Here is a 53474-nt window from a genome sequence, read left to right as displayed (position 1 = left end):
TGAGCTCCGCAATCAAACAATTGGACGAGGAAGATGGACAAGATCCTGAAAAAATGACATTACATTGACTAGAAACATAGAAAAAACCAGCATTATAACCTTAAGAATTGGAGCCAGGAGAAGTGGCTAAGAAGAGAAATAGGCCATCAGCAGCCGAGAAATTACTCAACAACAACCCCTGACCAGAAAATTTAATATGAGAATGAAAATAGTTTTTAGCAAAACAAAGAGCATAGTGAGTAGTTCTCCCAGCATTAGAACGGTTATTCCGAAATATCAGATGACAACGAGCTTTCCAAATATGCCAAGCAACAGCAGCAATCACAGATTTAACATAACCATTACACCCAGACTGTGTAAGCCAAAACCCATCAGAGAAACCACCAACAAAATTAATACAATGACCAATAAGCATCTCAATATGAACCCAAACACTTTGAGCAAAAGAGCAATTAAGGAAAAGATGGTCAATACTTTCCAGATGAATCCCACAGAGAGGACAGGGAGATCTAGGGCCAAGATTAATAGAGTATAAAAATTCAAAAGTCGACAGACGACCTTTAAATAACAGGCAGAGGAAATGTTTGACTCTAGGGGCCGTCCGAATGGACCAAAGCTTCTTCCACCCAATCCAAGGATCAGTAACAAATAGGTTCTTATTTAAACTATGATACACATTAGAAGCAGTATTAAGCTTTGGGGCCACCGGATACCACACCCAAAGATTAGAAGAAGACAAATTGATAGAACCAAGGTTATCCATAATATCATGGGTATTATCACCAAAAAGAGTTCTTAATTTACAAAAGTCCCAGGAGGAACCACGATGAAATCGAGACGAGGTTAAGATCATTCAAGTTAAGGTTGCAATTGAAAAACCCGGTTTGAAAGCTAGCGGAACATCCCAACACCAAGGATAAAAAAGAACAGAGATACAACTTGGGTTAACATTTTTGATCCAGCAATGAGGTTTAAGGACTTTTGGCGGAGTTACAAAGACCACGAAGAAAGCCGAGCAATTAGATGGAATACAATCAGTCGAAATTGATTTTACCATATTTGAGATATAAGAGATCAACCCAAAAAGCCTCGCCATGATTAAGATACCTAAAAATATGTTTAGCCACAAGAGAATGTCTAACGATAGAAAGATTGCGAATCGACAGACCCCCCTCAGATTTAAAATCAGTAATAGTATTCCAACCCACAGCGTGGATGCCCTTTCCATCACCACCCGAATGCCAGAAGAAAGTCCTAGCCAATTTAGAAATCTCGGAAAAGAACAGTTTTCGGGGAATAGGATAAACAGATAAATAAAAACAAGGCATAGACAGAAGGGAGGAATTGATCATGATTAATTTAGCAGCTTTAGAGAGTTTAAATTGACACCAACATAAAGACATTAATCTTGGTGATAATTTTACCATAGGATCCTTTTGGGTGAGCTACAGCTCTCCAAACTTAGATGGTTTTGGGGTCCTCATTCAGTAGTCTGTTGAAATATTTGACTCGAAAGAAACAATTACATTTTCAAAAACATAACCTTATTTTTTTTTCTTGCGATTATTTGCAAGATTAATCACACGCTAACTGCATGGATTAATGCAGCTCTAGTGGCTAAAAATGCAAAGCTGGAAGAAGTCCTCTAAATCAGTAGTTCAATTGTAAATAATAGAGCAGGGGAGAGTGCAATTTAAACTTATATATATATATATATATATATAAATTAAGTGGGAATTTTTTTAACTTTGGGGAGGCTTATATATATATATATATGAGGATCGATCCTCTATGCACGTTCACAAATTTTTAATCTGTGAACGTTGCTTTGGACCGTTGGATTTTGATCCAACGGTCAAACACTATTCAACGAACAGTGTTACTGTGCTTAAGAACAGTAGCACAGTAAAAAGTGGGATGCACAGTAAAAACAAAATTAAAACTAATGAACTCATTAATCTAGGATTAACTCTCACTGTAGCTACAGGTTAGCATTACTGTAGCTCTCTGTGGACGTCTATGCACGTCCACAGAGAACCTTTTCTCTCTATATATATATATACATATATTAAGTAAAAAAAAAATTCAACTTTTAGGCCCCCTCAAAAGTCAACTACGGTTCGCCCTTACTCCTAATGATTAGACGAAATCCAGCTTTATTGGCACCAATTATTCTGAGCCCCCTCCACTAGCATTGATCTGGCTATTGGCACGCCTTGATTTGCTTGCTAGCAGCCGCTAGCTTCTTGATGTTCTCATTCAAGTTTTTTTGTCCTGTGTCCTTTCCATTTCTGGTGGATGCATGTTTTGTTCTTTGTGTTTGTTCCTAGTGTTTTAGTTCGCTTTTTGTTAATATCTTTGAGTATGGTATTTCTTTTATTTTTGTTTCTCCTTGTATTGGTTATCACATACCTGTTCTTCTCCTTTTTAAAAAAAGAGTAGTGCTATTCATCCCGAAATAGTGTCCGAGCGCAACTCGGGGCTCTAGGGGTTACATATAAACCCACCTCCGGGGTTGCATTCGGGACACTATTTTGGGAAATTATTTCGGGATGAATAGCATTGGGCTTAAAAAAATTAACATAAAATCCTAATCACCATCAATCCAAAAACCAAGTATCATCATTTTATAAATCCAAAAAAATTTTATCGCTACCATCACCATCCAAAACGTTATATCATAAAACAATATAGTAAACCGCATACAAGTAATAACTTTTAAAGGAAGAAGTATGGCCGGTACAAACCAACACAAAAACTAATAAATTTGTAGTTCATTCACTTTTTTTTTTTTTTGATAAAGTGGATAAACCACAAATTCATTAAACTAAAAAAGAGTACAAATGAACATAGAAAACATAAAAAGAGAGTATAAGACATAGAACATTGAAGAAGTACAAATAAAATGTCCACTGGGAGTGGGAACTACAAAGGTACAATGAGAGGGGGTGCCACCAGGGGTAGTAAGTGTCTCCTCCTACGACAAGATAAATTAAATGCAGGATACATGCTAGCCAATGGACGACTGGGGTCAACATCAGGGTTACGGGTGGAAGTCCCTGGAAACTAACTGCTCCTCTTTACTGCTACAAATGAGTTTTCCAATTTATATTTTTGACTTTAGGAGCTGCATACACCCAGAAGAGGAACAAGTGACTAATTGTCAGAATCAAAACATCAAATGTTTTAGAATTAAAAATGCAGTCATTTCTTTCAAGCCAAATTTGCTAAATAATTGCTTTTGCTAACAACGAATAAGGCAACCTATTAGCATGTCTAAGCCCTTTGAGCCAACCATCCCAAAGGTTAGCCATGGAATACGGCATCCTGTTGATTCCTAGAACCCTAGCGAAATGGTTCCAAATATTAGTTTCACCAGCGCAATGAATAAAAAGATGATCTATAGTTTCAATTACACTATGACATAAGATACAAGTAGCTATTGGAAGTTTGTTGCACCCCCTAGCAACTAGGTTATTTAGGGTGAGAACTTTGTCATCCCAAACTAACCAGTTGAGAACACTAATTTTCATGGGACAAAGATTCTTTAGAATGGTTGGCGTGATTTTATACCGCCATCTCCCATCTATTAGGAACCTGTAGAAGGACTGTACAGACAAGTTTCCATTAGGTGTCAATATCTAGCTACGACGTTCTTCCTTGTCCTTTGGGGTTGTTTGGACTTTTTCCAAAATATCATTTAGTAGGGGTCCGACTCTAGGTTGGTTGATATGAAGAGGACCAACAAGTCTCTAATTGTTTCCATAGGGGATTCAACTATTGAGAACTCTAGTGACCAGGTACATTGGAGCAAATTTCTGAATACTAGGTTCCAAGTAGGAGTGTTGCTGAAGTAGTTCAGTTGCAGCACCTTAGATCTACACCATGTTGGATCACTCAAGATATTCCATGACTATTTCCTGAGGAGAGCATTATTAAACTCCTTGAGATTAATGATTCCCCAATCTCCCTGCTCACTTGGTTGACATGGGGATTTCCAATTAACTAACCAACACTTAGGCTTATCTATGTCAGGGCCACACCAGAGGAAGTCTGTTTGAATGCATTCGATCGATTTGATGACCAATTTAGGTAATTTGAAGATGGACATCCAATAGGTTGGGAGAATAGACAAAACTGAATTAATTAGGGTAAGTTGACAACCAGTGGATAGGAAGCTTGATTTCCGGGTTGAGAGTCGTAATCTAATTTTAATAATGAGCTTCTCCTAGTCTTGTATGCTAGGTCCCCTCCATACAATTGGAACACCCAGACAAGTGAATGGAAGGAGGCTAGAAGAATAGTACAATGTTCTAGGCTCACCCTTTCCTAGAAAGAAACTAAACTTTGTCAAGTAAAAGCATGCCTTATTGAAGTTGATTTTTAAACTTGAAATACCTTCAAACCGATATAAGATTAACTTGATGATCCTAAGGTCCTCTCTTTCTCCTACTGTCAAAATAAGGAGATCATTTGCATATTGCAAATAACAAAATCTCCCATGACTTCCTAGGACATCCCATAGAGCGCTTAGGAGAATAGGCATGTGTAAACATTGTGCTGAGGACATCAATCGCTAGGACAAACAACAGTGGCCAAAGAGGGTTGCCTTGTCCGAGACCCTCACCGATTAAAACATAAGCACTTGGCATCCCATTAACTAGGATTGTGGCTTTTTGAAGTACCTAGCAAGCTTTTTAATCCAACGCTTCCATTGTGTATAAAAACCTTTAGCAATTAGTAGGTCCATAAGCAAATCCCAGTCCACCATGTCAAAAGTTTTGATGAAATCCACTTTGACTATAGTACCCACAATGCCCCGCTTGTGGAGATTGAAAATTAATTCATGTGTAGCAACCACATTGTCTACAATATACCGTTCCTTAATGAAAGCTGATTGGGATTTGTCTACCAATTGGTCAATTACCTTTGCTAACTGGGTCGCTAGAATTGTAGAGATTATTTTGAGAAACGAGCTTATTAAGCTTATCAGTCTAAAATCACTAACAAAAGCTGAAGCCACGAGCATTCCTTCAAGGGAGCGGCATGTTGCACCCTTCTTCCTTGCTGATCACAAAGGTTAAGGTAGGTATCCCGTATCCTTACTCCAACGTGAGGAGGATTTTTTCTTTCTGCTACTCTGCTGACATGTGAGGTCATTTGTGATGGAGAACTATGGGAACTGCCACCATGAATAAAACTAGGTGCTTCCTCTACAATCTCCTCATCTAACTCTTCAAACTTTGACAAAGAGTGATTTGGATTGATTGAGTTCCCTACCGACATTGCCTTTATGTGGATTGGATCCACCCTCCATCGAAAGCCGAGCAAGAGGCTCCTCTTCGTCGAATGTCCCTACGCCCAATCCTCCTCCACCTCTTTAGGAAAGATGATGCTCGGTTCAAGGAGAAGAAGTCTATCATATAAGTATCTATTTTTGGAACCAAAGCCCACACCCCTAAAAGGAAATGCCACGTAAATCCCGGCTAAAAACAGGATCCCCTAGGGTGGTTTGAGGCATCTCCGAAAAAGCCCTGGGTCTTGGACGCGAGGCTTTTCTCGAGTAAAATTGGGCCCATGGCATCTTGTGTTGGTAAGGCCAATGGCTCTAAAATTGAATGGCCTGGCTCATGGGAATGGCCCGGCGCATCAATGGTTAGATTGGACTCATCAAACCACTCATGTGGAATGTGTTCAACCATCTTGCGCTGGTGGGAATGAACATGAGCTTGGGTCCACTTCAATTCATCCACCTTGATCATAAAAAAAATAAAAAAATCTTCACAGAATATTTCATCATAAAAATATTTAAAAACATATATATATCATAGCCTATATGAGTGATAGGCATCATCAGTAGAACCTATAAAAAAAGAGATGGTTGTAGCAAGTACTTTTGTGCACCTAGTTTTTTGAATGAAGGCTTAGCGACAAGGCTTTAGCGAATGCTTTTTAAAAAATTAAACTACTTAAATAAATAAATTTGATAATTTATTTTAAATTTTATTAATATTAATAAACACCGTCACTGATTTAAAAGGAGTTTATAATTTAAATATATTTAATTTTAATTAGAGTTCTCAATAACAAGTTTTGAGATTCCTTGTATTAGAGGTTATTATTCTTTCCTTTTGGCTCTAACACTCCTACCAAAAACCAAAATTATTCCTTAAAATAGGTTTATTTTATAAACATAACACAAACTATTATATATTAACATTAGAGATTAAACAATTATTTTTTCATGAAAAATATTAAAAAATAACAAATAAATTATATAAACCCTACCATCATCAAAACTTGTATATATAATATAAATAAAATGAACACCATCTCCACAATCTATAGTTGATACTTCACTCTTCTCTTTTGTCAGAGGTGGAGAGGTTAGAACTTAAAACAATGTAGCTTGAGATGCTCAATTATGCTTGTGCAAATAAATTTTACTAATAAAAATACAAGTGTTCAAACCAAAATTCAACCAATGCCATTATCTGCAATTCTCTCATTCTAATTTTTCGATTACTGTCACCTCCACAATCAGTTCATGCTCTTTGGAGATTTTGAAGGCTCAAAGTCTCTTCTCATGTGAAAGATACGGTGGACCTCATTATTCGTGCTTTAATGTGGAACATTTGACTAGAAAGAAATGCACGCATTTTTAGGGATACATACTTTGCATGTAGCTCTGTTTTATGCAAATGTATACATATGTTTTTACTTTGGTTGAATACAGTGCCAGACAAAAAGAAGCCAAGATTGGAGGATTCAGCTGTATCTGCTAAACGTAGTCTGGACTTCCTGAATGACCAGCCAGGATCCGATGAAGAAGACAAAGATGAATAGTCAGTGTTTGTTTCAACTTTAACCTTTGGGTGGGTTAGGGGACTTGCTATTTTGTTTTGACCCTATTTTCTTGTACTTTATTTTTGCTCCACTTCTAATGGATGTTGTTTGGACTTTTTTTCAGTCAATACATGGTTTTATCTACTAATTCAACCAATGTAATAAATATGTTGAGACAATTTAATTTAACTGGATCAATCCATTAAATAAATTTATTAAATTATAAATATTTTTAATTTATTAAAATAATTATCACCGTTCAGTGATTGGATACCATCAATAGAAGTTAATATAATAATGCACAAAGAGCTTGTTTACATCATTCATTTATCTTCTGCATTATTTCAGACATACCTTCAAAATATATGTTAGCCAATTGAGCCAAGACCTTCTTTATGAATAGTTTATTTTAAAAAAACACTCCATGATGGGAATGTCATAGTATATCTAGAATTAAAAATTAGGATCAATGGACACTATACAGAGAGAAGGGACATCATACATCATTCATTTCAGAATAATAGCAAGATAATATTGGTTTCATAGCATCCAAAGGCTATAAACATGTTCTAATGTTTAAAATAATTAGTGAGATCCTTCACTCAAGGCAATTATATATATGTGCCTAAGCTCAATTAGGTACCCTACGTAACTAGCAAAATAAATTATCACAATTCAGATGAGAGGCATTCCATAAAGGAAACTTCCCAAATTCCTTCAACGATGTGAAATCTTAAGCCATAGATAGATTGTCCATATATATATATATATATATATATATATATATATCTATATATTGGAATATCATGACAGCATGAACCACTGTAAGACATCCCCATCTTGGCTATTTGATCTCTTCCATAAGTTCTTTCAAGCCACCATTCAAATGGGAGAGTTCAAGTCTGGCTTTGTTTCTTTCTTAGTTCTACTCTTCTTTCTGTCTTTTTAACTCAGTTCTCTTGGTTCTATGGCCAGCTATTGCCTATAGTTAGTGACTATGGAGAAAAACACTAGCCAAATCCAAAACCTACATTGTTCATGTTCTTAAGCCAGAGAGGTCAAATTTCTTGGGCGCTGAGGATTTAGAGAAATTGGCACAAGTCCTTTTTGCCCAACACTACTCTAGACACAGGCGAGCCGCGGATGCTTTACTCATACAAAGAAGCAATTAGCGGGTTTGCAGCAAGATTAACACCCGAAGAAGTGAGAGGCATGGAGAAGATGAATGGATTTCTGCGTGCCAATCCAAGCAAGCGGCTTCAACTCCAAACAACATATACACATAACTTACTAAACTTGAGCACTTTATTTGGAGCTTGGTCCACAAGCAACTCATTTTTCGGTGAAGGGATCATCATCGGAGTGTTGGATACAGGTATTCACTTCCCTCATCCGTCCTTTGCAGATACAGGAATGCCACCACGGCCAAGAGGATGGAACGCAAGTTGTTACCTACCAAGACGGTCTTGCAATGGCAAAGTCATTGGGGCACAATCTTTCAAACAAGGTAATACAACCATTCCGCCGACTGACATAGACCAGGGTCACGGTACACATGTCGCTGGCATTGCAGCAGGCAACTTCGTGGATAATGCAGAAGTCCTCGGCCAAGCTCCTGGAAGGGCTGCAGGGATGGCGCCAAAAGCATTTATATCAGTGTACAAGGTGTGTTGGAAAGATATAGGATGTGAATCAAGTGGTATCCTGGCAGGCATAGACAAAGCAATTCAAGATGGGGTGCATATCCTCCAAATGTCATTTGGGGCACGACCTCCTTACTTGCCCAACTCCTTTGACGATGATGAAGTTGCTGTTGCCACGTACTCAGCAATGCAGAAGGGGATCTTCCCATGCACAGCTGCTGGTAACAATGGCCCCTGACTTGGAGACATTGAGTCATGCAGCTCCGTGGGATATGGTTGTTGGTGCGACCACGACAGATAGAAGAATAAGAGCAACTGTGACGCTCGGAAATGGGAAGCAATTCCATGGAGAAAGCGCTTATCAACCCAAAACAGTTACAAACAAGTTTCTTCCCTTGTTTTTTTCCAGGTAGCAACGGACGTTCAGACCAACTGTCTTGCAAGAATAATTCATTAAATGGCTTCAATGTTAGAAATAAGATTGTGATGTGCTATGTTGGAGATATAGAGAATACTGAAAAAAAGGTGATTTCGTCAGGAATGCTGGAGGTGCAGGCATGATCCTCATGAACTTTGATGTCTTGGGGTTCACAACATCTTCAGAACCTCACCCTCTTCCAGTATCCCATGTGAGTGATAAGGACGCCATTCAAAATTAGAGATTATTTTGCTACAAACTCTACACCAACAGCAAAAAAATCACCTTCGGTGGCACTATATTCGGTGTTCGCCCAGCTCCGGCATTAGCCTATTTCTCATCGAGAGGCCCGGCCAGGTATAATGGAAACATTGTGAAGCCAGATGTCACTGCACCAGGAGTGAATATTTTAGCTGCATGGCCAGTAGAAGTTGGGCCCTTCCCATCCGGCCTAAAAAGAAAGACATTCAACTTCTTGAGTGGCACATCCATGGCAACACCTCATGTTTCCGGAATTGTGGCTCTTATCATGAGCAAGTTAAAAAACGACAACAAACGTCAATGGTCAACATCAGAGATCCAATCAGCACTCATCACCACAGCCAACACATTCGACTTAGATGGAAGACCAATCTTTGATGAAGCAACTTTGAACAACAGTGCCAACATTCTCCAAAGGGGAGCAGGGCAAGTCAATGTCACGAATGCCATGGATCCAGGTCTTCTCTATAACATCGAAACGGATGATTATGTCGCCTATCTTTGTGGAATCTTTTTTAATAGCAGCCAGACAGTGCAAATCTTCACCAAAAACAATACCCAGTGTACTAGATCCATCTCTGGTGACCAACTTAATTATGCTTCAATAGGTGTACAGATGAGATCAAGATTAGCGAGAACCACTATTAGCCGAACAGTGACTAATGTGGGTGATGCTAGGGAAATCTACAATGCTAAGATCATAGAACCACCATTTGTGAAAATCTACCTTTCTCAATACAGACTTAGCTTCACCCGACTAGAACAGCAAATTACATATAGTATCACATTCACCATGAATGGCACTCATCCAGGCTCTGGAGTCATTGGACAAGGAGAGTTGTCATGGGTGTCCAGCAAGCACACTGTCACAAGTCCCATCTACATTGCATTCTAAAACCAATAAATGAAGTAATCACACCATGTAATAAGCTTGCATGAGCTAGTTGTACGTGTTGCCTTGCTAAAATTTCCAAGTGAAAATAATGTCTTCATAATAATGGAATATGAGACACTAATATGTACTTTGCATTTAGTTCAAACTACTATTGGTCCTATTGATGGACTGATGTTATTGAAATGGAGAAAAAATAGGACAATACATGCATACACACTAGTATTATTTTCAGGATTTCATCCATTGCTAAGGACCAACATAACTAAACTCGGGGAAATCAATATCAATTATCTAAACCAATAATAACATCAAACCAACCTCTGCTCAAGTCCACACAATTGTTAAACCTAAGTTTAGCCCCTACATGACTTCAATGACTAAAACCTTAGACAGTTATACTATAATCAACAAACAAGAAGTGATTTTTGTAAAAAGCTGTAACCCCATCTTGTGATGGATAACATGTCTTGCTAGTTAGGCAAATAATGACGAAACCATCTTCCCAAATGCCATGATCAAGAAGCACCAACATCTAACCTCATTTCATCATTTGCATCCATTGATTAATAATTATATACCTTGAGATATATTTATTCTTCTTTATCATTGGAGAGAAAAGCAGGTTTTGAGAGGTGAGCAATGAAATAGTCTACTTCCATCTTGGATTACAAGTTCTCAAATTTCTCTCAGACTAACAAAATGGGTTTCATTCAATTCATTTTTCTTAGCAACTGATCTTTCTTCATTGCAGAGAAATCTCAGAAGTCACAATTAATGCATGAAGTATTATTCTGAACATCCAGATAAGCTCTCAATGCATCAAATTTGTCTCAAACAAACAAAATGCATTTCTTTCAATTCATTTTTCAGCAACTCATGTTCTTTAATTGCAGAGAAATTTCATATCTAGTGCATGAAGTATTATTCTAGCCATCCAGATGAACTCTCAATGCATTATGATTATTACTACTTCAGCTTAACTTCTCAATTGAACAGCAATCGAAAACCTTCAAATGCTAATTGACACAATGATTAATACCACTTCAACAAGAAGCTCAATCTCCCTCGCAATCCTAATTTTGCAGCAAGATAGGAACAAGATTAAATGAAATTCATGATAAACAAACAAACAAACAAACTCGAGAAATTACGAGGAAAAGAAAGACCAAAGATTAAATCATAAAATTCTGATTTGATTGTCACCTGAAATCCATAAACTATCCAAGTGAAGGGATGGAGGAGAGTGGCGACAGCGCCGCCTTTGTCAACTGAAATCCGCTAGAGAATGGAGTGGAAAAGCATCATGTATGGATCATCCCGGTCATTGTAGGAGGAGAAGAGAGGGACAAAGGCGGGGGCTGGTCTGAGAATGAGCTCATTTCGAATTATTGTTTTTAATTCCCATTATTTTTTCCCTATAAATAAATAAATATATAAACAAAAAAAAATATTAGAATGTGAACATTATTATAAAAAAAATAATAACAAATATGGTTAATTTAATTTTTTTTTTCTTTTTTAAAAAGAATGTAAACATTGTTGTGTTTTTCACATAGATATAATTGTAGTCTTGTAAAACTAATGCATTTTTATGAATAAACAAATATATATTATCATCATCAATACTAAAATATACTAAAATATACTAAAATATAAGATGTATAAAGCATATCTACTAAAATCCGCTGATATTTTAATGTGAAAATGATTAAAATAGAGAGCCTCATGCTAAAATGATTTTTTTCCTTTCTCGTATCTTTGCCTAGCAAGAGCTTTAAACTGCCATGTCATCACCTTAAGAAAAAAAAAAAAAAGGAAAAAACATCAATCCTCGCATCAATAACCACATCACTTATACATTAATTGCCACAAATGTAAAAAAATATCTCAATTTCACTATAAAAAAACAGGTATCAAATTAAATATTATAAAAATACAAGAATAAAAATGAACATTAGATAGAAAATTATAGTGAAAGAAATGATAGCCCCATTGTAAAAGTGGTTAGTTTGGAAAGTTCAATTCTGACGCAAAAGTGATATTGGGTCCTCTATTATGGGTGCAAATTTGTAACCCAAACCTTATATCGCCAGATAAGGGGTATATGGGTTGGAAGATCAATTCTTGGCTCGTGCACACGCCTTACTGCGTTTGTCACATTTGCCTTAAAAAAATTATGAGTTAAATTTCTTTTTTTAATAGTCAAATTGAATTTTGAAGAAAAAAATTATCTAGAAACATAAAAAATAATTTTTATAAAATATAAATAAATTAACATGAATATTTTACAAAGGCAGTGTTGTTTCAAGGAATTTTTATTATTGTTTTTTTGATAAAAGCAACAAGCGCTCTTAGTCAAGGGATATGTAGTTATGAAGGTGCACCCTATTACGGTGCTTTTACGGGATCTTCTAAAAGATAAACCCTGATCATGCAACTCTGAAAGGGATGGAAAGTGCTCCTCAAACAAACTTCCCACAGAAGATTCTGCACATTGTGATTTGAGGGGCTTGAAATCCAGACTCCTCAAACCCAATGCAAGGTGGGTACTGTTGGGCTATGTCGGGTTCCTAATATCTCTTATTGTTTAATCATGTTTCAGAGGAAAAAAACAAGAACAGAAAAACTTTTTGGAAGATGACATACCTCAATATGATTAGTGTAAAGTTAATGCAAGTTGCAATCACCTCAAACAAGCATACTACTGCAAGTTGCAATCACCTCAAACAAGCATACTACTTCCAAAACTAGATGCTCATTGGATTCTTTCATCAATATAAGCAAATATAATCAATGCACAAAAGGCTTGTTTAGATCATCCTTAAACTTGTGGATTATTTTAACATAATCACATATAATATATATTAGTCTAGTGAGCTAAAACCATTTATAGGATTAATTTCTTTTAAAAAACATTCCTTAATGGGAATCGAATATTTTGCCAAAAAGGGTAAACATACAAAGAGGAAGCAAACCATGCAGCATGCGTTTCTGAACAATAGTAAGTTAGTATAGGTTTCATAGCATCCAAAAGTCCAGGAATGTTCGGAAGAGTGAGATCCTTCATCCAAGGAATTATATTTGGTGTCTGAATTCAAAGTGGTACCCTATGTTACTAGCAAATTAAATTATCACAATTTTGATGAGATGCATAGGGTATGATATGAATGAAAATTCCAAAATTCATTCAACGATGTGCCAACTTAAGTCCATATCCAGTCTATATATTAGAATATCACAGAGAGCATGAACCACATCCACACCTTGGCTATTTGATCTCTTCCATTAGTTCTTTCAAAACTCCACTTAAATGGGCGAGTTCAAGGGTGAATTTGCTCCTTTCGTGGTTCTTGCATTTTTTCTTTCATTTAACATTCTTCTCTTGGTTCACGGCCAGCTATTGCCTATAGTCAGTGATCATGGTGAAAACATTAGCCAAATCAAAACATATATTGTTCACGTTTTGAAGCCGGAGGGTTCAAATTTCTTGGGTGCAGAGGATTTAGAGAATTGGCACAAGTCCTTTTTACCCAACACTACTCTTGATACAGGGGAGCCGCGGTTGCTTTTCTCATATAAAGAAGCCATCAGTGGGTTTGCAGCAAGATTAACACCTGAAGAAGTGAGAGATATGGAGAAGATGGATGGATTTCTCCGTGCCAATCCGAGCAAGGCTCTTCACCTCCAAACAACCTATACTCATGACTTCCTAAATTTGAGCACTTCATTTGGAGTTTGGTCCACAAGCAACTCATTTTACGGTGAGGGGATCATCATTGGCGTGTTGGATACAGGGATTTACATGCCCCATCCTTCCTTTGATGACACAGGAATGCCTCCCCGCCCAGCAGGATGGAACGTGAGTTGTTACCTCCAAACACCTTGCAATGATAAAGTCATTGGGGGTACAATCTTTCAAACTTGATAATAAAACCATTCTAGCAACTGACATAGATCAAGGTCACGGTACACATGTCGCTGGCATTGCAGCAGGCAACTTTGTGAATAACGCATGAAGTCCTCAAACGAAGCTCCTGGAAGGGCTGCATGGATGGCGCCGAAAGTATTTATATCAGTGTACAAGGTGTGTTGGAAAGACATATGAATCAAGTGGTATCCTAGCAGGTATAGACAAAGCAATTCAAGATGGGGTGCATATCCTCCAAATGTCCTTTGGGTTACCACCTCTCTACTTGCCTATTTCCCTTGATGAGGATGACGTTGCTATTGCCACGTACTCAGCAATGCATAAGGGTATCTTTCCATGCACAGCTGCTGGTAACAGTGGCCCAGACCCGGAGACATTGAGTCACGCTGCTCCATGGGATATGGTCATCGGTGCAACAACTACAGATCGAAGAATAAGTAGAGCAACTGTGACACTCGGCAATGGGACTCAATTCCACGGAGAAAGCGCCTACCAACCCAATATGGTTACTGACAAATTTCTTCCCCTTGTTTTTCCAGGCAGCAATGGACGATTTAGACAACTATATTGCTTGAATAATTCGTTAAATGGCATCGATGTTAGAGATAAGATTGTGATGTGTGATGTTGGAAATTTAGATAACATCGAAAAGGTAAAGTCGTTAGGAATGTTGGAGGTGCTGGCATGGTCCTTATGAATGATGATGTGTCAGGGTACACGACATTTTCAGAAGCTCAATATCTTCCAGTATCACATGTGAGCTACAAAGATGCCATTCAAATTAAAGATTATATTATTTCAAACTCTACACCCTACGGCAAAAGATCACCTTGGTGGAACAATATTTGATATTCGGCCATCTCCAGCATTGGCCTACTTCTCATCCAGAGGCCTGGTCAGGTATAATGGAAACAATGTGAAGCTAGATGTCACTGCACCTGGAGTAAATATTTTATCTGCATGGCCAGTAGAAGTTGGGCTTTTCCTGTCTGGTCTAAAAATAAAGCCATTCAACTTTGAAAGTGGCACATCCATGGCCACGCCTCATGTTTCCGGAATTGTGGCACTTATTATGAGCAAGTTGAAAAACGACAACAAACGTCAATGGTCAACATCAGAGATCCAATCAGCACTCATCACCACAACCGACACATTCGATTTAGATGGAAAACCAATCTATGATGAAGCAACTTTGAGCGGCAGTGCCAACATTCTCCAACGGGGAGCAGGACAAGTCAATGTGATGAATGCCATGGATCCAGGTCTCGCTCTACAACATTGAACCAGATGATTATGTTGCCTATCTTTATGGAATTTTTTTCTAATAACAGTCAAGATGTGCAAATCTTCACCAAAAACAACACACAAAATTGCACTAGATCCATCTCTAGCAAGCAACTCAATTATCCCTCTATTGGCATACAAATGGCATCAAGATCAGCAAACTCCACTATTAGCAGGACAGTGACAAATGTGGGTGATGCTAGGGAAAATCTACAACGCCACATTCATAGAACCACCATTTGTGAGAATCTACCTCTCTCACTACCAGATTAGCTTCACCCGATTAGAACAACAAATTACCTATAGTATCACATTCATCATGAATGGTTCCCACCCAAGCTCGGAGTCATTGGACAAGGAGAGTTGTCATGGGTGTCCAACAGGCACAATGTCACAAGTCCCATCTACATCGCGATTCTAAAAATCAATAAATGTAGTAATCACCATATGTAATAAGCTTGTATGAGCTGATTGTGTTGTGTTGACCAAAATTCCTTGTGAAAATAATGTCTGTGAAAATATTGTCTTCATAATTGAGGAATTTCATGCGCTACTTTGCGCTCTTGCATTCAGCTCAAATACTGTTAGTCATATTGATGAACTTATGTTGTTAATTGAAACAAAAAAAAAAAAGGTTAATATGTGCATAGACACTTGTATTATTTTTGGGATTTCATCCACTCTTCAGGAAGAAAATAACTAAAACTCTCAAAACTTCAATATCAATTATCTAAACCAATGATAATATCAAACCAACCTCTGCTCAAGTCTACACCATCATTAAACCTTCCCTGAAGCAAATAATCAATCATAAGTTTAGCCCCTAGATGGCTTCCATGACTAAAACCTTAGACAGTTATATTATAATCAACAAATAAGAAGTGCTTTTTCTAAAAAGCCGTAACCCCATCTTGTGATGGATAACATGTCTTGCTAGTTAGGCAAATAATGAAGAAATCATCTGTCCAAATACCATGATCAACAAGCACCAACATTTAACATCATTTCATCATTTGCATCCATTGATTAATAATTGTATACTGAAAATGTTATCTTCTTTACAGTATTGCACTGCTTCCTAACACAAATCCACCATTCTTTGCTACGGTATCTTGAGCCTAGTGTATATTAATCAACATTGTCCTTGCATTTACTCTGCTGCTGAGAGTATATAATTAAGTGTTGCATATTGCAGTATACCTTGAAGAACAAATCAGCAGACTCCGTGGTCTTAAACTCATCCCAAATCAACAAAACTCCCATTATCCTCAGCCATCAACATGACAACATTCATTACTGAGAGAATGATTACATATGATGTGCACGAAAGAAAAAGGCTAAGCCAGTAAGCTCACAAGGATTCTACATGAAGACTAATTATGGCAACAACAGAAGCTCACATTAATTATGGAACAATAATTTATACCTTGAGATATATTTGTTCTTCTTTATCGTTGGAGAGAAAAGCAGGTTTTGAGAGGCGAGCAATGAAATAGTCTACTTCCATCTCAGATTACAAGTTCTCAAATTTCTCTCAAACTAACAAAATGCATTTCTTTCAATTCATTTTTCTTAGCAACTGATCTTTCTTAATTGCAGAGAAATCTCAAAAGTCAAAATTAATGCATGAAGTATTATTCTGAACATCCAGATAAGCTCTCAATGCATCAAATTTCTCTCAAACTAACAATATGCATTTCTTTCGATTTATTTTTCTCAGCAAAGTCATGTTCTTTAATTGCAGAGAAATTTCGCATTTAGTGCATGAAATTTTATTCTAACCATCCAGATGAACTCTCAATGCATTAGGATTATTACTACTTCATGTGCAGCTTATCTTCTAAATTGAACAGCAACCGAAAACATTCAAATACTAACTGACACAGTGACTAAGTAACCCACACCAATTGCAGAACAATGGCCTATATTTTAGCAAAGCAAATGATCTCACATCAAAACCAAGACATTATGCCAATTCAACAAGTAGCCAAATCTTGCTGGAGATCCTAATTTTGCAGCATAATAGGAGAAAATTGAATAAAATTCAGGATAAATGAACAGAGAAGCTCGAGAAATTACGATGAACAGAAAGACCAAAGATTAAATCATAAACCTCTGATTTGATTGTCACCTGAAATCCATAAAACCTCCAAGAGAAGGGGATGGAGGAGAGTTGCAACCGTGGCGCCTTTGTCACTGGAAATCCACCGGAGATCAGAGCGGATAAGCATCATATATGGATCACCCCAGTCATTGTATAGGAGGAGAAGGGAGGGACAAAGGCGGGGGCAGGTCCCAGAATTAGCTAATTTTTAGTTATTGTTTAAATTCCCATTATTTTTTCCTATAAATAAATAAAACAAACAAACAAATATTAGAATGTGAACATTATTATAAAAAAAGGAAAAAAAATTCAAAGAAAAAGAATGTGAACATTTTTATGCTTTTCACATAAAATAAAACAAATATTTAGACATAGTTGTAGTCTTGTAGAAGTCAGACACTTTTATGAATAAAAAAATATATATTATCATCAATACTAAAATATGCAAAATATATAAGCATATCTATTAAAATTCAGAAACTTTTTTTTTTACCCCTAAAGAACCTCCCTTCTTTTAGGGTTTGTTTCTTTTGATTTTTCTCTATTTGTTAGCCGTTTCTATGCATTCCTTGTGATAATTTTGTAGAGCCTTGACTCCTGTGTTCTTGTCTTTTTTTCCCCTTCTGTACTTCTTTTTTTACGGTTTTTAATGAATGTGGTTTATCCACCTTTTCAAAAAAATAAATAAATAAATAAATAAATAAAATAAAATTCACTAATATTTTAATATGAAAATGATTAATATAGAGAGCTTCATGCTAAAATGATTTTTTCTCCCTCTTTTGCATCTCTGCCATGCAAGTGCTTTAAACTGCCATGTCACGACCTCAAGCAAAAACCGAAAAACAAAAAAAAACATTAGTGCTTCTATCAATAACCATGTCATTTATACATTAATTGCCACAAATGTAAAAAAAGTCTCAATTTCACTAAAGCACATGAATCGAATTAAATATTTTAAAAATTCAAAAGTCAAAATGAACATTAGATGGAGAATTATGTCCAAAAAATTGATAGTTAAGTGGCATTAGCCCCATTACAAAAGCCGTTGTTCTGGATAATTTAAGTATCGTTGAACGTAATAATGGTAATGGATTCTCGATTATAGGTGCAGGTTTGTAGTTGAAATTCTATATCACCAAATGAGAGCGTATGAGCTAAAAGATCAATTCTTGGCTCGTAACTGTGCTTGTTGTATTTGTCAAAAAATATCATTGAGTTAAATTTCTTTTTAATAGTTAAATTGAATTTTGAGCATAACAACATCTAGACACATAAAAATAAATAAATTTTATAAAATATAAAAAAATTAAGGGAAAAATTTCAAAAATAATTTGTGGTTTCCAGTTTTGTTAAATAAGGACAGGATTTTTGTTTGATTTTTAAACTATACCATTTCTCCAGCTAAACAATAAAGGAAAAAACCGTTAATGCTATATTTAGCAATGGCAAAATTATCATTTTATATGAAAGCTAGCCTAGAAGGCATAAAAAAATATATATATATATATATATATTATACATACCCCCCAAAATTCCATTAAAAAAATTTAAAACATGAATTCCAAACTAAACTATGTTGACCATTTTTCAACTGAATTGACAATTTTACCCCTGCCAAATAAGGAAGAGTTAACACCATTAACAGTTATTTCTTTTTTTTTTATTACTGGAGAACTACATAGTTTAAAAACAATAAAATATTCCTGTTCTATTTTGCAAAACTGAGAAAGCATTAGATTTTGAAAAATTTTTTTCTAATTAACATGAATATTTTACAAAGAAAATGTGGTTTCTCAAAATCTCAATTATTATTTTTTTGATGAAAAAAGTAAGCACTATTGGTTAAGGGAAAAGTAGACACGGAGATACATCAATTACGATGGCTTATAGACCTCCTTGGATAAAATCCCCTGCCATCCAACTCTAAAGGGGAGGGAAAGAGCTTTTCGCACAGACCTCCCACAGGGACCCTACATATTGGAAGTTGAGTGCTTGAACTTAAGACCTCTAAAACCCAATGTTAGGTGGGTACCATTGGCTATGCCCCGGTTCCTAATGCCTATTATTGTTTAATCATATTTTTAGAAAACTTCTTGGAGGAATGACAACAACTCTAGTGCAAACACAATGCACATGATTCAAATACTTCAATGTGATCGTTGAAAGCAATTGCAAGGTGCAATAGCCTCAGACAAGGATAGTACTTCCAAAACAAGATGCTCATTGTATTCTATCATCAATATAAGCAAATATAATCAATGCACAAAAAGCACATTTAGATCATCCTTAAACTTCTTGATTATTATCACTAATAATATATATTAGTTTAGTGAGCTGAGACCATTTGTATGATTAATTTATTATAAAAAAAAGCATTCCATAATGGAGTTCGAATACTATGTCACAAGGACACCATGCAAAGAGAAAGCACACCATGCAGCATGCATTTCTGAATAATAGTAACATAGTACTGGTTCATAGCATCCAAAGCCCAAGCTTGTTCTGAAGTCCAAAATTATCAGTGATATACTTCATTCAAGGCAATTATATTTGGTGTCTGAATTCAAAGTGGTACCCTATCTTACTAGCAAAATAAATTTTCACAATTTTGATGAGATGCATAGGGTATGATATGGATGAAAATTCCCAAATTCCATCAACAATGTGCCATCCTACGTCATAGATATATAGTCTATAAATTTGAATGTCACAGAGAGCATGAACCACATCCACACCTTGGCTATTTGATTTCTTCCATTAGCTCTTTCAAAACTTCACTCAAATGGGAGAAATCAAGGATGGTTGTCCTTCTTTGTTGGTTTTTGTATTTTTTCTTTCATTGAACATTGTTCTCTTGGTTCATGGCCAATTATTGCCTATAGTCAGTGACCGGAGAGAAAACACTAGCCAAATCCAAACCTTCATTGTTCACGTACTGAAGCCAGAGGGCTCAAATTTCTTAGGTGGCGAGGGTTTAGAGAATTGGCACAAGTCCTTCTTGCCCAACACTACTCTCGATACAGGCGAGCCACGGTTGCTTTTCTCATATAAAGAAGCAATCAGCGGGTTTGCAGCAAGATTAACACCAGAAGAAGTAAGAGACATGGAGAAGATGGACGGATTTCTGCGTGCCAATCCGAGCAGGACACTTCACCTCCAAACAACCTATACTCATGACTTCCTAAACTTGAGCACTTTTATTTGGAGCTTGGTCCACAAGCAACTCTTTTTACGGTGAGGGATTATCATTGAGTGTTGGATACAGGCATTCACATGCCCCATCCTTCTTTTGATGACACAGGAATGCCTCCACGCCCAGCAGGATGGAATGTAAGTTGTTACCTCCAAAACACCTTGCAATGATAAAGTCATTGCGGCACAATCTTTTGATACAGCTAATAGCACCACTCCAGCAACTGACATAGATCAAGGTCACGGAACACATGTGGCTGGCATTGCAGCAGGCAACTTTGTGGATAATGCAGAGGTCCTTGACCAAGCTCTTGGAAGAGCAGCAGGAATGGCGCCAAGAGCATTTATATCAGTGTATAAGGTCTGTTGGAAACCTGGAGGTTGCGGATCAGCTGGTGTCTTAGCAGCTATAGATAAAGCAATGCAAGATGGGGTGCATATCCTCCAAATGTCCTTTGGGGCACGACCTCCTAACTTGCCTACTTCATTTACTGAGGATGATGTCGCTGTTGCCACGTTCTCAGCAATGCAGAAGGGGATCTTCCCCTGCACAGCTGCTGGTAACAATGGCCCAGACCCAAAGACATTGAGTCATGCTGCACCGTGGGATATGGTCGCCGGTGCAACAACTACAGATCGGAGAATAAGAGCAACTGTGACACTCGGCAATGGGACACAATTCCACGGAGAAAGTGCCTACCAACCCAACATGGTTACTAATCAATTTTTATCCCTTGTTTTTCCAGGTAGCAACGGACAACATAGTCAACTATATTGCTTTAATAATTCGTTAAATGGCACTGATGTTAGAGATAAGATTGTGATGTGCAATATTGGAGGTTTAGATAACATCGAAAAAGGTAAAGTTGTCAGGAATGCTGGAGGTGCTGGCATGATCCTTATGAATTTTGAAAGGTTAGGGTACACAACATTTTCAGACGCTCACCATCTTCCAGTATCACATGTGAGCTACAAAGATGCCATTCAAATTAAAGATTATATTATTTCAAACTCTACACCTACAGCAAAGATCACCTTCGGTGGAACAATATTTGATATTCACCCATCTCCGCATTGGCATACTTCTCATCCAGAGGCCCGGCCAAGTATAATGGAAATATTGTGAAGCCAGATGTCACTGCACCTGGAGTGAATATTCTATCTGCATGGCCACTAGAAGTTGGGGCCCTTCCCATCAGGTCTAAAAATTAAGACATTCAACTTTGAAAGCGGCACATCCATGGCCACGCCCCATGTTTCTGGAATTGTGGCACTTATCATGAGCAAGTTGAAAACGACAACAAGCGTCAATGGTCAACATCAGAGATCCAATCAGCACTCATCACCACAGCCAACACATTCGACTTAGATGGAAAACCAATCTTTGATGAAGCAACTTTGAACGACAGGGCCAACATTCTCCAACGGGGAGCAGGCCAAGTCAATGTGGCGAAAAGCCATGGATCCCGGTCTCGCTCTACAACATTGAACCAGATGATTATGTTGCCTATCTTTGCGGAATTTTTTCTAATAACAGTCAAGATGTGCAAATCTTCACCAAAAACAACACACAAAACTGCACTAGATCCATCTCTGGCGAGCAACTCAATTATCCCTCTATTGGCATACAAATGGCATCAAGATCAGCAAGCACTACTATTAGCCGAACATTGACAAACGTGGGTGATGCTAGGGAAATCTACAATGCCACATTCATAGAACCACCATTTGTGAGAATCTACCTCTCTCACTACCAGCTTAGTTTTACCCGATTAGAACAAAAATTTACCTATAGTATCACATTAACCATGAATGGTTCTCACCCCGGCTTAGGAGTCATTGGGGAAGGTGAGTTGTCATGGGTGTCCAGCAAGCATAATGTCACAAGTCCCATCTACATAGCATTCTAAAATCCATAAATGCAGTAATCACCATATGTAATAAGCTTATATGAGCTGATTGTGTTGCGTTGACCAAAATTCCTTGTGAAAATAATGCCTTCATAATTGAGGAATTTGATGCACTACTTCGCACTTTTGCATTAGCTCAATTACTGTTAGTCCTATTAATGAACTTAAGTTATTAACTGAAACGAAAAAATAGAAAAATGGAAAACAAAAAAAGGTCAATATGTGCATAAACACTTGTGTTTTTTTGGGATTTCATCCACTCTACAGGGCCAAAATAACTAAAACTCTCAAAACTTCCATATCAATTATCCAAACCAATGATAACATCAAACCAACCTCTGCTCAAGTCTACACCATCATCAAACCTTTCCTGAAGCAAATAATCAATCATAAGTTTAGCCCCTAGATGGCTTCCATGACTAAAACCTTAGACAGTTATATTATAATCAACAAACAAGAAGTGCTTTTTCTAAAAAGCCGTAACCCCATCTTGTGATGGATAACATGTCTTGCTAGTTAGGCAAATAATGAAGAAATCATCTGTCCAAATACCATGATCAACAAGCACCAACATTTAACGTCATTTCATCATTTGCATCCATTGATTAATAATTGTATACTGAAAATGTTATCTTCTTTACAGTATTGCACTGCTTCCTAACACAAATCCACCATTCTTTGCTACGGTATCTTGAGCCTAGTGTATATTAATCAACATTGTCCTTGCATTTACTCTGCTGCTGAGAGTATATAATTAAGCGTTGCATATTGCAGTATACCTTGAAGAACAAATCAGCAGACTCCGTGGTCTTAAACTCATCCCAAATCAATATCCCATTATCCTCAGCCATCAACATGACAACATTCATTACTCAGAGAACAATTACATATGATGTGCACGAAAAAGAAAAGCCTAAGTGATGTAGGCAAAGCAATTCCAGCAGAACAAGATGGGCCTAATATCACTAAAATATAACACAGCCAGAAACTCATTTCTCTTAGCTTAATTCAATTAAGCCTTTGTTTGGGGGTATTTTTGTCTTTTCATTTCTTAGGGCTGCAGATTGTCTTCTTTTCCTTTAAGTAGTTAGCACCAATGTCATTTTGGGGGCTGAAGAAAAAAAAAAGTAAGAGACAAATTTCTACATCTACTTAGAGAGATCTCGTGGATAGATTTCTTGTTAACATTCTGCATCAATTGGCATCAGAGCGAGGCTGTTCCTGCGCAAATGGCTGATGGCAATGGTAGCAACCTCAACACCAATGTTGCCATCCTTCAAACCCTAACTGCTATTCAACAACAGATGCAACAAATGGTGGAGGCAATGAAGAATCTGCAAACGAGTCAACCTCGACATCAAGGGGTTCGTCGTCATGTTGAAGGAAGGGCCATTCCCAATCTTCCACTACATGAGAATGTTGCAGGTTCCGATTCAGATGAGGAAAATCAGATCTCTGATGGAGAGCAAGGTTTTGATCCTCCTTACCCAAAGATCAAAGCAGATCTCGCCATTTTTTTCTCAGGAAATCTTGATGTGGAGGATTTCCTTGATTGGGTTGCCGAGGTCGAGAAGTATTTTTGAATTGATGAGCATCGCAGAACACCTACAAGTCAAGTATGTGGCTTACAAACTGCGTGGTGGGGCTTCGGCATGGTGGGAGCAACTTCAGGGCAAACGAAGGCGACAACATAAACAACCAATCCGTAGTTGGAGGCGTATGAAGGAGGCGCTAATGTTCAGATTTTTGCCATCAGATTATGACCAGATTTTGTATCAAAGGTATCAAGATTGTAAACAAGGTGTTCGAACAGTCCAACAATACACGGAGGAATTCCACCGGTTGTCGGCGAGGAATAATTTGTCAGAGACTGAAGCTCAGCAGACCGCAAGGTTTATGAGTGGTCTTCGAATCACCATCCGAGATCGTGTAGAATTAGCACCGGTGTATGGGGTAGATGAAGCCATCAATCGTGCTATGAAAGTAGAAGCACAACTGAACCGCGCAACCAGAGGACAACCAACAGAGCATAGAGCTGGAGATTCATCGCGAGGTCACAATCAAGGGAATAGACCGAACACCAGTCAGATTGAAAGCTCTCAACCTTTTGGAAAGAAAACGCCAGCAGAAAGCTCAAAAATGACTGAGCCGAGTAGTCACAACCAGCTACAAGGTGGTCCACAGAACCGGCAGAATTCCAATCCATATGCTCGAGAACGAGGTAATAAGTGCTATCGTTGTAATCAACCGGGGCATCTGTCAAACAATTGTCCCAAACGGGGTCAGGTTAATATGGTTGAACATGAAGACGGGTTCGAGGCAACAGAAGAGCATTACACTGTGGGGCCAGATGATGTGTATGAGGAGGATGAACAGGTTGTTTGTGTGGTTCGCAAATTAGCACTAACTATGGAGTCAATAGCGGAGGATCCACAAAGGCACAATCTTTTCCGAACAAGATGCAAGGTTAACCAACGAGTGTTTGAGGTTATAGTGGATGGTGGCAGTCAGGAGAATCTAATATCTCGGGAGATGGTTAATCAATTAAAGTTGAAGTTGAGAAAACACCCTCATCCTTATAAAATTGGGTGGATCAAGTCTATGGGTGAGATTAAAGTTACAGAGCAATGCGAGATAGAGTTTTCCATTGGTAAATACAAAGACAAGGTTGTATGCGATGTAGTGGACATGGACGCATGCCAAATCATGTTGGGGAGACCATGGCAGTTTGATGTGGATGCACATCATAAGGGTAGAGCCAACGTGATTGAATTCATAAAGGATAGAGTGAGATATACTTTATGCCCCTTGATAGGTGAGAGTGAGAGGAAGCATTCAGCAGTATCTCTTTGTTCTGCCAAGGAGTTCCAACAGGAGACAAAACAAGCAACTTTTGTACTTGCCATGGTGAGTAGAGGATTCCTCAATACTGTTAATGAGGTTCCCCAATCGCTGCGTTCCCTTTTAGAAGAGTTTCAAGACCTTATGCCTGAAGAGCTACCCACGGGCTTACCCCCATTGCGGGACATCCAGCATCACATTGATCTCATTCCGGGAGCGGCATTGCCCAATTTACCTCATTATCGCATGAGTCCCGCTGAGCATGAGATTTTGCGACTACAAGTGGAGGAGCTACTAATGAAGGGGTATATCAAGGAGAGTATGAGTTCTTGTGTTGTCCCAGCACTCCTAGTACCGAAGAAGGATGGATCTTGGCGGATGTGTGTAGACGACAGGGCAATCAACAAAAATCACAGATGAAATACTGATTTCCAATTCCAGCGACTTGATGATATGTTAGATGTGTTGCAAGGTGCCAATGTTTTCACAAAGATTGACCTGCGTAGCTGATACCATCAACTCCGGATTAGACCGGGAGACGAGTGGAAAACGGCATTCAAAACCAAGGAAGGATTGTATGAGTGGCTTGTTATGCCGTTCGGACTATCCAATGCTCCCAGCACGTTCATGCGATTGATGAATCAGGTTCTAAAACCTTTTATTAATAAGTTCGTAGTGGTTTATTTCGATGATATTTTGATATTTAGCAAGTCTGAACTTGAGCACGTGGGGCATGTGAAAAGAGTTTTACTAGTACTGCAGGAAAATAAGCTGTATGTGAATGTAAAAAAATGCAGTTTTAAGCTCCCAAAACTGTTGTTTCTGGGCTTTGTGGTCTCTGGCAAGGCATTCGTGTAGATGAAGAAGACCCAGGTCGTCCGTGATTGGCCCCGACCAAAGACAGATGGGAGATGTGCGTAGCTTCCATGGCTTAGCCACGCTCTATAGGCGGTTCATTCGAAATTTCAGCATTATCATGGCACCGATAACTGAATGTTTGAAGAAAGGAAAGTTTCTGTGGAGTGAAGAAGCTGAAAACAGCTTCATTATCATTAAGGAGAAGCTAACCATCGCCCTATCTTAATTCTACCAGATTTTTAGCAAGTGTTTGAGCTGGAAACGGATGCTTCCATTGTTGGGATTGGTGGAGTCCTCTCCCAATCAGGCCGACCTGTGGCGTTCATGAGCGAAAAGCTGAGTACCGCTCGACAAAAATGGACAACATATGAAATTGAATTGTATGCAGTGGTGCGATCCATAAAGCATTGGGAGCAATATTTATTTCAACAAGAATTTGTGCTGCACACAGATCATGAAGCATTGAAGTACATGAACACACAAAAAAATCTCAACAGACTGCATGCAAGGTGGGTTACATATCTGCAGACAATTCACATTTGTGATCAAACATAAAAGTGGACATCATAATAAAGTTGCGGATGCCTTGAGTCGTCGAGCTAGTCTTTTGGTTACCATGGAAAATATAGTAGTCGGATTTGATTGCTTGAAGGAGTTGTATCACGAGGATGTGGATTTTGCTGACAATTGGGCACGAGTGTGTCGAGGGACTTCATTTGCATTGGGCGTTCTTGATACACGATGGTTTCTTATTCTACAAGGACCGTCTATGTATTCCACATGGTTCTATGAGAGAAGCACTGATTTCAGAGCTGCATTGTGGAGGTCATTTTGGTAGAGACAAAACTAACGGCTTGGTGGAAAAACGGTACTATCGGCCACGCTGAAGAGGGATGTGGCGCTTTTGTGCAAAAAGTGCATGATTTGTTAAAAGCAATAAAGGCCAATCTCAAAAACACGGGGATTGTACATGCCTCTACCTATTCCTCGCTGCCCCATGGGAGGATGTTTCAATGGATTTTTGTCTTTGGGACTTCCACTAACGCAGTGAGTCGTTGATTCTATTCTTGTAATTGTTGACCGGTTCTCCAAAATGGCACACTTCATACCATGCAAGAAAACTGCTGATGCTAGTCATGTGGCAACCTTTGTTTTTTTCAGCGAGGTGGTGCGTTTGCACGGTATCCCCAAATCCATCACTTCAGATAGGGACACCAAATTCCTAAGCCACTTTTGGCGATCTTTGTGGTACATGTTCGAACAGATTTGCAATTCAAGAGCTCTTTTCATCCCCGGATCGATGGGCAAACGGAGGTAGTCAACCGCACCCTTTGGTTCGATCATTCGTTGTTTGTGCAGTGATAGGCCAAAACAATGGGATATGGCCCTTGCCCCTGCTGAGTTTGCATTTAATAATGTGGTGAACCGGACAACAGGTAAGACTCCTTTTGAGATTGTGTATCAACGACCTCCACAACACACTTTGGATCTCATCCCTTTACCGAAGTTACCAGGATACAACATTGCAGCAAAAACATTTGGCGTAACATATTGAAGAAGTTCAGTCTGAAGTGGTTCGCAATCTCCAGGCATCAAATGCTAAGTATAAAGAGGCTGCAGATTTGAAACGTCGGCATAAAGTGTTTGCTGAGGGTGATTTGGTGATGGTGCATTTGCGTAAGGAAAGGTTTCCTGCAGGTACATATAACAAGTTGCAACCCAAACGAATTGGGCCTTGCAAAATTCTCAGAAAGATCAATGACAACGCATATGTCATTGATCTTCCGGAAGGGTGGGCGATTTCGTCGACATTCAATATTTCAGATTTGGCACAGTACTATCCCGACACACCGCTCTATCCTGAAGCGAGCTCGAGGACGAGTTCTTTTGAAGACCGGGTGACTGATGTAGGCAAAGCAATTCCAGTAGAACAAGATGGGCCTAATATCACTAAAATATAACACAGCCAGAAACTCATTTCTCTTAGCTTAATTCAATTAAGCCTTTGTTTGGGGGTATTTTTGTCTTTTCATTTCTTAGGGCTGCAGATTGTCTTCTTTTCCTTTAAGTAGTTAGCACCAATGTCATTTTGGGGGCTGAAGAAAAAAAAAAGTAAGAGACAAATTTCTACATCTACTTAGAGAGATCTCGTGGATAGATTTCTTGTTAACATTCTGCATCACTAAGCCAGTAAACTTTCAAAGAGTCTACAAGAACACTAATTATGGCAACAAGAGAAGTTCACATTAATTATGGAACAATATACCTTGAAGCACAATCCAGCAAAACTCCACTGTCTTAAATCCATCTCAAATCAACAAAACTCCCATTATCCTCAGCCATCAACATGACAACATTCATTACTGAGAGAATGATTACATATGATGTGCATGAAAGAAAAAGGCTAAGCCAGTAAGCTCACAAGGATTCTACATGAAGACTAATTATGGCAACAACAGAAGTTCACATTAATTATGGAACAATAATTTATACCTTGAGATATATTTGTTCTTCTTTGTCGTTGGAGAGAAAAGCAGGTTTTGAGAGGTGAGCAATGATATAGTCTACTACCATCTCAGATTTACAAGTTCTCAAATTTCTCTCAAACTAACAAAATGCGTTTCTTTCAATTCATTTTTCTTAGCAACTGATGTTCCTTCATTGCAGAGAAATCTCACATTTAATGCATGAAGTATATTATTCTGAACATCCAGATAAGCTCTCAATGCATCAAATTTCTCTCAAACTAACAAAATGCATTTCTTTCAATTCATTGTTCTCAGCAACTCATTTTCTTTAATTGCAGAGAAATTTCACATTTAGTGCATGAAATATTATTCTAACCATCCAGATGAACTCTCAATGCAATAGAATTACTACTACTTCATGTGCAGCTTAACTTCTCAATAGAACAGCAATCGAAAACCTTCAAATACTAATTGACACAATGACTATAAGAAACTCACACGAATTGCAGAACAATGGTCTATATATTTTAGCAAAGCACATGATCTCACATCAAAAACCAAGACATTATACCACTTCAACAAGAAGCTCGATCTTGTTCTCAATCCTAATTTTGCAGAAAAAATATATTAAAAATTGAATGAAATTCAGGATAAATCAACAAAGAAACTCGAGAAATTACGAGGAATAGAAAGACCAAAGATTAAATCGTAAAACTCTGATTTGATTGTCACCTGAAATCCATAAACTCTCCAAGAGAAGGGGATGGAGGACCGGAGCGACGACGCCGCCTTTGTCGCCGGAGATCCACCGGAGATCGGAGCGGAAAAGCATCATGGATCATCCTGGGCATTGGAGGAGAAGAAGAGAGGGACAAAAGCGTCGGCGGGTGCGGGAATGAGCTCATTTCGAGTTATTGATTTTAAAGAAATAAATAAATAAATAAATATTAAAATGTGAACATTATTATAATACATATATATATATATATATATATAAAATGTGAATATTTTTGTGCTTTTCACATGGAATAAAATAAAATTTTAAATATATTTGTAGTCTTATGCAACTAATGCACTTTTATGAATAAACAAATATATATTATCATCAATACTAAAATATGTAAAAATATAATAAAATTTAAAATATATTTGTAGTTTGCCTCATGATATAATGATTTTTTTTTCTCTCATCATGCAAGTGCTTTTAATTTGCCATATCATCACAATAAGGGAAGAAGAAAAAACCATCAATCCTCCCACCAATAACCACAACATTTATACATTAATTGCCACAAATGTAAAAAAAAAAATGATCAAATTCACTAAAGCATAGGGATCAAATTAAATATTTGAAAAATACAAAAACCAAAATCAACATATCATTACGGATAGAAAATTATTATTATTATTATTATTATTATTATTATTATTATTATTATTATTATTAAAAGGTGGATAAACTACAATCACAGATAAAAAATTATGAGTGAATTTTTTTTTGGAATAGTTAAATTAAATTTTGAACATAAAGAATCTACGTAAATTAAATAAATAAGTAAATACATTTTTTTTTAATAAAGTGGATAAACCACGAATTTATTGAAATAAAAACACGAGAACAACAAACTAACAGACGAGAAAAGAAACAAAGTAACAAGCCAACCAGGTTTAGGGATCACTCACCAGAAGTGAAGCACCACCTAAACCTTACAACATGATGAAAAAGAAACAAAACATGCAACAAAAGCAAAGAACACAACTGAGACAATGAAGTCCACCAGGAGGCGACAGAGGTCTCCTCAGCTGTAAAAAGGAGAGACAGGGAATGAATTACTCCTGAGAAGGAGGTTCCGTAGGAATGTGGCCCTCAGCAGATCTTGAGTTCAGAAATATGAGAGAGCGCTTTAGCTTTTGGACTGAGTCTGAGGGTATAAGTTGTTGAAGTGGATTTTTAACTGCAGAAAACCAAGTAAGAAGCAAGTGAATGATTTTGGTGATAATAGAAAATGATACATTTTATAAAATATAAATAAATTAAAATGAAGCATTGTGCCTGGAAATGTCAATTATTGTTTAATCATTTTAATGGAAAAGAAAAAGAAAAAGCAAAGAAAAACTTCTTGGAAGAAGGACAGCAACTCTTTGCACAAAGGATGCTATTGATCCAAATACTTCAATGTGATTGCTGTAAAGCTAATGCAAGGTGCAAATGCCTCAAAACAAGTATAGTACTTCCAAAACTAGATGCTCATTGGATTCTATATATCATCAATATAAGCGAATATAATTAGTTCACAAAAGGCTCGTTTAGATCATCCTTAAACTTCTCGATTATTTAATAATATAAGGACTTAAAGTATATATTAGTCTAGTGAGCTGAGACCTTTTGTAGGATTAATTTATTTAAAAATAACACACCTTAATGGGAACCGAATACTTTGTCAAAAGGACACCATACAAAGAGAAAGCACACCATGCAGCATGCATTTCTGAATAATAAATAGTAAGATAGTATTGGTTTCATAGCATCCAAAGTCCAAGCTTGTTCTGGAGTTCAAAATTATCAGTGCTATATATCCTTCATCCAAGGCAATTATATTTGGTGTCTGAATTCAAAGTGGTACCCTATCTTACTGACAAAATAAATTATCACAATTTTAATGAGATGCATAGAGTATGATATGAATGAAAATTTTCAAATTCCTTCAACGATGTGCCATCTTAAGTCATATATATATATAGTCTATAAAATGGAATGTCACAGAGAGCATGAACCACATCCACACCTTGGCTATTTGATCTCTTCCATTAATTCTTTCAAAACACCACTCAAATGGAAGAGTTCAAGGGTGGTTTTGTTTCTTTCTTGGTTATTGAATTTGTTCTTTCATTTAACATTTTTCTCTTGGTTCATGGTCAGCTATTGCCTATAGTCAGTGATCATGGTGAAAACACTAGCCAAATCCAAACCTACATTGTTCACGTACTGAAGCCAGAGGGCTCAAATTTCTTAGGTGCCGAGGATTTAGAGAATTGGCATAAGTCCTTTTTGCCCAACACTACTCTTGATACAGGCGAGCCACGGTTGCGTTTCTCATATAAAGAAGCAATCAGCGGGTTTGCAGCAAGATTAACACCAGAAGAAGTGAGAGACATGGAGAAGATGGATGGATTTCTTCGTGCCAATCCGAGCAGAACGCTTCACCTCCACACAACCTATACTCATGAATTCCTAAACTTGAGCACTTTATTTGGAGTTTGGTCCACAAGCAACTCATTTTACGGTGAGGGGATCATCATTGAGTGTTGGATACAGGCATTCACATGCCCCCATCCTTCTTTTGATGACACAGGAATGCCTCCCCGCCCAGCAGGATGGAATGTAGTTGTTACCTTCAAACACCTTGCAATGATAAAAGTCATTGCAGCACAATCTTTCGATATAGCTAATAGCACCACTCCGCCAAGTGACATAGATCAAGGTCACGGCACACATGTGGCCGGCATTGCAGCAGGCAACTTTGTGGATAATGCGGAGGTCCTCGACCAAGCTCTTGGAAGAGCAGCAGGTATGGCGCCAAAAGCCTTTATATCAGTGTACAAGGTGTGTTGGAAATTTGGAGGTTGCGGAACAGATGGTGTTTTAGCAGGTATAGATAAAGCAATTCAAGATGGGGTGCACATCCTCCAAATGTCCTTTGGGGCACGACGTGGTTACTTGCCTACTTCATTTACTGATGATGATGTTGCTGTTGGCACGTTCTCAGCAATGCAGAAGGGGATCTTCCCCTGCACAGCTGCTGGTAACAATGGCCCAGACCCAGAGACATTGAGTCATGCTGCACCGTGGGATATGGTTGTCGGAGCAACAACTACAGATCGAAGAATAAGAGCAACTGTGACACTTGGCAATGGGACACAATTGCACGGAGAAAGCGCCTACCAACCCAACTTGGTTACTAATCAATTTTATCCCCTTGTTTTTCCAGGTAGCAATGGACGAAATAGGCAACTATATTGCTTAAGAAATTCATTAAATGGCATTGATGTTAGAGATAAGATTGTGATGTGTGATGTTGGAGCTAAAGATAACATAGTAACAGGTAAAGTCGTTAGGAATGCTGGTGGTGCCGGTATTATCCTTATGAATTTTGACATAGTGGGGTACACAACATTTTCAGAAGCTCACCATCTTCCGGTATCGCATGTGAGCTACAAAGATGCCCTTCAACTTAAAGATTATATTATTTCAAACTCTACACCTACAGCTAAGATCACCTTCGGTGGCACTATATTTGATATTCGTCCATCTCCAGCATTGGCCTTCTTCTCATCTAGAGGCCCGGTCAAATATAATGGAAACATTGTAAAAGCCAGATGTCACTGCACCTGGAGTGAATATTCTATCTGCATGGCCAGTAGAAGTTGGGCCCTTTCCATCCGGCCTAAAAAAACAAAGACATTCAACTTTGTGAGTGGCACATCCATGGCAACACCTCATGTTTCCGGAATTGTGGCTCTTATCATGAGCAAGTTAAAGTACGAAAAACAAGCGTCAGTGGTCAGTGCCAGAGATTCAATCAGCACTCATCACCACAACCAACACATTGGACTTAGATGGAAGACCAATCTTCGATCAAGCAACTTTTAATGATAATGCCAACATTCTCCAACGGGGAGCTGGGCAAGTCAATGCGACAAATGCCATGGATCCAGGTCTTGTCTACAACATTGAACCAGATGATTATGTTGCCTATCTTTGCGGAATCTTTTCTAATAACAGTGCAGAGGTGCAAAGGTTCACCAAAAACAACAAACAGTGCACTAGATCCATCTCTGGTGAGCAACTCAATTATCCCTCAATTGGCATACCAATGGCATCGAGCTCAGCAAGCACCACTATTAGTCGAACAGTGACCAACGTTGGGGATGCTAGTGAAATCTACAATGCCACATTCATAGAGCCACCATTTGTGAAAATGTACCTCTCTCAATACCAGCTTAGCTTCAGCCGATTAGATCAACAAATTACCTATGATATCACATTCACTATGAATGGTTCTCACCCGGGCTCAGGAGTCATTGGACAAGGAGAGTTGTCATGGGTGTCCAGCAAGCACAATGTCACAAGTCCCATCTATATCGCATTCTAAAACCCGTAAATGTAGTAATCATCCTATACAATAAGCCTGAATGAGTTGATTGTGTTGCCTTGACCAAAATTCCCTGTGAAGATGATGTTTTCATAATTAAGGAATTTGGTGCACTCTTATGTACTTATGCATTTATAGCTCAATTATTGTTAGTCCTATTAATGAACTTAATGTTATTAAAATGAAAAAAAAGGGTCAGTATATGTGCATACACACTAGCATTATTTATCTAAATTAACCAATGACAACACCAAACAAATCTCCACTCAGGTCTACACCATCATTAAAGCTTTGCTGAACCAAATAATATGTCCTATGTTTAGTCCCTTGATCATGTCATTCATGACTAAAACCTCACTCAGTTATAATTAGCAAAAAAGAAGTACGTGCTTTTTGTGAAAAGCCATGTCCCCTGTTTTTTTTTTAAAAAAAAAAAGAGCACCAAGACTAATTTATTGAAAGAAAAACAAAGACCAACTACAAAAGCAGCTAAACAAACATAGAAACAAAAAGAAAACCAAAACAGCAGGAGGAAAGAACTAATCAGAAAATAAAAAAACAATGAAAGAGGGGAACAAACAAACAGATCCTAAAAATTAAAACCATACACAAGAAAACTTCTCATGAGCCAATGAAAAAGAGTTAAAGCATGAAAGTTGTTGGCAATAGAAGCCAGCTTAATAGTAGGAACCATCCAAACACGCGGAATTATATGAATCCGAGGAAACTGAAGAGAGTTGATTAAGAGTCTGAGGTTGGTGATCCAAGGAGTGATGCGCCAATTGTAGGTAAGATCATTGATCGAATGAAGTAGAAAATTGATCTCTGCATCCAGAATGAAAATATGCTGAATGTGAAGGTTCTGGTTTAGAGCAGTCTGAAGAGCAACATTGAGCGCTTGAACCTTTGCCTCCTTATGATGCTCAGCAGCAGAAGAACTGCAACCTGCAAGATGGATAGAATGAGTAGCATCTGAAATGAAGAAACCACTATTAAACACCTGGTTGCTGCCATTCCAAGTTGCAGAAGAGAAAATAAATAATCCATCAGCACTTGAGAAATTATTCAGAATCAGTTTGCTGCCAAGAAGATTTCTGTTAGCACAAGAAAACTCTCATGTATGATTGAAAGCCCTATGAGCAATGACAGAATAATTTGGGCTGTTGTTTCGAAAAATCACATCACAACGGTGTTGGTGGTGAGGTGGTGCTGTGATTGAAGTCTGGTGCAGTGCGGCCGTCATCCTAGTCATGGGAAGCATGATGGAGCTCTGGATAGGAGCATGGTGACGGCATGAATGGGGGATGCACAGCATGGGATAGAGGAGTGGCTGAGCATGGTCGATCGGGAGAAGCAGGAGACTTTTCTTATCAACTTTTTGACTTATATTATTATATAGTTTCTGTGTTAAGGATGCTGACCAATCAAGCTTAACTTAATGAATCATGCTGGCCAATCAGATGAAACTTAATGTGTTAAGTTAGCCAATCAGGATATTAGTAGTGAAAAAAAATATAATGTCTGGTTCTACTTTTGACTATTAAATTTATGAAGACTGCATGCTCATAGGTTGGATGAGCAAGCTCTTAGTTTCTACTTCACTTGACTTCTGTTGACTGAGAACTAAAGCTTGTTCTTCTCATCTTCTTCACAGGTTCTCACTCTCTTTACTTGGATCTTTCTCTCCAGCAGGGTGCTGACAGAGGTTTGCCGGCGTCGCGATCCTCAACAAACGGGACTTCCAAATATACCAAGCAGTTACAGTAATAATAGTTTTCATCTTCATAGAATACTGAGGCTTGGTGAGCCAGTCCCCAGAGGTAAAACCATCTGGGACGCTAATGTGATTGGCAGACATGGAAGAAATAAGATTTCCAAAGTTTATGAACTTTGGTACAATGGTGAAATAAATGCTCGTCAGTTTCATAATTCAACCCACAAAGGATGCAAAAATTTCTCGGGCCAAGGTTGATAGTGTTAGTTCCTCCGGTGTGGTTTGTGGGTATTAGGTAACACTCAAGCACTCATATAAGTCTCACACAAACCAACAAAGAAAAAGCACACAAATAAACACAAGGAGACACACAACGTTGGTAACCCGGGTTCATGCTCACTCGCCTACGTCCCGGGGGCCAAGCCCGGAGATAAACAATCCACTAAAAGAGGTAAAAGATAGATGAGTACAAACACTTGTCACTCACACTCTCAACAATAAAGATCACTACCCTCACTAGATTGTTTGGTGCTCACACACTCTCCTCCAAGAGTCACTCCTACAATCTACGAGCAAGGTAGCTTATATAGACGCCTCAACATCCCAAATATAGCACATACCTCTTTTAGAATCTCACGGCTACTAATTTAAAAACCCTGCTGAAATTAGCTATCATGCAACTCCCCGTTGTAACATAAGTTGCAACATAGTCCCCGATCACGACTTGACCGAGTTCCCGTTACGCTGTGGGACGACCTCAAGACCCATCAACCTCCCGGTCATGCTTAGTCCGAGTCGATGTAGCCAAATCTCCCGATCCCGACTGCCGGCAACTAGCCCACCTCCTCAGTTCCTCATCACGCAGTCCCCTCGCAAGGGGCGCACGTCCTCGTCGTCTTCATGAAACTTGCCAAACTTAGTCTTCAATCTTCCAAGTTTGGTCTTCGAAAGATTCTCCAAACTTGATCTTCAATTCACCCAAGTTTGGTCTTCAAATCTTGCCTTCAATAGATCTTCAATCAATCAATTCAATCATCAAGGATTCTTCAAATCATATCTTCATTCACACCATGAATAGATCTTTCTTTAATTAAGCTCCACCATATTTAGTCTTCAATCATATCACCTAAATATGGTCTTGATATGATCTTGTCTTCATGTTTCCAAGAATAATTCCACCAAGATCTTCAAGATAGCTTCACCATGATCTTCAAGATATTTGGCCCCATGTTGTAGACATACTAAAAATAGCTCCACCAAGATCTTCAAGATGTTTGCCTTGCACTCCAAGTCAACTTGCCATGTCACCATGCTTGCCACATCATCAATTATGCTTTGTCACCTTGGTTGCCACGTCACTTGGTCTAGGTGTCAAATCATGCCAATAAATAGTGCGGTTGCACTAACAGATAGAATGAAGATTATCACTGGTGGAAAGTCTCCCCTTCATGACTAACCAAATGAAATGCTTAACACGGGGGCCACCCTCAGTTTCTAGATAATCCTCCATCCATCCCAAGGTTCAGAATCTCCTGTATTACCAGTAAAAGAAAAAAAATGATAAATGGAGGAGGAGATCCTGATGTTATGAGACTTAGGGTACCAAACCCAATGGTTTCTCTCATTGAAATCAATATGTCTGACCAAGACCAGAAAAGAACTCAGCAAAATTATCACCAAACAAAGAGGCCAGCCTATGAGAATTCCAGTTATCACCCAAAATTAAATCAGCAACGTTAAGCGAGCCAAGATCAATGTTCATGATAAAATAAGTAGGTTTGAAGACAATAGGAATCTCACAGCATCAGGGATCAAATAAAATTAAGAGAAGTGCAAGAAGGATTGATAGATTTTATCAAACAAATTAAAAAGGTTTTAAAACAGAAGAAGCTAAATCACAAAGACCTCTAAAAAGCCATGACACTGTTGGGGAGCTTTGGTTTAGGGTAAAGTTTTTAGTAGGTCACTAAACTTTAGCTCATTTTCACTTTGATCATTGAACTTCAATTTGTATCAATTTGATCGTTCAACTTTAATTTGATTTCACTAGGTAGTAAATCAAGGGATTTTGACCCCCAAATAAATGATGTGTTTTTTTTCAATGACATGGATACCTCCAATAGACTTAACAATGTGTTATGGGGAGAACTGACTCGGATTTTCAGATAACCATGTAATTAATTGGGTTGAAATCTTTGATTTGTTGCCCGATGAAATTAAATTAAAATTAAGTGACCAAATTGATGGAAATTAAAGTTTGGTGATCAAAATAAAAATGAGTCAAAGTTTAGTGACCTAGTAAAAAATTCAATCTGATGTATTGTGTCCGGAGATGTCTATTAAGGCTTTAATGGGGAAAAAAGGAAAAGAAAAACTTCTTGGAAGAATGATAGCAACTCTATGGCACACAGGATGCTAATGATCCAAATATATACTTCAAGGTGATTGCTATAAAGCTAATGAAAGGTGCAATAGCCTCAAACAAGGATAGTACTTCCAAAACTAGAGGGCTCATCGGATTCTATCATCAATATAAGCCAATATAATCCGTGAGCCTTGTTTAGAGATCATCCTTAAACTTCTCGATCTTCCTTTTGTAGGATTAATTTATTTAAAAAAAACTTCTTAATGGGAATCGAATACTTTGTCAAAAGGACAACATACAAAGAGAAAGCACACCATACATGCATTTCTGAATAATAGTAACATTGTATTTGTTTCATGGCATCCAAAGTCCAAGCTTGTTCTGAAATTCAAAATTATCTGTGCTATATATCCTTCATCCAAGGCAATTATATTTGGTGTATGAATTCAAAGTGGTACCCTATCTTACTAGAAAAATAAATTATCACAATTTTGATGAGATGCATAGGGTATGGTATGAATGAAAATTTGCAAATTCCTTCAACGATGTGCAATCTTGAGTCATAGATATATAGTCTATAAATTGGAATGTCACATAGAGCATGAACCTCATCCACACCTTGGCTATTTGATCTCTTCAATTAATTCTTTCAAAACACCACTCAAATGGAACAGTTCAAGGGTGGCTTTGTTTCTTTCTTGGTTATTGAATTTGTTCTTTCATTTAACATTTTTCTCTTGGTTCATGGTCAGCTATTGCCCATAGTTAGTGATCATGGTGAAAACACTAGCCAAATTCAAACCTACATTGTTCACGTACTGAAGCCAGAGGGCTCAAATTTCTTAGGCACCGAGGATTTAGAGAATTGGCATAAGTCCTTTTTGCCCAACACTACTCTCGATACAGGCGAGCCGTGGATGCTTTTCTCATATAAAGAAGCAATCTGTGGGTTTGCAGCAAGATGGGGTGCATATCCTCCAAATGTCCTTTGGGGCACGACGTGGTTTCTTGCCTACTTCTGTTGGCACGTTCTCAGCAATGCACAAGGGGATCTTCCCCTGCACAGTTGCTGGTAACTATGGCCCAGACCCAGAGACATTGAGTCATGCTGCACTGTGGGATATGGTTGTTGGTGCAACAACTACAGATCAAAGAATAAGAGCAATTGTGACACTCGGCAATAGGACGCAATTCCATGGGGAAAGCGCCTACTAACCCAACATGGTTGCTAACAAATTTTATCCCCTTGTAATTTATCCAGGTAGCAACTGACGATATAGGCAACTAATATGCTCGAGTTTAACGGGCATCAATGTTCGAGATAAGATTGTGATGTGTGAGACTGGAGATATAGAGAACATTTAAAAAGGTAATGTCGTTAGGAATGCTGGAGGTGCCGGCATGATCATTATGAATTTTGACAAGTATGGGAACACAACATCTTCATATGCTCACCATCTTCCAGTAGCATATGTGAGCTACAAAGATACCATTCAACTTAAAGATTATATTATGTCAAACTCAACACCAACAGCAAAGATCACTTTTGGTGGCACTATATTTGATATTCACCTATCTCCAGCATTGGCCTCTTTCTCGTCGAGAGGCCCTGCCAAGTATAACGGAAACATTGTGAAGCCAGACGTCACCGCACCTAGAGTGAATATTCTATTTGCATGGCCAATGGAAGTTGGGCTTTTTCCATCCGGTCTAAAAACAAAAACATTCAACTTTGCAAGTGGCACATCCATGGCCGCACCTTATGTCTCCGGAATTGTGGCTCTTATTATGAGCATGTTAAAGTATGAAAACAAGCGTCAATGGTCAATACCAGAGATCCAATCAGCACTCATTACCACAACAAACACATTCGACTTAGATGGAAGACCAATTTTCGATAAAGCAACTTTTAATGATAGTGCCAATGTTCTCCACCGGGGAGCTGGGCAAGTCAATGCGACGAATGCCATGGATCTAGGTCTCGTCTACAACATTGAACTAGATGATTATGTTGCCTATCTTTGCGGAATCTTTTCTAATAACAATACAGAAGTGAGAAGGTTCACCAAAAATAACACACAGTACTGCACTAGATCCATCTCTGGGGAGCAACTCAATTATCCCTCAATTGGCATACCAATGACATCGAGCTCAACAAGCACCACTATTAGTCGAACAGTGACGAACGTGGGGGGATGCTAGGGAAATCTATAATGCCACATTCATAGAGCTACCATTTGTGAAAATGTACCTTTCTCAATACTAGATTAGCTTCAGCCGATTAGAACAACAAATTACCTATAATATCACATTCACTATGAATGGTTCTCACCCAGGCTCTGGAGTCATTGGACAAGGAGAGTTGTCATGGGTGTCCAACAAGCACAATGTTACAAGTCTCATCTACATCGCATTCTAAAACCCATAAATGTAGTAGTTGTCCTATGTAAGAAGCATGTTTGAACTGACTGTGTTGCGTTGACCAAAATTTCATGGGAAAATAATCTCTTCATATATAATTCAGGAATTTGATGCACTACTTCGTACCTTTGCATTTAATGAACTTATGTTATTAGTTGAAAAAAAGTTAATATGTGTTGCGTGTGAGGAAGCGCATAACTAATGTGGTAATTCGTCGAACACTTGGTGTGCAATATCACAATGCCTAGCAATCACACAATGAATGGTCAATGCAAGGATAACATACAACCAATCTCACAAGAATAAAGTAAGAGACACCAATTTAACGTGGTTTGGCTAAGAACAAGCCTACATCCATGGGAGAACAATACTTCACTATATCATGGGGGATAATAAGAGTACAAGAGTACAAGAAATAAGTTCTAATAACTAGCCTTACCTCAAAAACAAGGGTCTTACCTTGCTTTAATGAGATCAAGCAAGAACAAGAGCTCTCCTCTACACCACTCTTTTCACTCTCCAAAATACAAGAGAAATCACCCTCTCTATCTTTTTCTCTTTTTTCCCTCATTACATAACACCCAACAAACATAACCCTATATAAACAATAGAGCAATCTAGACTGTTGGATTAAAAAAGATCAAGATTTGGCTTCATCCCAAGGATATCAAGCCAATATTTAACAATATGTGCATACACGCTAAGATTATTTATCTAAAGCAAACAAAACTCCACTCACGTCTACACCATCATTAAAGTTTTGCTGAAGCAGATAATATGTCCTATGTTTAGTCCCATGATCAGGGCTTTCATGACTAAAACCTCACTTAGTTATAATTAACAAAAAAGAAGTTCTTTTTGTGAAAACCCATAACATGTCTTGCCAATGACTCCGGGAAATAATGAAGAATTAATCTTTCCAATTACCATAATTAATAAGCAAAAAACATTTAACTTCATTTCATCATTTGTATCCATTATTTCATGAATGTATACTAAATATGTTATCTTTTTTTGTTGTATTACACTACTTTTAGCGCAAACCCAATCTTCTTCAGTGTGGTATATATCTTGTGTGTATTTACGTTTATCAACATTATCCTTGTGTCAACTCAGTTATAGATCACATCTCAGTTGTCCCTCATATTGCATGAAACATTAACCAATAATTGATCCTCGGCTTTGGTGCCACCAAAGCTACTAATCCTTCCTACAGGGAGAGTGCCGCTCATATGAATGCCAGTGTCAAAAGCTTGACAAAATTATGTTAGTGAGAAATATTGAATTACACTTATAAGAATGGTAGACGCAACAAAATATTGGTCTGTCAAAAACATTGACTAAAAATCAGCAATGACGAGGCTTGCATGGAGTTGGGATGACCCATAGTTTGAGGAGACTGAAAAGTAATGGCGTGGAACCCAAGGTGCATGCATTGGTTAAGGTTATCAGAGAAATTGGAAAGTGGTTTTAATGAGTCTGTGTTGGCACTCAATGGTTATTTAGTCAACTTACTTTCACTATGTTTGTCTGTTGGTTTATTTTGAATTCACAGTACTATGTTTTCTGTATGCATTTATTGTTTTTGTCTTTAGTGTTGTAATAGCTTAAGTATGAGTCTTTTTACTTTGAATGAACTGATTTGAATCTTTAGAGTTTCATATCCCTATTACTCTCCTTCTTCTTCTTCTTCTTCTTCTTCTTCTTCTTCTTCTTCTTCTTCTTCCTGTGTCCTTCTTTATCTCCAATCTGGTTGTTATCGAGTTTAACTGGTATCAGAGCTAGCTGGATGTAGTCTTGGTCTTGATGGTGACGAACGACAATGCTATGAGTTTGTCACAGCCAGTTGTGCCCATTTTCATTGGAGAAAGCTACTCCAGATTGAGTTTGAGGATGAAGACTCTCTTCCATTGCCATGAGCTCTGGGAGTTGGTTGAGGAGGGCTTACTGAAAGTAGAAGATGAAACTCGGAAGAGAGAAGTGGTAAAGTAGGATGCCAAAGCATTGTGCTTGATACAACAAGCCGTTGACGAACCCATATTATACCGTATTGCAGAAGTTGGTACCACTCATGAAGTATGGGAGATGACCAAGACAGAGTTCCAAGGATCTTCTAAAGTTGTGGCTGTGAGGAAACAAACACTTTGACAAAAGTTTGAGACTCTCCAGATGCAAGAAGGTGAACTAATAAAAGAGTATCTCTCAAGAGTGGTCACTATTGTGAACCAGATCAAAGCCATTGGGCATAAACTAACAGAGGAGGAAGTTATTGGAAAAGTTCTTTGAAGTCTCTCCTCTTGGTGGGATTATGTTGCTATAGCTATTGAAGAGGATAAGGATATTGCAAAGATGTCCTTGGATGAGCTGAGTGGGTCTCTCCAAGCTCATGAGATTCCCATCAACCTGTCTTCTGAGAAAGGGACTAAGAAGGGTTTCTATATGAAAGGTGATGCATCTAATCCGAGAGATGCTGAGAAATGAGGTAACAGAGGAGGGTTTAGAGGCTCTGGCAGGGGACGAGGTAAAAGCAGAGGCTGTGGTGCAAGTCCTGAGCAGCGAAGTTCAGGAAACCATGAAAATAGAGGCAATAAGAGCTCAGTGCAGTGTTATCATTGCAAAAAATACGGGCACCTCAAGGCAAATTGCTGGCTTAAAGATAAACCAGTAGAGAAAGGCTCTACGTTTGTTGCTGAGGAGAAAGAGGTCTCTAATCTTTTCATGGCCTGCTGTAATGATCATTCTAGAGATGATACGGTGTGGTTGGTGGACAATGGGTGTTCCAATCACATGACCGGTGAGAAGAAGCAGTTCACTCATCTAGATGAGACTCACAAGCATAAGGTGAGGTTAGGAGATGATTAGGAGCTCTCTATTGAAGGACTAGGCACAATTGCTTTGAACATTGGTGATGGAGCTGTGAGGTTACTGCCAAGGATTTAAAAACCGGATGAGTTGATGAACCGGTCCAACCGGTTCGCGGTTCAACCGGTCCAACCGGTTCGACCGGCCAGTTCAATGATTTCTATTTTTTATTTTTTTTTTAAATAAATAAAATTTTAAAAAATAATAAAATTTCATAAAATTATAAAAAAATTCCATTAAAATCAGAAAAAATGGGGAAAAATAGAAATTTAATAAATATAGCTATAAAATTAAAATTTTATTTCTTTTACTATCTCAATAATCACAAATCACAATTCCTACTTGAATTTTATTTTTAAAATATAAGTATATAACTACAAGTCTACACTCTACAAGATTCAAGACAAGACTACATTAAAAAACAAGACCAACAACTAACAAACAAGCCCACCACTACCACAAGGTACAAGCTTGAAGAATTCACAACTTTCACTTCTACATAAAATTTAATTTCTCAACATGAACATACATAGTTATATACAAAAATACTACAAATCTACAAAGTATAAATAACAAAGCACCAAATAAGTTCACAAGCATCAATTGATTCAATTCACAACTTCAACATAATAAAATTCAAATTTTCCAATATTAATACAACATGAACCACCAAATAAATTCAAAGTTCAATTTTTTTTTAAAAAAAAACCGGTCGGTCTGGTTGAACCTGTTTACTGGTTCCCGGTCAGACAACGGTTCATGGCCGGTTCAATTAGAACTCGGTTCAATATATACAAATGAACCGGACTGGCGGCCGATTCCTAGTTCAACCGATTCAACCGACCGATCCAGTCCGGTTTTTAAATGATTGGTTACTGCATGAAGTACAGTTTGTCCCAACGCTTGCTCACAATTTGTTAAGTGTGGGGTAGCTGGTGAAGAAAGGATATTTAGTTACCTTTAAAGATAATGTATGCTCCATCAAGGATAAGGACACAGGAGTTCAGGTTATTAGTGTAACGCGAACAGGAAACAATATGTTCCCACTTTTCACCTTTGAACTTGGAAGGGCAAATGTTGCAGTAAGGGATCTTAATCTCTCTATGCTATAGCACTAAAGGCTGGGGCATGTGAACATGCAAAGCATGGTTCAACTGAAGCAACAAAACATGGTGTTAGGTCTTCCTGAAGTTGTTGATTCGGGACGATGTGAAGAATGTGCTATTGGAAAGCAAGTAAGAAAAGCTTTTGCAACTCAAAGAACTTGGAGGACCACTGAAAGACTACAATTGGTGCATGCCGATCTTTGTAGACCTATGGAGGAAGCTTCACTTGGTGGGAGTAAGTATTTTCTTCTCTTGGTGGATGATTACAACAGGTTCTGTTGGGTTTATTTCATTAAGTCAAAATCAGAGACCTTCAGGTCCTTTCGACCATTCAAGGCTCTTGTGGAGAAGCATGCAGAATATGAGATTAAAGCACTCTGTACTGATCATGGTGGGGAGTTTATGTCCAATGAGTTCAAGAGATTTTGTTCAGAGTTTGGAATCAAGAGGGAGCTAACAGTCCCATATACTCCACAACACAACGGAGTAGTCAAGAGGAAGAACCGGACAACTGTGGAGATGACGTGCACTCTACTCACATCCAAGTGTCTTCCCAAGAGCTTCTAGGTAGAAGCCGTTGCTATGGCAACACATCTCATTAACATCACTCCAACTGTTACGGTGACTGGAAAAACTCCATATGAGGTATGGTATAAATCTAAACCTATTGTAAATTACCTGTGTCTATTTGGTTGTGTTGCTCGAGCACTCATCCATTCTTAAAACTTGAGAAAATTTGATGAGAAGGTTGAGCATTGTATATTCATTGGATACATTCAAGTGTCAAAGGGTTATAAGTTATATAACATAGTGACGTGCCAAGTTATAATCAATCGAGATGTGGTTTTCTATGAAGACCTTTATTGGGATTGGAAGGTCAACAAAGAATTAACTGGAAGAAATTTTGTTATGGTGGTTGAAAATTCAGCAACTGAAGACAATTCAGGTGCATAGATTGTTGATGAAAACACGGTACATGGAGTTGAAGTTGCACCTACACTTGAGAGAATTGATATTGTAGAAACTCAGGAGGAGTTTAGTGGTTCATCCTCAGATGAAACTCCAGCTTGAAGAGTTAGATCTCTAAGTGATATCTATGAGAGATGCACCTTTGCTTTGCGAGTCACTGATCCAACATCCTATGAAGAAGCTGAAGGTTGAAGAATGGAAAATGGCAATGTTGGAAGAGCTTGCAACTATCGAGAAGAATGATACATGGAGATTAACAACTCTACCTACAGACAAGAAGAAGATAGGTCTTAAGTGGGTATTCAAAACAAAATTTCATTATGATGGAACGGTGAAGAGGCATAAAGCGAGGCTGGTGACTAAGGGATATACTCAAGCATTTGGAGTGGATTATGAGAAGGTGTTCTAACCCGTGGTGAGGATGGAGACAGTCAGACTGTTGTTTGCCATTGGTGCTCAATTGAAATGGTCTCTCTATCATTTTGATGTTAAATCGACATTTCTAAATGGAAAAATTGTTGAGGATGTGTATGTCGAACAACCTGAAGGTTTTGTGGTTGAAGGGAAGGAGAACCAAGTCTACAAGCTTAGCAAGGCTCTCTATGGGCTAACACAGGCACCCAGAGCCTGGTTCAGCAAGATCGACAATTATCTTATCTAACTTGGCTTCAAGAGGAGTCCAAATGCACATGCTTTCTATAAGAAAACTAGAGGTGAAGGGTAGGTCTTGCTGGTTTGTCTCTATGTCGATGACATAGTGTATCTGGGTTCTTCATCAACATTGATTGAAGAGTTTAAAACATATATGAAGGATGCCTTTGAAATGTCTGATTTAGGATAGTTGAACTACTTCCTAGGGCTGCAGGTGGTAATCCAGTTAACTAATGGGGTGTTTGTTGGTTAACGAATGTATTTGGAGAATCTGCTAGCACAATGCAACATGCTAAATTGTCGAGTTGTGACAACTCCAATGAATCAAAATGAAAAACTCAATGCTAATAATCAAGCACCTAGAGCAGATGGTAGGAGATATAGAATGCTTGTTGGGAAGCTAATCTATCTATAACATTCTAGGCCCGACATAGCATTCGCAGTAAGAGTACTCTCAAGATTCATGAGTAATCCTTCTGTGAATCAATATGGTGCTGGGAAAAGATTGTTGAGGTATCTAGCATGAACCATGGGCAATAGGTTGTGGTACACACACAATGAAGACTTTAAGCTCATTGGGTATACAAACAGTGATTAGGGTGGCTGCGTCGAAGATCAAAGAAGCACATCAGGGATGGTCTTCAGCTTAGGCTCGGGTGTAATATCATGGCAGTTGAAGAAGTAGGATATCATTGCTTTATCAACAACTGAAGCTGAGTACATCCTGGCTACTGCTACGTTGCCAAGGTGTTTGGCTCTGAAGAATGCTTAGTGATTGTGGACTTGAGCAGAGAGATCCAACTTTAATTTTGTGTGACAATGTGTCAGTAATTACGGTGGCAAAGAATCCAACTCTTCATGGTCAGACAAAGCATATTGAAATCTGGTTTCATTTCATTTGGAATCTAATAGCTGAAGGTGTGATAATATTGGTGCATTATAGTACTAAGAACAAGTTACTGATATTCTGACCAAGTTGTTGGGGAGTCAAAAATATCTCTACCTAAAGACAATGTTGGGAGTGTATGATTTTCACTCAAGGGGAGGTGTTGAAAACATTGACTGAAAATCAGCAAAGATAAGGCTTGCATGGAGTTGGGATGGCGCATAGTTTGAGGAGACTAAAAAGTAATGGCTTGGAACCCAAGGTGCATGCATTGATTAAGGTTATCAGAGAAACTGGAAAGTGGTTTTAATGAGTCTATGTTGGCACTCAATGGTTGGGAAGTCAACTTACTTTCACTATGTTTGTCTGTTGGTTTATTTTGAATTCACAGTACTATGTTTCCTTTATGCATTTAATGTTTTTGTCTTTAGTGTTATAATAGCTTTAAGTATGAGTTCTTTTACTTTGAATGAATTGATTTGAATATTTAGAGTTTCATATCCCTATTACTCTCATTCTTTTTCTTTCTTCTTCTTCTTCTTCTTCTTCTTCTTTCTTCTTCTTCTTCTTCTTCTTCTTCCTGGTATCAAAGAGAGATTAAGATCTTAACTCATCATCACTGCACTTTAATCTCTTGTGTAGTATCTATTTTTCAATCATCATGGCCGGTGAAGATTTGCCTCCACCACCTACTCATCCTGTCAAGAAAAGTGGCAGTTCTAAAATTTCTGCAGATTCCTTGAAGGCAGATTTCTCAAATCCTTATTTCACTCATCACTCAGATAATCCAGGTATGATTATAGTCTCCAAATCCTTGAATGGGGACTATTACTTTGGTTGGAAATGGGCTATGACGCTGGCCTTAAACTCCCAAAACAAGCTCGGGTTCGTTAATGGTTCTATCAAGGTTCCTTTAGAAGAAATTAATCCTGAAGGCCATGCTGTTTTGGTCTCAATGCAATGACTTGGTCCATTCTTGGATCATTAATACTCTTGAACTAGAAATTGCAGACAATGTGATATATTATCCTACTGCTCATGAAGTTTGGGAGGATCTTCGTGAGCGATTCTCTCAAAGCAACGCACCTCGAATCTTTGAGATTCAACAAGATATAGCTTCTCTTCGACAAGAACAACTCTCTATTTTCGCCTACTATACCAAATTAAAGAGCTTATGGGATGAATTAGCCACATATTCAGATGCTTCATATGGAACACAAGCAAATCAACAAAAACTGATGCAATTTTTGATGGGTTTGAATGAGACTTATAATGTAATTAGAGGTCAAATCCTCTTTATGAACCCTTTGCCTTCAATCCAACAAGCTTACTCATTAGTCACCCAAGAAGAGAAGCAGCGCATCCTCATTTCGGTGATCTTACTTGGCGATTCAAGTACTAGCACCATAGCCATGGCAGCAATTCACAACAAGACGACTCCTTCTATAGCAATAAGAACTGAGCAGCAATCACAGGGTTTTAATGGATCTCCTCCTTAAGCACGGGAATTCATAGGACGTCAAGATAAAGATCGATGTCATGGTTTAGGAAGAGGTCGTCCTATATGCAAATATTGTGGAGATTTGGGCCATTGGGCCCAAAAGTATTTTAATCTACATGGATATCCACCAGGTTACCCAAAATTAAAGAAGAATTTTAGCCAAAATTCAAATAGGGATATTTATTTGGCTAATCACATTTTTGAGGCATCAAGCCAGGATAAAGGTAGGCCTGCAGTTGCTCTATTTGAAGCCCAACTCAAACAACTTTTGTCACTTTTCAATAATCAAGGTGAAGGCTCTAGTTCTAAAGTGAATGTAGTAACAAAGCCAGGTTTGTCCACTGTCACTTCCCACAGTTGGATTATTGATAGTGGGGTGACAAACCACATTACTTCTTCATTAAAGTTATTGCACACATATACAAATTGCTCATTATCACCAGTATTTTTGCCTAAGGATCTTTGCCTCTGAATTTAGTATATTATCTGTATGATGTGTTATCTGTGTCTACATTAAAAGTCAACTTGATGTCTGTAAGTCAGTTAACTAGAGGCTTGAATTGTTCCGTGGCGTTCTTTCCTTATTGGTGTATTTTGCAGGATTTGGCTACGAGGAGGATGATTGGTTTGGGTAAACAATGTGATGGATTATATTATTTGATGGCACTAACAACGGATATCTCCTCATCCTCAAACCGATCAGTCTGCAATCTCACCATCTCACCCACCGACCTCTGGCATAATCAGCTATGCCATGTCTCACCATCTCGTCTGAGGTTCCTTGCCAAGAACTTTTTGAATTTTTCTGTTGAGTCAAATAATGCTTGTCTTATTTGTCTTTTGGCTAAGCAAAGTCGTCTACCTTTCAATACTAGTATTATTTCATCTATAAAACCTTTTGAGCTTATTCACTGTGACATTTTGGGTCGTTATCGCCACCCTTCTTTTTCTAGTGCTTATTACTTTCTTACCATTGTTGATGATAATACACGTTTAACATGGATTTTCTTGATGCGGCACAAAGATGAAGCACAATCACTTTTAAAACGCTTTTTCAGTTATGTTCTCACTCAATTTGATTCTCGCATCAAAACTTTTCAAAGTGACAATGGTGGAGAATTTCTCTCACTTTGTTTTTTTTTTTTACGATCATGGTGCCGTATTTCAACATTCTTGTGTTACAAACCTCAACAAAATGGGGTTGTGGAGCGCAAACATCATTACATATTACAAGTTGCTCGAGCTTTGAAATTCCAAGCCCAACTCCCTACTCAATTCTAGGGAGAATGTGTTTTAACTGCTGTCCATATCATCAATCAACTTCCTTCTCCTATTCTCTCTTTCAAAACTCCATTTGAACTTCTTTACTCGAGGTCACCTTCTTTTTCTCATCTCCGTGTTTTTGGGTGTCTAGCCTATGCTACTAATGTCCATCATTCCCATAAGTTTGACCATCGCTCTTTTCCTTCAATTTTTGTCGGCTATCTCGTCGGTCAAAAAGCTTACAAACTATTTAATTTATCAACCAAAAAGTTTTTCATTAGCCGTGATGTCATATTCCATGAATAATTTTGGCCCAATTCCTTATAAGTTAACCAAGACCAATTCTACTATCACCCCTTCCACTAATAATTTTGGCCCAATTCCTTTGGTGGCCCATGACACCACTGACCTAGCTTTAGAGTCCAATCCCTGCACTTCTTCTCCTCTTTTCTCTTTCTCATCTGCTCCATCACCACCGCAAGCCCTGCCCATCATTCACACTTATGCCCGTTGTCCAAAAACCTCAGCTCCACACATAATCACTCTGCCTTAATCTCCTACAACCTCTCCCTCTCCCTCTCCTGCATCTCTGAATACTTCTTCCTCTCCTCCTGTGTCTGATTTCTCTCTCCTTGAACTATCTCTCATTCCCTTTGACCCATCTACATCTAAACCCAAAGTTGTTCCCCTTCGTCGCTCCAGCCACCACACCGGTCCGCTAGTCAAGCTCAATGATTACATTTGCTTGCATGTTTGCTCCAATCAATCAACCTCCTTAACTCCAAGTCCAACCAAAGGTATCCACCATCCACTGGCCAATTATGTTTCATATCACCGCTATCTACTTGTATGTTAGTCTTTTATTGCTCAGATTAGTCAACAAACAGAACCCAATAGTTATTATGAGGTTGCAGTTCATCCTGAGTGGCAGGCGGCCATGCAATCTGAATTGGAGGCTCTCTGAGTCAATGGTACCTGGACTTTGATGACTCTTCCTACCGGCAAGAAACCCATTGGTTGTCGCTGGGTCTACAAAATCAAGCACAAGTATGATGGTTCCATTGACAAATACAAAGCCCGATTAGTGGCCAAGGGTTTTACAAAATTGGAGGGTGTAGATTATCAAGATACTTTCTCTCCTACTGCGGAACTTGTTTCAGTCCACTGCTTGCTTGCTCTCGCCGCTACTCACGGTTGGTCTCTTCACCAACTCGATGTCAATAATGCCTTCCTCCATGGTGATCTTCATGAAGAAATTTATATGTCTCCACCGCCGGGGATTCGAAGACAAGGAAGGAACATCTATTTTGTCAACTGCATTAATCTCTCTATGGTCTGAAATAGGCCTCACGCCAATGGTTCTCAAAATTTTCAGAGGCTATTTGATCATTTAATATGTGCAATCCAAAGCCGACTATTCTTTGTTCACTAAAAGAGAAGGCAAGTCTTTCAGTGCTATTCTAATTTATGTTGATGATATTCTGATTACTGGAAATGATCCAGTTAGCATTGCTATAATCAAGAAATCTCTGCATGACCATTTCTACCTCAAAGATCTTGGTGAATTAAAATACTTTCATGGCATTGAAATTTCTTCATCTAGAAATGGAATCTTTGCTTCCCAACGCAAATATGGTCTAGAGATTATTAAGGATACATGATTATTGGGTGCAACCCCTATTGACACTCCTAAGGAGCGAGGTCTAAAATTATTTGATAATAGTGACTTGCTTAAAGATTCAGGCCAATATAGAAGATTGGTTAGGAGGTTGATATACCTTACTATCACAAGACTAGATATCATATATTTTGTTCATATTCTTAGCAGATTTATGCATCAACCTAGGAAGCTCCATATGGAGGCAGCCCTTCGAGTTATCCGTTACTTAAAAGGCGTACCTAGTCAAGGCTTATTCTTCCCTTTAAATAATGATCTTAAACTTCGAGCTTATTGTGACTCGGATTGGGCAGGTTGCTCGATGACCAGGAGATCAACCACAAGATACTGTGTCTTTCTTGGCCCTTCATTTATTTCATGGAAATCAAAACATCAGAAAACTGTCTCACTTTCTTCAACTGAAGCAGAATACCGTGCAATGGCAAAAGCTTACTGTGAGTTTTCTTGGGTTCAGTATTTGCTCAGAGATTTGGGAATCCTACAACAAGAACCTGCTGAATTGTATTGTGACAATAGAGTAGCATTACATATTGTAGCGAATCCAGTATTTCATGAATGTATAAGGTACATTGAAATGGATTATCACTATATAAGAGATAAAATTCAAGATGGCTCCATAACAACAAAGTTTGTAAAATCTGCGCATCAATTGGCAGATGTTCTAACCAAATCTCTGGGAAAAGAGATCTTTATTCCTATGGTTCGTAAGTTGGGGAGTACAAGATATCCACCATCCAACTTGAAAGAGGGGTGAATCAATCTTCCTGTATCTTCCATATTAAGAATAAAAGATTTGTATATATTTTATTGTAATCACTAATTTATAGTTAACAGCCTAATTTGTTGCTAATAAATTACTTATTTGTAGGGATGCACAGATTTTCCTCTGTACATATATGTTCATCTTTATCAATGATAATACACAATTCATTCTTCATGTTTACAACCACGTGGGTGGAGCAATTAGGGCCTAATATGTGAGCCCAAAATGATATATATATCATGGACTATAACCCCACAATGGTAAATCCCCCTAACTTGCAATCATGGAGTGGTGAAGAATACGGCTCCTCCCAATACGGAACTCAATGAAAAGTGGGTGAACTATACTGATACAACATTTTCACAGTATGTATATAGTATATATTAGAATAGTACTACACAAGTCATCCACTATTCAAGGTGACTTTTACTAGGTTATGTAGTGGTTGTCATGTTAGTTAATCTAATAAAAACTACCAAATTCATTATTTGAATTCATATATTTATTTAGGAAAAAATAAGGAAATTGAAATGCAAGCATTTATTTCTCAGCGCTCAAACCATTTGAGAGAGCTTTAACTATTCAATTATAACACTTATATCAAGAACATGCACCAATATGTTGCTGTGTTTTGTAATAAGCCCATGATCTACTCCCTCCGTTCCTTTTTATCTGTCATGGTTAACTGAATCTCACATACCAATAAATTTAGTTATTTCACAGACTTTTATAAAAAATTTGTTATAATTCCAAAAATACCCCTAATTTATATTTTCACATTTCTCTCTCATATTTAATTCCAAAAAAAAAATTGAATAGAGCGTTAGGGTAATTTTGAAAAAATAATAATAAATGGTTCTTGATGTTAGAAAATGACAGATAAAAAAAACATGAGTCTTATTAATATATATTGGTTTTCCACCTTTAAAAAAAACATAGATTTGTGACAAATAAAAAAAATGGAGGGAGTATTAAAATAGAGTTATATATATATATATATATATATATATATATATATATATTAAAAGGTGGATAAACCACATTCATTAAAATAAAAACAGTACAAAAATCCTCCACAGAGCCCAAGAGGCGAACAGAAAGCAATGAACCACTAGATGTGGTACATTAACCAAAAGAAAACAACAAAAAATAAAAAAGGATGAGGGAGAGAGAACCCCATCCATCAATAATATATTTTTATTGATGGTTTCTTATCTATCACTAAATTTTTTTGACATGAAATTTTCTCTAGAACATTTATTAATATATAGTTGTATTAAACCCGAATTTGAAATTAATGGATTTAAATCTGGCCTAATTAATAGCTTTTAATAGCTTTTAAAAGCAATTTTAATAAATGATATTTGATGCAGTGAATTGAATAATGATCATCACCAGAAAATAACGAACCACTAGATGTGGTACATTAATCAAAAAAAATAACAAAAAATAAAATAGGATGAGGGAGAGAGAACCCCATCCATCAATAAT

At 37.9% G+C, this 53474-nt stretch overlaps 6 protein-coding genes, 1 long non-coding RNA gene and 1 pseudogene across 7 annotated transcripts; 7 read left to right on the top strand and 1 right to left on the bottom strand.

The window, feature by feature from the left end:
- Window positions 1-7989: 7989 nt before the first annotated feature.
- Window positions 7990-10063, top strand: LOC120256925 (subtilisin-like protease). The gene is made up of 3 exons (XM_039264589.1): window positions 7990-8710; window positions 8899-9044; window positions 9149-10063. The coding sequence occupies exons 1-3, from the start codon at window positions 7990-7992 to the stop codon at window positions 10061-10063; spliced, it is 1782 nt and encodes a 593-aa protein (XP_039120523.1).
- Window positions 10064-13373: 3310 nt separating this feature from the next.
- LOC120256924 (subtilisin-like protease 4) lies at window positions 13374-15273 on the top strand. The gene is made up of 3 exons (XM_039264588.1): window positions 13374-13968; window positions 14189-14643; window positions 14779-15273. The coding sequence occupies exons 1-3, from the start codon at window positions 13374-13376 to the stop codon at window positions 15271-15273; spliced, it is 1545 nt and encodes a 514-aa protein (XP_039120522.1).
- Window positions 15274-20705: 5432 nt separating this feature from the next.
- LOC120256923 (subtilisin-like protease) lies at window positions 20706-21700 on the top strand. Its single transcript, XM_039264587.1, has 2 exons — window positions 20706-20712; window positions 20778-21700. The coding sequence occupies exons 1-2, from the start codon at window positions 20706-20708 to the stop codon at window positions 21698-21700; spliced, it is 930 nt and encodes a 309-aa protein (XP_039120521.1).
- A 2371-nt stretch (window positions 21701-24071) lies between these two features.
- LOC120256922 lies at window positions 24072-25745 on the top strand. The gene has a single exon (XM_039264585.1). The coding sequence runs from the start codon at window positions 24072-24074 to the stop codon at window positions 25743-25745; it is 1674 nt and encodes a 557-aa protein (XP_039120519.1).
- Window positions 25746-29221: 3476 nt separating this feature from the next.
- Window positions 29222-29561, bottom strand: LOC120256926. The gene is made up of 2 exons (XR_005535461.1): window positions 29384-29561; window positions 29222-29256 (listed from the first exon to the last, which is right to left on the bottom strand). It is a non-coding gene; the product is annotated as an uncharacterized LOC120256926 (long non-coding RNA).
- Window positions 29562-31484: 1923 nt separating this feature from the next.
- On the top strand, window positions 31485-33302 carry LOC120256921 (subtilisin-like protease 4). Its single transcript, XM_039264584.1, has one exon. The coding sequence runs from the start codon at window positions 31485-31487 to the stop codon at window positions 33300-33302; it is 1818 nt and encodes a 605-aa protein (XP_039120518.1).
- Window positions 33303-39284: 5982 nt separating this feature from the next.
- LOC120256920 (subtilisin-like protease 1) lies at window positions 39285-40085 on the top strand. Its single transcript, XM_039264583.1, has one exon. It carries the CDS (start codon window positions 39285-39287, stop codon window positions 40083-40085), a length of 801 nt encoding a protein of 266 aa, XP_039120517.1.
- A 2025-nt stretch (window positions 40086-42110) lies between these two features.
- LOC120256927 lies at window positions 42111-51974 on the top strand (annotated as a pseudogene).
- The last annotated feature ends 1500 nt before the right edge of the window (window positions 51975-53474 follow it).

Source organism: Dioscorea cayenensis, unplaced genomic scaffold (genome assembly GCF_009730915.1).
Source record: "Dioscorea cayenensis subsp. rotundata cultivar TDr96_F1 unplaced genomic scaffold, TDr96_F1_v2_PseudoChromosome.rev07_lg8_w22 25.fasta BLBR01001723.1, whole genome shotgun sequence".
Taxonomy (NCBI): Eukaryota; Viridiplantae; Streptophyta; class Magnoliopsida; order Dioscoreales; family Dioscoreaceae; genus Dioscorea; species Dioscorea cayenensis.
The sequence above is the reverse complement of the archived record's forward strand: the minus strand, read 5'-3'. Positions and strand labels throughout refer to the sequence as shown.

Bases quoted from the DNA above. Each gene is read 5' to 3' on its own strand.
- LOC120256925 (XM_039264589.1), top strand. From the start codon at position 7,990: ATGCTTTACTCATACAAAGAAGCAATTAGCGGGTTTGCAGCAAGATTA. The intron at 8,711-8,898 runs GTAACAATGGCC...GTTTTTTTCCAG, and splicing joins CTTCCCATGCACAGCTGCTG to GTAGCAACGGACGTTCAGAC. The intron at 9,045-9,148 runs GCATGATCCTCA...ATTCAAAATTAG, and splicing joins CAGGAATGCTGGAGGTGCAG to AGATTATTTTGCTACAAACT.
- LOC120256924 (XM_039264588.1), top strand. From the start codon at position 13,374: ATGGGCGAGTTCAAGGGTGAATTTGCTCCTTTCGTGGTTCTTGCATTT. The intron at 13,969-14,188 runs GTACAATCTTTC...GTATCCTAGCAG, and splicing joins CAATGATAAAGTCATTGGGG to GTATAGACAAAGCAATTCAA. The intron at 14,644-14,778 runs GTAAAGTCGTTA...TTCAAATTAAAG, and splicing joins ATTTAGATAACATCGAAAAG to ATTATATTATTTCAAACTCT.
- LOC120256922 (XM_039264585.1), top strand. From the start codon at position 24,072: ATGAGCATCGCAGAACACCTACAAGTCAAGTATGTGGCTTACAAACTG.
- LOC120256921 (XM_039264584.1), top strand. From the start codon at position 31,485: ATGGAAGAGTTCAAGGGTGGTTTTGTTTCTTTCTTGGTTATTGAATTT.
- LOC120256920 (XM_039264583.1), top strand. From the start codon at position 39,285: ATGATCATTATGAATTTTGACAAGTATGGGAACACAACATCTTCATAT.